The sequence below is a fragment of the Vombatus ursinus genome, unplaced genomic scaffold (genome assembly GCF_900497805.2).
Source record: "Vombatus ursinus unplaced genomic scaffold, bare-nosed wombat genome assembly UNPS02015414.1, whole genome shotgun sequence".
Lineage (NCBI taxonomy): Eukaryota > Metazoa > Chordata > Mammalia > Diprotodontia > Vombatidae > Vombatus > Vombatus ursinus.
In genome coordinates, this window is record NW_020955192.1 from 752,348 (window position 1) to 810,735 (window position 58,388).

General features: G+C 36.3%; 3 protein-coding genes and 1 pseudogene across 3 annotated transcripts; 3 read left to right on the forward strand and 1 right to left on the reverse strand.

Moving 5' to 3' along the window:
• Positions 1-19,157: 19,157 nt before the first annotated feature.
• Positions 19,158-27,434, reverse strand: LOC114032308 (olfactory receptor 8D1-like). The gene is made up of 2 exons (XM_027847558.1): positions 27,427-27,434; positions 19,158-20,091 (listed from the first exon to the last, which is right to left on the reverse strand). Exons 1-2 carry the CDS (start codon positions 27,432-27,434, stop codon positions 19,158-19,160), a joined length of 942 nt encoding a protein of 313 aa, XP_027703359.1.
• On the forward strand, positions 24,677-25,389 carry LOC114032309 (annotated as a pseudogene).
• A 12,548-nt stretch (positions 27,435-39,982) lies between the features above and the next one.
• Positions 39,983-40,915, forward strand: LOC114032302 (olfactory receptor 8G1-like). The gene has a single exon (XM_027847555.1). The coding sequence runs from the start codon at positions 40,112-40,114 to the stop codon at positions 40,913-40,915; it is 804 nt and encodes a 267-aa protein (XP_027703356.1). The 5' UTR covers positions 39,983-40,111.
• Positions 40,916-48,619: 7,704 nt separating this feature from the next.
• On the forward strand, positions 48,620-49,552 carry LOC114032300 (olfactory receptor 8G1-like). Its single transcript, XM_027847553.1, has one exon. The coding sequence runs from the start codon at positions 48,620-48,622 to the stop codon at positions 49,550-49,552; it is 933 nt and encodes a 310-aa protein (XP_027703354.1).
• The last annotated feature ends 8,836 nt before the right edge of the window (positions 49,553-58,388 follow it).

Consider the following 58,388-nt stretch of genomic DNA (forward strand, 5'->3'; position numbering starts at 1 on the left):
CTTTTTTTGACTTTCAGGTGCTTTCTCCTTCACCCATTTCTATAAAGAAGTGGCCTTACTTTTTACCAAGGCTAACCTCTCTGCTTATTCAAGCGATCCTATTCCACCTTGTCTCCTCCAATGGATTGCCCCACTCTGTCATCACAACTCTTTCATTTATTTTCAATCTCTTCCTCTTAACTGGTTCATTTCCTATTGCTTACATACATTTCCATGTCTCTCTCATCCTGAACAAAAGTTCTTGCTTGATCCTCCCACCTCTCCTATCAACCTATATCTCTTTGGCTCTTCATAGCTGAACTCAAAAAGGCTATCTACAGTAGGTAAATACCTCCACATTCTCTTCTCTCACTTTCTTCTTGAACCCTTATAACCTGTATTCTGACCTTATCATTCCACTGAAACCGCTCTCTCCAAAGTTACAAATCTCTTAATTGCCAAATCCAATGACTTTTTCTCAATCCCTAATTTCTTTGACCTCTCAGAGGTCTTTGAGACTGTTGATTGTTGTTTCCTCCTTGACACTCTCTTTTCTCTAGGTTTTCATGACACTACACTCTACTATTTCCCCTCTTATGTTTCTGACTGCTTCTTCTTTTTTTCCTTTTCTGGATCCTCTTTCAGATCAAGTCCTCTAGTGAGAGTGTCCTTCAGGGTATTTTCTTGGACCCTTTTCTCTTCTCCCTCTACACTGCTTCACTTGATGATCTCATCTGCTCTCCTGGTTTAATTACACTCTGTATGCTAATGATTCTCAGACATACCTATGCTTCCCCTGTCTCTCACCTATTAGACACCTTGAACTGAATACCCAGTGGATATCTTAAACTCAATATTTCCTTCAAATCTCTGCTGGAGCACCACCTTCAACATAAAGTTTTGCAAAATCTCTAGCTGCCAGGTCCTCTTCAACAACATTACCTTGTATTTATTTATATTTTTTCTTAAATTAATGTATGTGCATATTGTTTTCACCTAGTCAAATGCAGGGAGTTTTATTGATTGATTGATTTGTGATCTTGGGCAAAACAATTTGTTCCCTCAAATTCCCATTTTTATTTCAAAATGAAGTAGTTAAACTAAGTCATTCTTTTCAGACGTGACATCCAATGATTCTGTGATTAACTTTCAGTGACTTCCCAGAGGCTAGTGAATAATTGGGAATACAGAACCCTCCTTTATTTCACTCAATATACCTTTATCGCTTTATCTGCTACTGTGTGTATTCACATAATCTATTGTCTAGACAAATCATTTATTTTGTTCCCCCAAGCATCCCTCCATTTTTTTAAAAAAAATTATGTTTTTGCCCATGCTATGCTTTGCTTGGAGTGCCATTCATTCTCAGTTGTACATATCTAATTCCTACGGCTTTATAACCCTGCTTAAAAGCCACCTCCTTCGTGAAGGCTTCAATCATCCTTTATCAGGAAGGCATTTTTATGTCTCTAAGCTCAGTTATTAATTATTCTTTTAAAAAATATACTTACAATATTTTATTGATATATTTTGTCTCTGTACATCTTCATCTCCAAGTATAGCCTGTACCCCTCCTTTACATATTAAGCTACCCCTAATAGCAAAGGATTTAAAAATAAAGAAAAAAAGCAGTTCAGTAAAACAGTAACCAAATGTGAAATGTTCCAAACATATAGTCCCTTTTGCAAAGACAAAAGTGATACATATATATTTTTTCTCATCTCTTCTCTAGGACCAAGTTTGATCATTAAATCATACTTTGACATTCTACCATTTATTATAATTGATCATATATGTCATATCTTCAATCCTAGATTTTAAAGTTTATGAGGTCAGTCAGTGTGTCTTAAATCTTAGTATAATTTCACAGTGCCTTTCACATAGTTCTACCACAACAAATACTAAGAATTCAATTAAAATAAATTGTCTAAACTCAGAAAATAGTCTGAGTATGTGTGACTTAAACTGAATTGAAACCATAGTAGAACATAGTAGAAAGAGGACAATTGTGTTTAGAAAATCACATATTTCCGCAAACCTCGCTGGCTTCTGTTATCTTTCTATTCCTTTCCCTTCTATCGTATCACTCTCTCTTCATTATCTTCTGGAGTAGATGATCATTTTCTTTCCTCACCTAGTAGGTTAGTCCTTTCCTACTATATTATGGATCAATAAAATATACAATCTATATAATAAAACATATATTATATTTATTACATATTATATATAAATATATATAATATATAATTTCTTTCTCAAAATCAGTTTCACTACTTAAAACTTCAATATGGTGATTCTCATTGACTCAGAGTCTGGAATTCTGGTGTTATAAACAAGAGGAATTGCTCCATCTTGTAAGTTGAAAGTGGAAAGGAGAAAAGGAGTCATTTTAAAGAAAATTCATATATTTTAAGGAACAAGGAACTTTGGTAGTAAAAGAATTGTGAAATAATTAAAATTTTCTGTGGGCTGTTGTTACCCCATGTGCTGCCTGTCAAAAAATGTTAACATTTGTCAAGGTGCTGCTTGTTCTCTTTCCTTTACACTGTATCTTTCTACTCCTATAACTTAAAAAAAATTAAGATCATCTTCTCGCTGTAACCTTCTTTTCCTAACCCATTCCCACTTATTTGCATTCTTTCATATATCCTAATTCATCCAGAGCAGCATTTCAAAGAGCCTTTGACATTTTCATATGTGCCTTCCTTCATCTTTCACCTATATACTGTCTTCAGCAGTGTAAGATGGCATCTAGATCACTGGACTTGAAATAAAAGCTAGGTTTGAGTTCTGTCAGTAACACTGACTTATTTCAAAGAGATCAAGGGTACAAGAGCTCCAATATAGGTTCCTGATTTTGAGGTTTTTTTCTACACTTCTTCCCTCTCTCCTCATTCTTTATTTAAGGGGTCATATTATTAAAATCTAGCCAGACTGTTTAGTTTCTTAAACTGCCAACTCATTTGGGATCGTTAAAAATTTGACTGAGTAAAATAACTAACTAGTCAGTACATTTCACTTTAAAAAAGTGACTACTGCCAAGGAACAATACATTTTTCTGTTTTTTTTAAAGGTTTTCTAAGATTGTGTTGTACCTGTATATTTAATGAATGGCTGTTTCTATTTGATGAATAATTTGCCTTTTTACAAAATTGACTGGTTATTGCTTCTTGACTAAAGAGGGAGAGATGTTTTTATAACTTGTCTTAAGAATTTTGTTTTGTTTATAAAGTTAAGGTTTTGATAGCCTTTTGGATATAAAACTAAGGGTTACTTTTAGTTTACATTGGAACCTTTTCTTATATAAATATTTGTAATAGATTATTGATTGAAAATCAGTCCTTAGTCCCTTAAAGTGCTATAGATTTTCCTTCTCATTCATTTTAAGCTGTTTCTTTCCTTTCTTTTGAAGCTGCTTCATTGTTAATATAGTATATAGATGGTTATGAATTCAAATATTAGATTTAACTCATTTTCTACATTTGTCTCCCTTTATCCATACAATTTATCTCTTTTAACTTTTAAAGAAAATTAAAGGTTTTAAAATTAGGTACTACTAATACTGATTTATGAAGATAGAAAAATCTTTATATAAACTTATTTTTATATCTTTTTCCAGTGAAAATCTGCATTGGTTGTCATTGGTCTGCTATAATGACTATTGTGCCATATTTTATTGTATGCAAAATTAACAACTGCTGAAATTTTCAATCCTGACAATTAGAGTGGGTGAAACAAAGCTGAATTTAGCTACTGCTAACAAGAAATGATGTGATTACAACTACAGTACATATCCTGTACCAAAGAAATCTGATAATGTAGAATACCATATTAATATTCTGATAAACCTCCTTATTTTTTGCAATAATTGTGACAATATACTTTTAGTGACATTAGTTCAAGATATACAGTACCTGACCATTTATTCTCAGATGGAAATTTATATTAAAACCAAAAATGTTTCTAACATTTTATTTGAGTTAAAGATGACTTGTCTCAATTAATAGGTGAAAACTATTCTGTAGATTTTTAGTTACAGTAATTGCTTATAGCAGTAAAATCAGTTTTGTAAAAATTGACATTAAGTGAAATCTGAAACCTTTGAGCCTAACAATGACTGTTGCTTCAGTTAAATAGGATTTGGAAGGAATACTAGAAATCTTGCCAGTAAGAAGTGATGAATGTGAAGGAGATATTGATTGTTGAATAAAGTTTTCATCTTTCCTCAAAAAAAAAAGAGATCAGGAATAGAAAAGTAAGAATAGAATCCGTAAGCAATGGAACCCATGAAGAGAAGGTAGGAAGGATCCCATTCTATCTCTTCATCCTTAGAGCATCTTCCTATGGGAACAGAATAGACAGGGAGTATCTCTAGTCTCATCTTGATAAATTGCCTATGACCACACTCTGTACATTAGGGGAGCTCTGTTGGAAGCTGACTTTCTATCTTAGACTCCACAATCCGATTTATTCCAAACATTTCCTAAAAACACAGGGGAACTGTTACTCACCTTAGTCCTTTTGGGATCAGAGGAATCACTCTTCTGCCATAACTAGGAGGCAGCAACTAGGTGATACAATGGATAGAACTCTGAACCTGGAGTCAGGAAGACCTGAGTTAATATCCAACCATAGGCACTTAACAGCCCTGTACTCTTAGGAAAGTCACTTAAACTCTGCCTGCCTCAGTTTCTTCATCTAAAAAAGGAAAATAATTATAACACCTATGTCCCAAGAATGGGTAAGGGCAAAAATGAGATAATATTTGGAAAGCTCTTTGCCACCCTTAAAATGTAAATATTAGTTATTATTTGGTCTCTTATAATATAAGAATAATATATGTTGCTGTTTCTACAGCAAATTGTCATTGCTCTGTATCCCAACAAATCATCCTTAGTTAGTGGAATTGCTGGTGCTTTTAAATGAAAATACAACACAGTGTGAAGAGAAGAAAACCAAAAAAGGGACCTTTCATTCTTCCCAAAGATACCAGACAGGGGCAAGAATCACAACTATACAAATCCTGAGCTGCTTAGGTGAGAGGTTTATTTCTTGTGAGATCTTTTGGTCCCAAGAATATTATTAAAGAAAGAATCCCTCCAGGATCACATCACTTCAGATTGGAGTCCCAAGGGGAAAAGCACCCAGGACAATGATAGTTCCAATAACATCTCAGGTAATTTTGTTCAAATTAAAACTCATCTTTTCCTGAAAACAGGGGACAGAACTTATGCTGAAAAGGAGGGAAGAGGGTCAACTCTTCTAGTACAAGGATCTGAGCATGGTCCTGGCTGACAAGGGGCAGGAAAGACACATCTGAAGCAATTCTGTAGCTCTCTGACTTCATTGTCCTCTGCCATCAATCCCCCTCCCATTAGTCCTCCCCATTTCCTTCACCTTGTGGTCCAGTGATCTTTATACCTTAAAAATACCACAAAATATCTCCTGTTCCCATTCTTTTAATACTTTACTTGGTAACTAGATGCAGACCATAGAGCTTTTGTTATCAGAATACCCTTCAAACAATCCCCAAAATGATGTCTAAAATTCATTGCTTCTCCTTCCTAGCAGGATCCTTTTTTGTTTAGTATATTAAAATTCATTGATTGATAGATCAAATGCTTTTCATGAATGCTAATGAAGATCACCAGTTGAACCATTAAACGAGAGAGCCAAACTTGTACCTTAGAACAAGGGAAGCATAGAATATTGCAATAGAAGAGAGCTCAGAGATGGGCTAGTTCAGTCTTCTACTTCATGAGTAATCAAAGCCCAAAGAAAAGACTCATTTAGCCTTGCTGTCTGGAATAGTAGAGTAGCTTCTCTAAGGAAGAGCTTTTTACTGTCTCAGATGAGTAGGAAGACATTTTAGTCCTAGATTTACAAAATGTTTCAAATTGCTCCTAGGAGAAATCTGGAGATTTCAGAATCTAAAGTAACTTTCTTTTGTTATTGTTGTTGATAAGCTAAGGAATAATATTTAGGCAGTTATGAGGTAACAGAAAGATCATTTTATTTTTGATTCAGGATATATGGGCACTAATCTAAGTCCAATTGCTAACCAGAGTTGTTCATTTGTTTATGTTTCTAGACAGGATAACTAAGCAGAAAAAAATGGTAAATTTTTGTTAGTGGTTAATGAAAATAAAGATGTGACTTTAACCATTCAAGTTCCTGAACTATCCTCCAATCTATCTATAAACCCAGGAGAGTGCTTGTAAATGTTTAGCAATTGGTTCTCAAGAAGGAAAAAATGTACACAGGACTTACTTTTCAGTTTTATCTGCATTACTAATGTTTTCTCCATTACTTTATTAAGCTAGACAATCAACAAAACAATAATTCAAGCCCTGACTTGTAGTCTTTGCTGATCTCTGAGGCATAAATGCTAACACTGAATATTTAAAAAAATTGGCTCTAGAGGCTGGTTGGAGCTGGCTGTAGCACATCCCTTTAACCCTAGGTTAAGAACTTCTCTTCTTTAGAAAATACTGTTTCTGAATGCCATCATGTTGGTTTGATATAGAAATATCCAAGGATTCATTGATAGGGACTGCTGCCAATCATACTTAGCAATCTGGATAGACATTTTTAAGAAATGATTTTTATTATATATCATCAGATCACAAACTTAGGCCTATAAATGACCACTAAGCCCGAGATAAAGTTTTCAAAAAACTTACATAGTTTCTAGATACATCAGAGAAGAAAAAATATAATCGGAAATTATAATTTCCAAAAGGGATTTAGATTTCAAAGATATACTTGTGAAGTATGTAGCTGACTATTAGAGAAGAAAGAAACTTACATATCAAATGATAAGGGAAGGAGAAAAGTTAACTCAGATAAAGTTGTAAATTGATTAACAAATACTGAGAGAAATTCTTCTAGAATTTATGGCTGGCAAATGGTTAATTTAAAACTTACCCAAAAGTTTTTTTTATCCATAATTAGTTAGTCATCTTAAGTTAAATTATTGGAAAACCTATAAGGAAAGCTTCATCCAGTTGTACGATTTTCCTTACAAACAGAATGGCTATAGTGGAACTAAATAGAAAGGAAATTAAAAAAAACATAACTGAAATGACAGGTTGCATCAAGCCCTCAAACCCTGTAGTGTTTCAAGTAAGAGATCTGTAGCCATTGAAATAATTTGGCTTCCCCATCTAAACAAGACAAAAAATATGGGTGAAGAATCAAGCAATCAATCAGTGAGCATTTATTAAGGTCCTACTGTGAAAAATTGACTAGGCATTTGTTATACAAAAGTAGAGAAGAAAAAGTCTTTGTCCTCAAGGTGTTTATGTTCCATTACAGGGAAACAATAAATATATAAATACATTTATATTAAAAATACACAAAGTAAATCCAAGGAACTTTTTTTTTTGGCTAGGCAATGGGGTCAAGTGACTTGTCCAGGGTCACACAGCTAATAAGTGTTATGTGTCTGAGGCCATATTTTTGAACTCAGGTCCTCCTGACTCCACGGCTGGTGCTCTATCCACTGAGCCACCTAGCTGCCCCAATCCAAGGAATTTTTAAGACAATCAGGAAAGGTCTCATGTAGAAAACAGCATTTGAGTTTAAAAGAAATTAAAAATTCTAAGGGGCAGAGATGAGTAAGGAGTACTTTCCAAGAAAGTGCAAAAGCACAGAGGAGGTTGATAGAATGTTGTTTGAGGAATGGCAAGATAACTAGTTTGCTAGACTAGACTGTGTAAAGAGGAATAATGTGTAGCAAAGCTGATAGGAAACAGGTAACAAAAAGTTTTCTATATTCCACATTATGACATGCAGTTAGATGGATAATCTATAGACCCTGCCCATCAGTATAAATATTTGGGTATTTAGAACAGATAGTACAGTTAGACAGAGAGTTAGAATTACACAGGAGAAGCAGAGCAGGAAATTGTTTTCAGGAACCTGCAGCATTCTTTTGAGGACCCCAAATTTCTCCCAGAAAAAGAAGTCTGTCTTTTCATGCTGACATTCCATTTAAGATGCAGTGTGACATACTTGATAGAACAGTGGTTCTTACAGTCAGGAAGACCCAAGGAATAGCCAAATCTCTGACACATAGTGGCTTTAAGATTCTGAGCACTGGGGAAAAATTGTATTGGAGTCCATTGACCAAGTATTACTGTCAGTCACCAATAAACAATCCAGAAATGGGAAAGAAAACTCCAATTCATTACATTCAGAGTTCAAGCTGTACTAGACACTTTCTAGTTACTCAATACTGAGCATCAGTTTCAACCTCATATAGAATGTGAATATATCATCAAAATGGGTATAATGCAATTTTACAAAGAACATAAAGGGAAGATAAGGACAGCAGAGGGGGAAGATAAGGATTTATCAAGGAAGTCAGTGAACTAGATGATTAAAATGGGAGGTCAAGCTTGATTTTTCCAAACCTTAGCAGTGTTCATGATCTGCTTGTTTCAAGAAAACAGTATCATGAAGGTCAGGGTAGAGAGAAGAGTTTTTCTTAGCACAATGGCTGCAAGGAAACCTGAGCCAGTGGTGAAGGGGAACCTCCCACCTAACAAGGCAGCTCTAACTGTTAAAAAAAGATTTTCCTGATATCAAACCTAAATTTACTTCTTTGAAATTTCTACTCTCTTGATCCAAACAGAAGAGTTCATTTTCATTTGTTATCCCTTCAAATACTTGAATAAAACTGTCATGTGCTCCTTAGTTTTTTCTTCTTTGAGCTAGGTACCTTCATTTCCTTTTACCAGTCTCCATAGGAAATAAATTTAAGGCCCTTCACCAATCCAACTGCACTTCTTTGGATGCTCTCCAGTTCATCACTATGTCACCCCCACTGCTAAACATAAAAGACCTGATATGGTCTGGACAGGGAAGAGTATAGAGGGACTGTTAGATTCTTTTTTCCTGGAGGCTTACAGATTTCATTAGGTGTTTTGGTTTCCACACCACATTGCTAACGTGCTGGTTTTATGAAAAAAAGAACAATAAAATGGATAAATTATTGCTTAATTTGATTAAAAAAAGGAAAACGAAATTTACAGTATCAGAAATGAAAAGGGTGAATACACCACCAATGAAGATGACATTGTAGCAATTATTAGGAGCTATTTTTCCCAACTAAATGCCAAAAAAATCTAACAATCCCAAGTGAAATGGATGGATATTTACAAGAATATAAATTGCCCAGATTAACAGAAGAGGAATAAAAAACTTAGGTAACTGTGTCTTAGAAAAAGCAATTGAACAGACCGCAAATGAGCTCCCTAAGAAAAACATTCATAGAACCAGATAGACTCATAAGTGAATTCTGCTAAATATATTTTAAATTTTATTTATTTTATTTTAATATATGAAATGAAACAAGCATTTCCATAACATAGTAGAATTAAAAAAAAAAGATGATTGCATGTGAAACTGAAAATCTATTATGTACAACTTGCTATTCCTTTTAAACATGTAATAAAGTTCTAATGTAAATTTCTTTTTTTTGCCTTTTTTCCCACACCCCAAGACAGCTACCATTAGGCACAAATATGTTTGTGTGTGTGTGTGTGTGTGTGTGTGTGTGTGTGTGTGTGTGTAAAATCATTCTTTACATACTTTTATTTATCACTTCTTTCTCTGATGGAGATAGCATCTTCCTTCATATGTCCTTTGTAGGTCCTTTGTGTATTTAAAATAGTCAAAATTACTTAGTTACTCAAAGCTGTTCTTTTTTTTTTCTTTTTGCTAGGCAATTGGAGTTAACTGACTTGCCCAGGGTCACTCTGCTAGTACATGCTGTGTGTCTGAGATGGGATTTGAACTAAGGTCCTCCTGACTTCAAGACCAGACCTCTATCCACTGCATCACTTAGCTGCCCCTTCTCAAAGTTGTTTCTTTTTTTTTCTCAAGGTAGCATTGTATTTCTTTTTAATTTTTAACATGTGTTTTTAAAACTTTGGGTTACAAATCTTCTCCCTTCCTCCCTCCCCATCCACCCTCATTTAAAAAGCAAGCATCTTGATACAGGTTATAGATACATAGTCATGCAAAACACTTCCATAATAGTCATGTTGTAAAAAACTAAGTGTATTTCCCTTCATCCTATCCTACTCCCCATTTATTCTATTCTCTCTTTCTGTCCCTCCTCAGAAGTGTTTGCTTCTGATTATCCCCTCCCCTAATTTGCCCTCCCCTCTATCAACCCCCTGCTCTCTTGTCCCCTTCCCCCCTTATTTTCCTGTAGGGTAAGATAGATTTCCATACCCCATTGTGTATGTTATTCCCTCCTTAAGTCAAATCCTGTGAGAATAAGATTCACTCATTCCTTCTCACCTTCCCCCATTTCCCCTCCACTGTAAAAGCCTTTTCTTGTCTGTTTCATGTGAGATAATTTACCACATTCTGCTTCTCCCTTTCCCCTTCTCCCAGTGCAATCCTCTCTGACTCCTTAATTTTATTTTCCAGATATCACCCCTTTATCTTCAACTTATCCTCTGCCATCTATCTATCTATCTACCTACACATACATACATACATATAATTTTCTGTCCCACTGCCCTAATACTGACAAAGGACTCATGAGTTACAAATATCATCTTTCCCTGCAGGAATGTAAACAGTTCAACCTTAATAAGTCCCTTATGATTTCTCTTTCCTGTTTCCTCTTCCATGTTTCACTTGAGTCTTGTATTTGAAAGTCAAATTTCATATTCATCTCTGGTCTTTCCCTCAAGAATCCTTGAAATTCCCCCATTTCATTGAATGACCATTTTTTTTTTACCCTGAAGGATTATACTCAGTTTTGCTGGGTGGGTGATTCTTGCTTGTAGTCTATCTCCTTTGCCCTCCGGAATATCATACTCCATGCCCTCTGGTCCCTTAATGTAGAAGTTGCTAAATCTTGTGTTATCCTGATTGTGTTTCTACAATACTTGAATTGTTTCTTTCTGGCTGCCTGCAATATTTTCTCCTTGACCTTGGAATTCTGGAATTTGGCCAAAATATTCCTAGGAGTTTTCCTTTGGGGATCTCTTTCAGGAGGTGATGGTTGGATTCTTTCAATTTCTATTTTGACCTCTGGTTCTAAAATATCAGGACAGTTTTCCTTGATAATTTCTTGAAAGATGATGTCTAGGCTCTTTTTTTGATCATGACTTTCAGATAGTCTAATAATTTTTAAGTTCTCTCTCCTGGATCTATTTTCCAGGTCAGCTGTTTTTCCAATGAAATATTTGACATAGTTTTCTATTTTTTCTTTCTTTGCATTTGTTTTACAGTGCCTTGATTTCTCAAATTGTCACTAGCTTCCGATTGCTCCATTCTAATTTTTAAGGAAGTATTTTCATCAGTAAGGTTTTGGACTTCTTTTTCCATTTGGCCAATTTTGTTTTTTAAGTCATTCTTCTCCTCAATGGCTTTTTGGACCTCTTTTGCCAGTTGGGTTAAGCTATTTTTTAAGGTGTTATTTTCTTCAGTATTTTTTTTTTTGGGTCTCCTTTAGCATAACTCTCAGTTTTATCTCTACTTCTCTTACTTGCTTCTCAAAATCCTTTTTGAGCTCTTCCATGGCCTGGGACCAATTCATATTATTCTTGGAGGCTTTGGATGTAGGAGCTTTGGCTTTGTTTTCTTCTGGTTGTATGTTTTGATCTTCTTTGTCACCAAAGTAAAATAATATAGTCTGGCTCTTTTTGTGCTGCTTGCTCATGATCCTGGCCATTTACTTGAGTTATAAACTCTTTGTTAAGGTAGGGGTCTATTGTGGAGATTGTACTGTCCCACGCTTCAGGGATTTAGTGCAGCTGTTTTCAGAGATACTTCTACGGACCTGTAAATTTTCAGTTTTTCCAAGGTTTTGTGATCAAGGGTGAGGTGTTTACTCCTCTCCTGGTCTGTGCTCTGGTCTATGAGTACTCTTTTCTGTCTTGTAACTTTGAGGAGGATTTCCTCTCCACAGGCACTACAAGCTCCGCCACACAAACACTCCTCTTCGCCACAGGACTGCCACCCAGAACTGTGATCCAGATCCAAGTATGGGCAAAGCAAGAGAATCCTATACCAGCAGAGAGATCCCTGTAATCCCCCTGTGATCAGCCACTCAAATCCCCCTCTGTCTGTGGGCTGGAAGCTCAGGAGGCAGCCATCACCCCAGGGCCAACCTTGGAAACTGGGGCTGGAACACCTTGCCCTTGATCATAGCACCTTGGAAGAACTGAAAATTTACAAGTTCCTAGAAGTATCTCTGAAAACAGCTGCACAAAACCCCTGAAGCTTGGGACAGTACATTCTCCACACTGGAAACAGACCCCTACCTTAACAAAGAGATTATAACTCAAGTAATTGACTGGGATCATGAATAAGCAGCACAAAAAGAGTCAGACTATATTATCTTACTTTGCTGACAAAGAAGATCAAAACACACAACCATTCTATTATTTTTTCTATTTCTCTTCATTGCTAATTTAAGAAAACCTTTTATTCCTCCTTGCTATACTCTAGAATTCTGTATTCAATTGGGTACATCTTTCATTTTCTCCTTTCCTTTTCCCTTTCTGTTTTTTCTATTTGACAGACTTCATAAGACAGTCGTTTTGCTTTCTTCCTCTTCTTTTTCTTTGGGATGTTTTTGGTTGCTGCCTTCTGTACAATACTGTGAATCTATGTTCATAGTTCTTTCTCTTTTTTTGCTGTTTGGTGAGGCCATCAGGGTTAAGTGACTTGCCCAGAGTCACACAGCTAGTAGGTGTCAAGTGTCACATATGAACTCAGGGCCTCCTGACTCCAAGGCCAAAGCCCTATCCACTGCACCACCTAGTTGCCCCTATGTCCATAGTTCTTCAGGTTCTCTGTCTACCAGATTGAATCCCTTAAATCTGCTCATCACTTCTACTTCATATTCATAAGGGATGATATTTAGGCCATAACTCTATTATCTGATGCTTTTCTCTACTTTCTTCAATTTAAGTCTGAATTTTGCAATGATAAGCTCACGATCTAAGCCACAGTCAGCTCCAGGTCTTGTTTTAACAAACTGTGCAGAGCTTCTTCAATTTTGGCTCCAAAGTATGATCAGTCTGATTTTGATATTGACTACCTGGTGATGTCCATGTATAGAGTTGATTTTTGGGTTGTTGAAAAAGAGTATTTGCTATGACCAATGAGTTGTCTTTACAAAATTCCTTTAGTCTCTTTCTTGCTTCATTTTGTACTCTAATGCAAAATTTGCCTATTATTCCAATTATCTTTTGGTTTCTATTTTGGCATTCCAATTCCATATTTTGAACATGACATTTTAAAATATTATTTCTAGATGTTGTAGGTCTTCATAAAACTGAGCAACTTTGGCCACTTCAGCATTGGTGGTTAGAGCATAGAATTGAATTACTGTGACGTTGAATGGTTTGCCTTGAATACAGACAGATAGCACTCTGTCATTTTTTAAATTATACCCCAAGACTGCTTTTCTCAACCTTTTATGGACTATGAGAGCTACTCCATTTCTTTTAAAGTATTCTTACCCATAATAGTATATACAATGATCACTTCAATTAAATTGACATATTTCCATCCATTTAAGTTCACTAACACCCAAGATGTTGATGATTAATCTTTACATCTCCTGTTTGACCACATCTAGCCTACCTTGGTTCATAGATCTTATATTCCAGGTTCCTATGCAATGTTGATCTTTACAGCTTCAGGCTTTCCTTTTGTCACCAGACACATCCACAGCTGAACTTCCTTTTTCCTTTGGCCCAGCTGCTTCATTCTTTCTGGAGCTATTTATAGTAGCTCTTCCCCAGTAGCATTTTAGACACCTTCCAACCTGAGGGCATTATTTTTGTCATATATTTTGTCATTTTAATACAGTCCATGGTAAAGAAGATGAAATTATTTGCCATTTCATTCTCCAGTGGATTACCTTTTTTTTCAGAACTCTCAACTATGACCTGTCTGCCTTGGGTAATGCTGCAAGACATAGTTCAGAGTTTCATTGAGCTATTAAAGCCCCTCCACCATGACAAGGCAGTGATCCAGAAGGGGAAATGATAACTAGATCTATCTAAAACCATCAGGAAGTATTATCTATAATGGGGATAAGCTAGAAGCCTTCCCAATAACAAAGAAGTTGATTATCCCCACTATTATTCAGTGTTGTACTAGAAATACTAGCTATAGCAATAAGAAAAGAACAAGAAACTGAAGTAATTAGAATAAGCAATGAGAAAACAAAACTATCACTCTTTGCAGATGATATAATGGTGTACTTAGGGAATCAACAAAAAACCTGATTGAAACAATGAACAACTTTAACAAAGTTGCAGGATATAAAATAAATCCACATCAATCATCAGCATTTCTATATGTTGCAAGCAAAACCCAGCGGGAAGAGATAGAAAGAGAAATTCCATTTAAAATCACTGCAGACAAAATAAAATACTTGAGAATCTACCTGCCAAAACAAACCCAAGAACTATGTAATCACAATTACAAATCACTTTTCACATGAATAAAGACAGTATTTAAATAACTGGAGAAATAACCATTGCTCGTGGGTAGGCCAAGCATTGAGGCAGCTAGGTGGCTCAGTAGATAGAGAGCTGGGCTTGGAATCAGGAACTTATAAATTAAAATCTGGTCTCAGACCACACTAGCTATATGACTCTGGGCAAGTCACTTAAACTCTATTTGCCTCAAGCCACTGGAGAAAGAAATGGCAAAACACTCTAGTATCTTTGCCAAGAATCCCTCACATGAGGTCACAAAGAGTCAGACATGACTGAATAACTGAACAATAATGACAACCAGGCCTAACTAATACAATAAAAATGAGAATTCTACTCAAATTAATTTACATGTTTAGGACTATACCAATCAAACTGACAAAGTATTACTTTATAGAGCTAGAAAAATATAATAAAATTCATGTAGAATAACAAAAGGCCAAGAATATCAAGGGAATCAATGAAAAAAACATGTGAAGGAAGGCAATGGACTAGCAGTAGTAGATTTCAAACTATATTAAAAAGTAAAATTCATAAAAACAATCTAGTATTGGCTGAGAAGAAGAGTAGTGTCTAAGTGGAATAGATTAGATATGCAATACAGCGTAGTAAAGATCATAGTAATCTAGTACTTGAGAAACATAAAAATCTAAGCTTTTGGGACAAAATCTCATTATTTGACAAAAATTGCTGCAAAATTGGAAAGCAGTTTGGCAGAAACTAGGTATAGACCAACATCTCATACCACATACCAAGATAAGGTCAAAATGGGTATATGATTAGACATAAAGGATGATATCATAAGCAAATTAAGGGAACATGAAAAATTTTACTTGTTGAATTTATAGATAAGGGAAGAATTTATGATCAAACAAGAGATGTAGAAAATCATAAGGCATAAAATGGATAATTTTGAGTACATCAAATTAAAAAGGATCTAACACAGGCAAAATTATAAGGGAAGCAGGAAACTCAGAGGGAAAAGTTCCAGTATATTTCTCTGATAATGGTCTCATTTCTGAAACATATAGGGAACTGAGTCAAATATATAAAAAAATACAAGTCGTTCTACAATTCATAAATGGTCAAAGGATATAAATATGTATTTTATAGAAGAAATCAAAGCTATCTACAATCATAAAAAGTGTTCCAAATCACTCCTGATCAGAGAAATGCAAATTAAAACAAATTCGAGGTACCACCTCACCTCTATTAGATTAACTAACACAACAGAAAAAGGAAAATGATAAATGCTGGAGGGAATGTGGAAAAATGGGGCACTAATGCACTGTTGGTGGATTTGTGAACTGCTCCAACCATCTTGGAGATCAATTGGAATTAGACCTAAAGGGTTGTAAAACTGTACATTCCCTTTGACCCAGGAATGACACAAAATGGTTTGCATTCCAAAGAGAGAAAAGAAAAAGGGAAAAAAAAGACCTACAGTCATGAAAATATTTACAGCAACTCATTTTGTGGTAACAAAACTGGAAATTGAGGGGAAGCTAATCAATAAAATAATAGCTGAACAAGTTGTAGTATATGATTATGATGGAATAATATTGTGTATAAGAAATGCTGAGCAGGATTGTTTCAAAAATAATCTGTGAAGATTTATATGGACTGATATAAAATGAAGTAAACAGAACTAGGAGAACGTTGTATACAGTAACAGTAATATTTTACACTGATCAATTGTGAATGACTCAATTATTCTGATCAATAAAATGATCCAAGATAATTCCAACGGACTCATGAGGAAAAAAATACCATCCACTTCCAGAGAGAGAGAACTGATGAAGTCTGAGTGCAGATTGAAGCGTAAGTTTTCACTTTTTAAATTTTTCCTCCTTTTTTTATAACATGGATAATATGGAAATGTTTTTCATGATTTCACATGTATAATGAAGATCACATTTCTTGCCTTCTTAATGCCTTTTTCCTTCTGCTCTCTCTTCATGCATTAGTCCTTCTCTTTCTCTCTCATTTTCTCCCTCCCTCCTTTTCCACAAAATAAAATCTATACAATCTGCCTAGTATTTGCCAGGCAGACTGCCAAAAGAAACACAGCTTTCTACCCACCCAGTTTTTGATTTGATAAAGTACATATATATATATATGTATGTATATATATATATATATACGTGTGTGTGTGTGTGTATATATAGATACATAGATACATATATATAGATAGATAGATAGATATAGATATATATACATTCTTAAGCATCCACATATATGTTTTATTTGAGGGTAAAAAGAGATCTAAGTAGGTAAAGATATAAACCACTAAAAGCAAAGTGTGCGAAAGAAAAAAAATGCACAGGAATAACAATTTAATAGTGAAAGTTAGTTGAATAGAACATGCAAATAACAAAATAATGGAACATTCGCTACTTCATCAAATCACAGACTCTCAGAGTTGGAATAGACCCTAGAAATCATGTAATGTCTACAAAAACCCATAGATATTGAAGCTCAGCTTCCACCTCAAGATCTCCATTGATTGGGAAGCCTGACTTCCTGAGGTAGTCCATTATATTTTAGGATATCTTGAATTATTAGTGGATTTTCTTTTATCTTGAGTTTAAATGTTTTTTTTTATTTCTGTAGTTTCACCAATTATTTCCATTTCTGTTGTCTGAAGACAACTCTTCTTTCATATATCAGCTTTTTCATATACTTGAGGATAGGTGTAATGCTTATTGAATTCCCTTTTCCTCCCCTCCTCCCCCAAGTCTCCTTTTCTGTAACATACTTAGTTCCTTCCATCAGTTTTCACATGGTCAGGTCTTTGGTGTCTCTGTTGTCCTGATCTATCTCTTCTGAATGTGTCCTGATACATAAATAAGGCAGCAGGGTTTTCACATCCCTCATTCTGGACACTTTACCTCAAAGGCTCACAGATGTCGAAGAAAAAGGTCAACTTACATATTAATGGAAACAAATAGAGCCAATATTAGAGTCCATAAAAAAAAAATATCTACCAGTGAACAATTTCTCCACGCCACCCCAGACAACTCTATAACCTCAGCCATTTATATAGAGGCACTATTTAATATTTCTGGCTGTAATATTCTTCAGTACTTTTGTTTTATTTAGGATCATGTGATCATTACTCAGGTAGATTTTCTCATCTACTTTCCTCTGCCTGTAATCCTTCTCAGTTTCAAGTATATAGAAATGACCCTCTCTTCTTATGGCATTAAATCCTGTATTCTACGTCACCTTGCCCTTTTAATTTTCTAAGAGTTGTCAGTGATTCAGGAGGTGGTGGCTTAGTCAGATCACATATCAAGTGAAACTTTCTAGGTGGGCTGGAGATTTTTTTTTTAATTTTTTCATTTTCATTTATTTATTTATTTATTTAATGTTTTGGAGATTTCTTCCAAAGCTATTTTAGTTTTAGCCAGGGATTCAAAGACACCATTTGCCTGGTCACCTTTAACTAGAAAAAAAATGACTGTGATTTTTTTGTTGGTTATCCTATTCAGAATTCATTTAGATGTGTTTTTTAAAGTTGTTTAGAGAGATATGTTGGGAATTCTCAACAAAACAGCTTACTGCACTCTGTGATCTTAGCTTTATCCCTTCCTATTTAATAATGTATGAGGATACATTTAAGAAACTCAGCATGTCTAGCCTGAAGAAGAAAAGACTTCAAGGGGACATGATAGCAATCTTCAAATATAAAGGACTCTCATATGTTGTTCTATCTGTCCATAGGGAGGAAGTAGGAGACATAGGTAAAAGTTGTAAAGTGGCAAATTTAGGCTTGATACAAGAAAAAATATTTCTAATAATTACAGCTGTACAGAAGAATTAGGGATTACCTAAATAAGTTGTGAGTTATTCCTCACTGGATGCCTTTAAGTAAAGGTTGGGTGACTAACTTGCTGAATATGTTCTAAAGGTGAATATTTTTTTCAATTCTGTATTGGATATGTGGTCTCTGAGGTCCCTTCCACCTTAGAGATGTGGTAATTCTCAATGAGCCTTTTGAAATTTGTTTTCCTAATATCTAAGGAACACATGTAAAATTTCATATAAAAATCTATTTAATATTTTCCCTCTTTGCACTTTGACTCCCTGAATAAATTATTAATTTCTTGAAGATAGTTTTCTGTTTTATTTTTCTTTGTATTTTCTCTTCCCACTAAAACCTAGGTACCTTATATATAGTATTGACTTGGTAAAAACATATTGTTGATGATGAAATTGTTGATGATGGTGATAATGATGATGACGATGATGCAATGGAAAAGTGAATTCCAGCTCAACTCTTATTATTTTATTATGTGAACTTCAACAGGTTCCAGAAGTTTTGGGAGCCTCACTTCACCTATTTTAAGAAATAGGAGAGGGCAGCTATGTGGTGCAGTGGACAGAGGACTGGCCCTGAAGTCAGGAGGACCTGAGTTCCAATCTGGCCTCAGACCAAATACTTGACACTTAGTAGCTCTGTGACCCTGGACAAGTCACTTAACCTCAACTGCCTAAAAAATAATAAAAGTAATAATTCTTCCAGTAAAGTATATTGTAAATCTAAACTGACACAATGGATCAGAAAACATTTGAGAAAACAGAAATATTGTCAGAAGACAAGTTATTATTATAGGAAAGTAAGGAAATACAAACCCAGAAGGTCCACTTTTCCATCCAGTTATTGTCTCTAATAGTAAAAACCATTTCTCAAAACTCCCTTCCTCTAAGAGCTTTCCTCAATGCTTTTTTTACATCCTTATTCCTCAGACTGTAGATCAAGGGATTCAGCATAGGAATCACAGTTGTATAAAATAGTGAAGATACCTTCTCTTGTTCCATAGACTTACTAGAAGGTGGTTTGAAATACATGAATGTGATTGATCCAAAAAAGAGAACCACAGCCATGAGGTGGGCGCTACAAGTGCCAAAGGCTTTGGTCCTTCCTTCTGTAGAGCGGATGCGGAGAATGCTGGCAAGGATGCAAACATAAGATATAAGAACTGCCAAGGTGGGCACTAAGGTATTAAATCCAGCAATGACATGAAGCAGTAACTCATTGATTTGGGTGCTTGAGCAGGAGAGATTGAGTAGGGGAAGTACATCACAAAAGTAATGGCTGATGATGTGGGATTTGCAGAAAGAGAGTTTCATCATGAAGCTTGTGTGGATCAGGGCTGAGATAAAGCCCAAAGTGAAGGCAGCTGCCACCATCAATGAGCAGACCTGATAGGACATGATCACATTATAAAGCAGTGGGTTACAAATAGCAACATAGCGATCATAAGCCATCACTGTAAGAAGGTATCCTTCTGCAACAGCAAAGACCGCAAAGAAAAAAAGCTGGGCCATACATTTGAAATAAGGGATAGTATTCTTCTTCCCTAAGAAGTTCACCAACATTTTAGGGGTAATGGTAGAGGAATAGCAGAAATCTACAAAGGACAAAGTACTGAGGAAATAGTACATGGGCGTATGAAGTGGAGGACTGGCAACAATTAATAGCATCATGCCCATATTCCCCACAACTGTGATGACATAGATACACAAGAATAGGAAGAAGAAAGGAAACTGGAGCTCTGGCTGATTTGTTAACCCCACAAGAACAAACTCAATCTCAGTGGAGTAATTTCCTGTAGTCATTCTCCTCTAGAGAGATCTGTAGGGATGAGAGAGAAGAGTCACGTTAGAAATGATCTGATTTCACCTTGCCCATAAGAAAAGTATACAGGCAAAACAGCATGTAGGATATTTTTGATGTTGTTTTTCCCCAGGTCAAGAAGTATCTCTATATCTCTAAGATACCATGGAAGATATGAGATAAAGGATGCTATACTGAAAGAAAAATCTTAGTTATTTAAAGTGCTGTCTCACTTCCCTGGTTCAGTTAAATTCTTTAATTCTTAATGTGCCTATGAATCACATCCCCCTTATTTTATTCTGACACCTACGGAAAATAAAATGCTTAACAAGTTCAGAGTTCATAGAATCACAGAATCTCAAAGAGAGAATCAGCAAGGAGAAATTCTATTCTAATACAATTCTTTTGAACAGATAGGAACTGGTTGGAGGGGTGGAAATTACAGGAATTCCTTAAGGAAATGTCTATTCCATCATAATGATGTAGTAGAAGAGAGAAAAGTCCTATACTTAGGTATCCCACATTTGGAGAAAAGAGATTTTTTAAAAGTTTCACAAAAAGAACACATAGAATGGCCTAAAAGTCTAAGGGTATCAACAAAAATAATGGTAAATTCTCTATATTAAAATTCTAAGGACACTAAGAAAGAAATATGATGAAGGAAGGGAGAAAAGTGAATTCTCTAGAGCAACTGATGTGATTATACAGAAGCCTTTGCAATCCATACAGATTTTTAAAATATATACAAAATATGGAAGCAAGGGCAGACAATGGAAGATAATGAAAAGAAAAGTTTGGAATATGATCTTATAATAAGTGTCAGGGCATGTGGAAAAGAAAGGAAGGGGCAGTATCACTTCCTTTTGTTTATTTAAGATAAGATTGGGGTTCAGTAAGGGCAGTAGGGGAATAATTACAGAAAAGCCTCAGGTAATTTTTTAGTATAAGCTGTCAGAATTTCTCTTTCCAGTCATTACTGTGAGGCACTACTCAGCACAGCCACTTCAAAAGATGAACCTGAACATGCATAATCTGTTTTGGACTAGAAGATATTGCCACAAACTGACTACTTTCTCTAGTATTGAACACAAATTATTATGCTCAACCAACTCATCTGGACAAAGACAAAGAAAGCAAACTCTTTGCTCTTCATTGCTAATTCCAAATCCCTTTTCTTCAACTGCAACTTAGGCATCTCTCCTTTGACACTCTATTCTCATTGATACCACCCAGATCAAGATCCTGTCTACCATTGTCTGCTTACCCCAAGATAAATTTTCTTTTTCAAGGAATTCATCACCCAATTTGCAATCATCATTCCCACCCCTACCTTGACATTCAGACTTTGGAGCTTCCCATATATGTTCATGTCCCTTCAAACACTATTTCATCATCCTTCTCAGAACCCATGATTGTACTTTCACTCTTCCTTAGTGACACCCAGAGATTGCAACACACTTGATTTCATTATTACCTACACTAGTTCAACTTCCATGGTCCAAAACCATGAAATTCTTATCACAAATCATAATATTTTATTCTTTCTTCTCTCCCTTGCCTCAATACATATTGTTTTCATTTTTACCTACAGTTACTTCATCACTTTTGATTACATTAAATTGAAAAGGTTTTGCACAAACAAAGTCAATGCAACCAAAATTCAGAGGGAAGCTGAAAACTGGGAAAGAATTTTTACAACCAGTGTCCCTAATAAGGGTCTCATTAGGGAATTAAATCAAATTTATAAGAATACAACTCATTCCCCAATTGATAAATGATCAAAGAACATGGACAGACAGTTCCCAGATAAAGGACAGACAATTTCCAGATAAAGTCATGAAAAAATGCTCTAAATCACTATTGATTAGAGAAATGCAAATCAAAATGAGAGAGAGAGATAGAGAGATAGAGAGAGAGAAAAAGAGAGAGAGAGAGAGAGAGAGAATACAATATGTTTGGTTGAATTTTTTTTTTATGTATTGGCAAAGCAATTTCTGAATAGGTGGCACAGTGCATAGAGTACCAGGACTGAAGTAGGGAAAATGAATCTTCCTGACTTCAATTCTGACCTCAGACACTTACTAGCTGTGTGACCCTGAACAAGTCACACAACCCTGTTTGCCCCAGTTCCTCATGTGTAAAATGAACTGGAGAAGGAAATGGCTAACCACTTCTGTGTCTTTGCCAAGAAAACTCCAAATTGGGTCACAAAGAGTCAGACATCATTGCAATGACTGAACCACAAACAACAAAACAATTTCTATCAGTTTTATATTGTTGTTGTTGTTGTTTTCCTTATAGTGAGGAATATGGAAGGAGGTAGGAGTTAGAAAGCAATTATTAATAAAGAGGGTTTTCCTGGTTGTTTCAGAGTAAACCTTGAATTTTAGATTTAACTAGTGAGCTCAGTCTAGAAGGTTGTGGTATAAAAATGCCAAAATTAGCATAATGCTATTTCAAAGCCTTTGGTCAAATGGTCACTATGCATAGGGTTCCTTTGCTCAAGATATAATGATCTAAACAAGATCTGGGAAATGGCACCTAGATAGACTAGATTAGCAAGTATTCTAGTTTGGGATTAGAAATTTTCCATTATTTGTGCTTCTAATTGTCTTCTTCTGACACATTATTTCTAAATTTGTAGATATGTTAAAATATGTCAAAGTACATTGAATACAAAATAGAGAATTACATTTTTAGGAAATAAATATCAAAACACCCACTCCTATTGCCTTGGATGTGTAGAGGCCTATGGTTCAGAGGAGTAAAATAAGCATAGAATTACAATGGAAGTGACAGAAGGAAAAGGGAGCTAATTAGGCATCTGGCCTAGTTAATCTTGGATTTTAAAGTGTCAAGCAAACTGTGTGAACAAGGAAAGTCAGGAGGTCTGGTGCCTCATACAGTCATTTAATAATCAGTGAAGATTTAAATAGTGGTGAAATATCAAAGCCCAAATGCCCAAGGGAAGATCTCCTTGCTCTGTCCTAATAAGGAACTGACATCCTGAAAGTTGATCAGAATCAACACAGTCTAAAGCCCAAGCCTGAATCCTTTATGATAATGATAGTAAAAGAGGAATCCAGACACTTACCCTGCTTCCTCTAAAAGGATGATTGGTGTAGTCTCTGCCTGTACTTCACACATAAGGAGATCCTGCCCTATCACTTTCTAATTCTCCAAAATCATTGGTGTGAGCTGTTTACTGTCCTTAAAAAATAAACTGAAATCCATGTGGATATGGTTTTATAAGCTCCTAGGGTCAGAAGATAGAATCAGGCAATTTACTTTTAATGACCCCAGGGAAGCGGGGGGAATAATATGACATTCATATTTGCATTTCACAATCTTAGAGCTCGGGGACCTGATTAGAAAAGTAGTAATGTACCAATCCCTCCAGAATCTCTCAACCTCGGGGACAGATATATTCTAGAAAGAAATAATGGAGGGATCTTAAAACCATTTAAATCGGGAGGCAATATGATACTGTAGAAAGAAACAGATTTAGATTCAAAGGTCATGGGTTCAAATCCTGTGTGTTCTACTAATTTAGATGTGTGCCCATAAACAAGTCACTCCCACTTCTTTGAGGCTCAGTTATTTTAACTCTTAAAATGAAGGGATTGTATGACATCATCTTTAAAGTTCTTGCCAGGTCTTACTCCATGATGCTTAAGTTTTCATTATTTTGCTTGTAAACATTTTCTAGTCCATCCCTTCTTGAATGTCTGACAAATCTTCCTGGTCATGTGAATAGGGTATGATTTCAGGGATTGAAAACAACTTCATTCCTTTCCATTGTAATTTCTCAAATTTTTTATTAATTTATTTTTAAATTTCAACAATCACTTCTATATGCTTTTGAGTTTTTAATTTTTCTCCTCCTTTCTCCCCTCCTCCCTTCCCAAGATGGCATGCCATCTGATATAGGCTCTACATATACATTCCTATTAAACATATTTTCACATTAGTCATGTTAGAAGGAAGAATTAGAACCAATAGGAGAAACCACAAGAAAGGAAACAAAACAAAACAGAAGGGAAAAAAAAAGAGCAAATACTATGCTTTGATCTACATTCAAACTCCATAATTCTTGCTATGGATGTGGATAGCATTTTCCATCATGAGACTCTTGGAGATGTCTTAGATCCTTGCATTGCTGAGAAGGGCGAAGTCTATCATTATTAGTCATCGTACAATGCAGTTATTACCATGTACAATGTTCTCCTGTTTCTGCTCCCTTCCCTCAGCATCAGTCCATACAAGTCTTTCTAGGTTTTTCTGAAGTCTGCCTGCTCATCGTTTCTTATAGCACGATAGTATTCCGTTACATTCATATACCACAACTTGTTCAGCCATTCCCCAATTCTTTGCCATGACAAAAAGAGCTGCTATAAATGTTTTTGCACATGTGGGTCCTTTTCCCATTTGTATGATCTCTTTAGGATACAGCCCTAGAAGTGCTATTTCTGGGTCAAAAGTTATGTTCATTTTTACAGCCTTGGCCTTGTTGGCCAAATCAGTTCAGGGGTGGGGGGTAGCGGGACCTGGTCTCAGCTTCACTGGAGGTCCGGTATTGGCTGAAAACATGTCCCAGCCCATCAGAAACAGGAAGGTGATCGATCATTAACAGTTTCAGGAATTTGATGATGCAGATGAAGATTATGGAAGAGATTCAGCCCCTCCAGCTATGAAAATCTGATCATCACCCTGAGAGGCTAAAAACAAGAGGCAATCTGTGAAAATTCACGGGAAGATAGTGAGGACTCTGAAGAAAAAGATGTGAAGACCAAGAAGGATGATTCACACTTACCAGAGGTTAGTGAAGATGAAAAAGGTCACAAAAATGTTCACCAACAGCATCAGGCAGCATCAAAAGCAGCTTCCAAGCAGAGAGGAATGATCATGGAAGACATGGGCACTGAAGAAGAACAAGAAGAGGGAGAAGAGGCATTATTCCAAGAGAATTCTGGCAGTGATGAAGACTTCCTAGTGGAAGATGATGATGATAGTGATTATGGAAGTTCAAAAAACAAAAACCAAAAGATCGTGAAGAAATCTAAACCTGAAAAGAAAGAAAAGAAAGTACCCAAACTTAGGCTAAAGGCTACAGTGACAACAAGTCCAGTGAAAGGCAAAGGTCCCACAGCATCAAAGGCATCAAAAGAAAAGACTCCTTCCCCCAAAGATGAGGATGAGGCACCAGAAAGCTCCCCAGAAAAGAAAAAGTCTGCCAGCTCTTGATCAGAAAAGTCTGGGGATGAAGGGTCTGAAGATGAAGCCCAGTCTGGCAAAGATTAAAAAGTGATAGTTTGGGGAGATTGCATTAAAAAAAAAGAGGGGAAAAAAAGAAAATCTCCTGAGGGCTAGAACATGGTTTTGGCTATGACTTGACTCATGATCTTTCAATCCTTTCCTCCCTTCCCTTGCCTCTCCCCCACTGGTGAGAGATAACAAAATATCCTCCACCTCCTTTTTTAAAGAGAAAATTATGGGCATGTTTTTTAAACTCCTTTTTTTGAAAAAATTATTTATTTTTAGTTTTCAACATTCACTTCTGCAAGATTTTGAGTTCCAAATTTTCTACCCATCTCATCCCTTCCCCCAACTCAAGATGGCATGCATTCTGAATACCTATTCCCCTAATGCGCCCTCCCTTCTATCTCTTCCCCGCCTTCTCTTATCCCCTTCCCTTTCTATTTTTCTGTAGGGCAGGATAGATTTCTATTCCCCATTTCCTGTATTTCTAATTTCCCAGATGCATGTGAAAACTATTTTTTTTTAATATGTGTTTTTAAAACTTTGGGTTCCAAATTTTCTTCCTTCCTCCCTCCCCACCTATTCTCATTGAAAAGACAAGCAACCCCATATAGGTTATACATGTATACTTATGCAAAACACTTCCATAGTAGTCATATTGTGAAAAACTAACTATATTTCCCTTCATCCTCACCCACCCACCATTTATTCTATTCTCTCTTTTGACTCTGTCCCTCCTCAGAAGTGTTTGCTTCTGATTAACCCCTCCCCCAATTTGCCCTCCCCTCTATCATGCCCCTGCTCTCTTCTCGACACCCTCACCCCCCCGCCATTTTCCTGTAGGGTAAGATAGATTTCCTTACTCAATTGAGTGTATATGTTATTCCCTCCTTAAGCCAAATCCTATGAGAATAAGATTCACTCATTCCCTCTTACCTTCCCCCATTTCCCCTCCACTTTAAAAGTTTTTTTCTTGTCTTTTATGTGAGATAATTTACCCCATTCTACCTCTCCCTTTCTCCTTATCCCAATATAATTCTCTCACCCCTTAATTTTATTCTCCAGATATCACCCCTTCACCTTCAACTCACCCTGTGTCCTCTCTCTCTCTATCTTTTTTTAATCTATCTATCTATCTATCTATCTACCTATCTATCTATCTATCTATCTATCTATCTATCTATCCATCTATCTATCTATACCTACATACGTATAATTTTTCCCCTCCAACTACCCTAATACTGACAAAGGTCTCATGAGTTATAAATATCATCTTTCCATGCAGGAATGTAAGCAGTTCAACCTTAATAGGTCTCTTAAGATTTCCCTTTCCTGTTTATCTCTTCATGTTTCACTTGAGTCTTGTATTTGAAAGTCAAATTTTCTATTCAACTTTGGTCTTTTCAACAAGAATGATTGAAAGTCCCCTATTTCACTGAAAGACCATTTTTCCCCCTGAAGTATTATATTCTGTTTTGTTGTGTAAGTGATTCTTGCTTGTAATCCTGTCTCCTTTGACCTCTGGAATATTATATTCCATGCCCTCCAGTCCCTTAATGTAGAAACTGCTAAATCTTGTGTTATCCTGATTGTGTTTCCACAGTACTTGAATTGTTTCTTTCTGGCTGCTTGCAATATTTTCTCCTTGACCTGGGAATTCTGGAATTTGGCTACAACATTCCTAGGAGTTTTCCTCTGGGGATCTCTTTCAGGAGGTGATCAATGGATTCTTTCAATTTCTATTTTGCCTCTGGTTCTAAAATATCAAGGCAATAATGATATTTGTGGATTGGGAAGTCTGGAAACCAGCACAGCTGCCCATTATTCAGTCCTCTGAGGCCTGCTCCAGGTTCACAGAGCCCTGTTTTGCCTGCGCACCTGTACTGAACTGCGTTCCTCTCCCACCCTTGCACGATACACTTTTCTGTTACTTTTCCAAGACATCCAGGCTGTCTTGGGCTGGTAATTCATTTCACTCTGTTTTTTTGTGGGTTCTGCTGCTTTTGAATTTGTTTAGAGCCGTTTTTACAGGTATTTTGAAGGGTTTGGGGGAGAGATCAAGCAAGTCACTGCTTTTACTCCTCCATCTTGGCTCTGCCCCCTAAACGCACTTTGTCTATTGCCTACTCCCCCTTTCTCAATCTCCAGTAAAAGCCATGACAAAATATCCAATGAATATATTGCATAATTTTTAAAAAAGACAAGTGAAATGGTTATTACAGGTGAAACAATAAGATTTAAGGCAAATTCTAATGGAAATTTAACTTTACTAAAAGTTACCAAGGTAAACAGGGATTCAGAAAACAATAAAGATTCCAAATGAAAATGATTGTTCCTTTTTTATCTGAATTAAAAACAAATCACTGTCAGCAAAGACAGCAATTTATATATTAATTTTTTTTAATCATGAATCTAAACTTTCATTGACTAGGCAGGAAGGTGATAAATGTGAATCCAACCTTGAATTTTCCCTATTTCTAACCCAATTTGTGAACAACCAGGATGCATGACTTTTTGGTGTAGGTTTATTTTTGTTGTTGTTATTGGTTTAGTTTTTTTGTTTGTTTGTTTGTTTTTCTATTTCACTCCTGGTCATCTCAAAGACAATAGGAACCAGTAAGAAATCCTTTTTTTCCTGCTAAGGTCTTTAGGGAGTTAAATGATGCTCACCCTAAAAATTAGGGGAGCAAGTGCATCAAAATTTAAGTGACTTTGTTTCACATCTGAATATCCATCTTAAGGTTGAGATTAAGTGGAATCCTTCCCATTTTCATCTCCACACTCAGAAGGGAAGCAGATAACATGCAATAGACGTTATCTTAAAATATTGTAATGAAAGACTTTATTCTTTAGGCTGGAAACACAGCTGAGGAAATATCTCCAAACTCATAAAACTTAATGCAAAAAGGAAAATAAGCAGCAGGCTGACAAAGCGACACATCAAAATAAAGCCAACTTTTGCTTATATGTGTGGGGTGAAAGGGCACTATAACTGGAGGCTTAGAAGCTGTGGTGGTCAAACTAAGTCAGTTTTTAGAAGTCCAAAGCCACAAGCAAAGGGGGAAAGGAATACACATTTACATAGCACCTACTACAGCCAGGCTCTGTGCTAAGATATTATCTCATTTGATATTCACAACAACCAGGCAAGGTAGGAACTGTCATTATCCCCTAAGGCAAACAGGTTAAATGACTTGTCCAGGGAAGATCATACTAGGGTTTGAATGTATACAGTCCAACTGAATATTTAAGAGGATGCTGGTTTTTAAAAGATATAAACATTTTGAACTAGGAGAAAAAAAAGATATGGAAAAAGCCAAGTGATTCAGTTCTAAGCATCATCTTTTTGTTTTATTTTCATAGTAAAAACAATTTAAATATTGAAGCTTTAACATTTAATTTCATTTTTCTCACTTTTGCTGTTTGAGAAGGGAAAAGGAGCTTGAGTAAACCAAGACATACTAGGTGAAACTTCTCCCAGGTAGTTAAATGCTTGAAGATATAGCTGAGAATATAATATTAATAAGAAATTGAATTAGATTTGAATGTTGTTCACATAAATATATTTTAATGAATCCTAACCCAAAATATTTTGTCATTCACAAAGGACAACTAGAGATCCCTGTGAAACTCTAACTACAAGTAACGTTAAAAATCAGCTACTTATATTGATTTCTGTTTGAGATGACCTCCTGGAAAGAAGCAGATGCTACCCCAACAAAAATATAAAAATTGTACTAAGTCAAATAATGATAAAGAAATCCAATAAGCCTAGAAAAGGGACTTGTCCTACTCCAGGACAAGAAGCTTGCCTAGTGCCTGCAGGCAATAGGAAAGGAGGCAACTAACCAAAGGCAGTGTCAGCAGTGGCAAAGAACCCAACTACCCAGAGTATGACTAGAGGCTGTCTGGAGGCATGTGTAACCTACAATGGTTTGTATCTTTCAAAAAATTAAAGTTGAAGCTCCCCTGAAAAGGCATCAGAGTTGTTAAAAAATTACACCAGGCCCCCTGGAAGACAACAAGAACAACTATAACTAGTATAAGCATGATTGTATTCAGAACAAGGACTTAGAACCACAAGGTTGTGAGTTTAATCATAATTTGTTCTGAGATGGCCCTGAAGCTCCAACTATCTGAGCCTCAAAGATCCAGGAAGTCCTAACCCAAGAAGGTACCCAGATGACCCAGGTTAAACAGGGCCTTCCACACACTCAAAAGTGTAGTAGAAAACAGAGTCCAGATCTGTCAAAAAAAAGCTTCTGTTCAGAAACTAATATAATTCAATTCCATAAAGATTTATTAAGCATCTACTGTGTGCCAGTCAGTGTGCTAAGTGCTGGGGATATAATAAGAAAAGAGAAAGTCCCTGTCCTTGAGCATCTTACAGTCTAACAGGGAAGACAACACACAAAAGGAAGCTGAAAAATGGTGAGTATATGTTGTTCCATGGAGTCAAAAACAAGTAGAACTGCATACGGAAAGTGGAGTTACCAGGAAGGTTGTGAGCCCTCAATAAAAGAAGGCTTTGAGATGAATTTAGTCCTCTGTGCTCCAGCCCTCCAATCAGAGAGAAGAGACAACCAAGGGTGAGTTGAGAAGGTATAGAGTATCAAAACCTGCTTCATTCTGGGTGATGATGAAATTTCAGGTGATACTAAATATGGAGACATGACTAAACAGAAGATACTGACCATTGTAAAGAATTGTATATCTAGAGATACCCAAAATCAAGTTTAGTAGGAGAAAGTAACTCCATAACCACTATAAACAGAGAGTCAAAGATGAAAAGAAGGTTTTCCAAAAGGACTACACAAATATCTAGAAAAAATGAAGTGAGATAAAAAAAGAAATAAAAATTCTGCGGAAGATAATTAGGAGAATAAATAGTTTAGAAAGGAAAGTTATAAACATTACCCAAGTAGTAGACTCTCTGGAAATTAAAATATGCCAAACAGAAGCCAATGACTCCATAAGACAACAAGAAAAATTAAAACAAAACCAAGAGTTTAAAAAAATAGAAGAAAATGTAAGGTATCTTATATGGAAAAGAACTGACCTGTAAAATAGGCAGTAGTGTTGTGAACCTTAAATGATATAGATGTGAAGTACTTTGCATACTTTGATGTTCTATATAAATACTAGTTGTTATCATTAGTAGTGTAGTAGTAGTAGTAGTAATAGTAGTAGTAGCAGTAGCAGTAGGAGTAGTAGGAGTAGTAGCAGTAGAAGTAGGAGTAGTAGGAGTAGTAGCAGTAATAGTAGTGGTAGTGATGGTGGTGGTGGTGTTAGTAGTGGCAGGAGAGAAAGAGGTGGTGGTGGTGGTGGTGGTAGAAGAGGAGGAGGAGGAGGAGAAGGAGGTAGAGGAAGAATATTTTTGCCCAGAGGCCCCAGATCTACAGGCTGGTGACAACTTAATTTCCTGAGCCTTCTATTGTACTTCAGCATTCAGGTAATGTTTGTAGAGTGATACAAGAGTATACTGGTAAATGTTCAACAACTGGGCTCTCTGGAGGAAAAATGTATGTATTCACATATTTAAGCTTAATCTTATTAACACTTCAATTAAATAGTGAATTAACGCTTGGTTTGTATTGACTGAGGATTTCTGAAGTATAAATTGCTCACACCAAAAATTTAATAATTGACTTGTTCCAGCACACTCCTGAAAATAGATTAAGGATTCAAGAATCATTGGAGTCCCTGAAAGCTATGATTAAAATTTAAAAATCCTGGACACTACAACTCAAAAAATCATAAATTTAAACTGCTCAAATCTATTTGAACCAGAAGGCAAAGTGAAGGAAGAAAGAATCCACCAATTACCTTCTTGAAGGAAGCATCAAAGGGAAAAGGAAGAGAAACACCATAGCCAAAATCTAACACTTTCTAATGAAAAAGTAATGTAAGAAGCCAGGAAGAAGGCATTTAAGTATTCAAGAACTCCCAAGAACCACAGTCAGGATCACCCAAGACTTAAAAGGTTCTAATGTAAATGAGAGGAAATCACTGAATACAATATTACGAAACAAAACAAAATAAAAACTTTATAAACAAGACTACAAACCTAAGTATCAGTTTACCAAGGGAAAATGACCTTTAATGGAATAGAACACTTTCAAGAATTCCTAATGAAAAGACCAGGGTTAAGTAGGAACTTCAAAATGCAAAACCAAGAATCAAGAGAAACCTGACAATGTAAATTTCTTGGAACAGTTTTCAGGGATTGTATGATGATTTATTGTTAACATTTTAATGAGGGAGAAACAACAAGTGTCTCTTTACAACTTTTATTTTCTCTAAGAGTTTTGGTGGAGTTATATAAAAAAATACAGGATCGGGATAGACAGGTTCTCTTCTGAGTGTTTAAAGAGTTGACAGAGAAGGGGAAACACTAGTGCAAAAAGAAGGAAGATGGGGCAGAATTTTCTCTTTCTTAAAACTGAGAAGAGTTACATATATGTGCAGTAATGGAGGAAGGGGGAATGGTGAATGGGAAACAAATAAACCTCATGCTTGTCTGACCAGTTAAAGGAGAGCTGAACATGAACACATAGACACAGGAATGGTTTTTCATAGAAACAACAAGGAAATTTCAACAAGGAAACAATAGGGGATTAACAAGACCGGGGAGAATAATATTGTAGAGGCAATAATCACAAGCAAAACAAAACTCCTACTCCTTAAGGAACAGAAAATGAAAAGCATACAGCTAGAATTTAAGGGGAATGCCTACCAGTTAATTGAAGAAATTGTATTACATGAATGTAATGTAATATTAATGCACTGAAATTATGACAGATGATTTCAGAGAATTCTTGGAATATTTTAGTGATGTAGAGTGAAGTAGAACCATTTATATAAGGGCAACCCCATGATAAAGAAAAAAAAACATTGAAAGATATGTGAACTCTCATCAAAACAATGACAAACTATGTCTCCAAAGCATCTTGCCTTCCTCCTGATAAAGACGTGAAGTTACAGAAAGAGACATACAGTTTATGATATGGTCAACAAATCTATAGATTTTTACTAGGGAAGACTAGTATGGAAGTCACATAATATACAATTTTACTGTATTTATATAGTAGTTATTTTTGTTTGAAGGATAATGTCTGTCTTAAACTTTGTATCTTTCTTCAGTGCCTAACACAGTGTCCTTCACACAGGAGGTATTCTGGATATTTGAATTGAACTAAAAAAAAGAAAAAGGTGGAAAGAATTGCCTTACAAAGTTATTTCTTCTTTTTTTTAATCTTCAATGTCTTCAAATTTCAGACCTTTCTATAATTACTTGATATGGAGAAGCAGGAAAACAATAACTTTATTTTACTGTAATGTTAACATTTCTTTTGTTTACAAGAGCTTTCTTGTTCCTCTGAAAAGAGCAATAACTCAATAAAACAAGATTGTTTAAAGTGTAATTCTTTTATAACTCTATGTGCCTTTTAACTTCAGGCCTCCCATCTTCTGCTGTACCTATCCTTTAAAGGTAGAGGAGTGATGTCCTCCACTCGATGAGCATTATCACCCCTGTCATGCTCTTCACATCCCAGTGACTTTACACTCCAGTAGATAATCATTCAAACATCATTCCATATTCCCTACCATTCAATTTCTCATTCCCATTCTCCTTAATCATTCCACCCCAAAGTTTCATCCTAACTCCACCTAGCATTTTTACTGTGTCTTCTGGAATGCCTGTACCATAGGCAACAAACTTCTTTTCCTTTTAAATCTATTTCTCACCCACTCCTTCCATATGCTAGCTCTTCCTGAAATTTGGCTTTCCCCTGACAACATAGCCTCCTTGTCTACCCTTTTCCAGTACTAGCTGCACCTTTACTCATTCTCCTCAGTTCAATGGTCAAGGCAGGGGAGTTGGTCCCCATTTCCCCCATTACCACTTCCAGATTCTCCCCCTTCCTTTCTTACTCAGTAATCTTTCTTCCTTTGAGGTTCATGCTATTCATATCTATCACCCAATCAAAATATTGGTAGTTGTTGTCCAAAGACTGCCAGGTCACTGCCCTTTCTTCCACTCTGAGTTCAATATTTGATTTACAATTTTTTCTCTCTTCAACTCCTGCCCTTATACTGATTTTATACCTTACTCCTCAAACACATGCTCTTCATCTCAATGACTGACTTCCTAGCTGTTCCATGAACAAGACAGTCCATCTCTTAGTTCTGGGTATTTTCTCTGGCTGTTCCCTATCCCTTGAATGCTGTCCCTCTTAAATTATGCCTACTGACTACTCTGGCTTCCTTTAAGTCTCAATTAAGTCCTACCTTCTACAGAAAGCCCTTCCCAACCTTTCTCATTCCCAGTGCCTTCCCTCAGTTAATTATCTCCCATTTATCCAGTTTCTAGGTTGCTTTGTTTATATTTGTTTGTATGTGGTCTCCCTCATTAAAATGTAAATTCCTTGAGATTAGGGCTTTCTTTTGCCTCCTTTTTGTATCTTCAGCACTTACAGTGTCTGACACATAGTAAGTGTTTAATAAATGTTTCTTGATTGATATAGAAGGATTAAATTTATTTAAAAAATGTTTTAAGCCCAAATTGCATTAGTAAACAAACTTCTTTGGATTATTGGAAATATATATAAAATTATTTGAATAATTTTACACTAAAAAAGCCTACATCAATTTTTCATCATAGTATAGAAGATAATCCCGAGTTCCAGGAAGTTATGCAAGAGAAGAACAAGCTCTGGCAAATCCTACTGAGTTTTAAAGTCTTGACATAAATGCCCGATGATAAACAGTATTCTTCTTATCTGAAGAACAGCCTACAAGTTTAGAGACTCATATGCATGTATCAGATATCAAGAATTGAAGTCAGGGCTTCCTGACTCTGAGGCCCACTTTCCATCCACTATCAAACAGTACTTCATATTTTTCTATCTATCTATCTATCTCTCTATCTCTCTCTCTCTCTCTCTCCATCTATCTATCTATCTGTCCATCTAATCTATATAGTTACAGGTTTAGATACATTTGTATGTATACGTGCATATATGTATATATATATATGGATATGAATATATAGGTATGTACATACACGTATGTATGCATGTGTATAAAATTTAAACATTAAGAGCTGACATTTATATAGCAGTCTGTGTAATTATATAATTTGATTTAATCATCACAATAATGATTTTATATACAGTAATTTTCCTAAAGCAGAGGTTAAATTATGAATATAATTGCCTCTGCTCAATAAATTCCACTGGCTCCTTATTACCTCTGGGATCAAATATAAATGTCTCTGTTTGACAGTTAAAACTCTTTACAACTTGGCTCCTTTCTTCTTTTCCAGTGTTGTTGTTGATTGCTCCTCTCCATTAACTGAATAATCCAGTCACATAGTTGCATGATTGAACACATCTCTAAACCTCTGTACTGGCTATTCCTCAAGGCCCAGGATGCACTCCTTCCTTATCACTACCTCTTGGAACCCCTGGCAATCTTTGAGACTCAGTTCAAATACCACACCTACCCCAGCTATGAGTGCCCTCCCACTCATATTCGGGACAGTATATATATATATATATATATATATATATATACTCCCCCATTAGAATTTAATTTCCTTGAGGACAGGAACTGTTCATTTCTGTCTTTGTACTCCTAGACTTTAGTGCAGTGCCTGGTACAAGGCAAGTCCTTTATAACTGCTTATTAATTGATCGATAACAGAAATATGATGCATCTCATTTTATTAAGGAATAAGTTGAGGTTCAGAGAGGCTATAGTTGACCTTGGTTGTATATGCAATAAGTGAAAATAGTTGAAACTCAGATCAATCCTGATTCCAAAGCTAGGGCTCTTCATTCTGTATCATGGTGTCTCATCAATAAATTAAAACCAAAAAGAACACTAAAACGAGCATTTCAGATAATTACATTTCCTCTAATGTTTCCCTTTGCCCCCACCCAAGCAACAAAAATGAAAACAGAAGTGTTTGATTCCCCCCTTATCCTTAACCATCATCATTACAATGGCTTGGAAATTTGCCAAAATCTATATATTTAAGAAGGAGTTGTTAAAATTCATTATCTGAAATAATAAGGAAACTGAGGGAAAAGTTAGTAAGTCATCTATGATTTAATTAGCATTTGCATATCAAATCAGGTCACCTGACTCCTCAAAGGTCAGAGACCCTGAGTGATTTACAGAGCTGATTTTTATAACAAAAAAGAGGATTTTTTTTTAAATGACAGAAATTTGTTTTAAACATAGTACAATTGGACAAGGCAGGACACCTGACTAGATAGCATATATCCCAGGCTTTCTTAATCATACCAGAAAGTCCTTTTCTTACAGGTGATGCCTTTTGTAACCAGGAATCATACTGGGAAAGAGGAACTTGTGGTCAGCAGCTAGCAGTCATTTTCTGTCTCCCTCCCCCTGCCCTCACCTTCCTTAGAAGATTCCATTACTTGATTTAGACTATAGCTCAAGAGGAAAAAACAAGCTTATCTACTAAGACTAAAAAGAGTAACTTAACTTCTAGGCCAGGGATGACAAACTTGCAGCCTCAAGGCCTCATGTGGCCATCTAGGTTGAATTTTCTCCAGCTGCCAGAAAGGGGAATTAAGCCTCTGGTCAACCCCTCTTTCTGGTAGGAAAGGAAATTTAGCTTTGGTCAATCTTTCTTTCTGCTAGAAATGGAAATTTAGCCTTTGAAAAAAGAGCTTATTGCCAAAATACAACACCCATTCTTATTAAAAACACTAGAGAGCATAGGTATAAATGGAGTCTTCCTTAAAATAATAAATAGCATCTATCTAAAACCTTCAGCAAGCATAATATGCAATGGGGACAAGCTAGAAGCATTTCCAATAAGATCAGGGGTGAAAGAAGGATGTCCATTATCACCACTGTTATTCAACATCGTACTGGAAACACTAGCTTTAGCAATAAGAGAAGAAAAAGACATTGAAGACATTAGAATAGGCAAAGAAGAAACAAAGCTATCACTCTTTGCAGATGACATGATGTTATACTTAAAGAATGCCAGAGAATCAAGGAAAAAACTACTTGAAATAATAAACAACTTTAGCAAAGTTGCAGGTTATAAAATAAATCCACGTAAATCATTGGCATTTCTATATATTACCAGCAAACCCCAACAACATGATATAGAAACAGAAATTCCATTTAAACTTACTGTAGACATTATAAAATATTTAGGAGTCTACCTTCTGAAAAAAACTCAGGAACTCTATGAACAAATTACAAAACACTTTTGACGCAAATAAAATCAGATCTAAATAATTGGAGAAACATCAGTTGCTCATGGGTAGGCCGAGCTAATATAATAAAAATGACAATTCTACCTAAGCTAACTTACTTATTCAGTGCCATAACAATCAAACTACCAAAAATTATTTTATAGAGTTAGAAAAAATAATAACAAGATTCATTTGGAAGAACAAAAGGTCCAGAATATGAAGAGAACTAATGAAAAGAAATGCAGGTGAAGGTGGCCTAGCCATTCCAGATCTTAAATTGTATTATAAAGCAGAAATCATCAAAACTGCTTGGCACTGGCTAAGAAATAGAGTGGTGGATCAATGGAATAGGTTAAATATGCAAGACACAGTAGTCAATGACTATGGTAATCTATTATTTGATAAACCCAAAGACTCCAGCTTCTGGGATAAGAACCCACTCTTTGAAAAAAACTGCTTGGAAAAGTGGAAAAGAGTATGGCAGAAACTAGGCATAGACCAAAATCTCACACCATATAACAAAATAAAGTTGAAATGGGTTCTTGATTTAGATATAAAGGCTGATACAATAAGCAAACTGGGAGAGCAAGGGATAGTTTACCTGTCAGATCTATGGAGAACAGAAGAATTCATGGCCAAACAGGAGATAGAGAACATTACAAAAGGCAAAATAGATAATTTTGATTACATTAAATTGAAAAGTTGTTGCACTAACAAAGCCAATGCAATCAAGATTAGAAGGAAGGTACAAAATTGGAAAAGAATTTTTACAACCAGTCTCTCTGATAAGGACCTCATTTCTAAAATATGTAGAGAATTAAGTCAAATTTATAACTATACAAGCCATTTCCCAATTGATAAATGGTCAAATGATATGAACAGACAGTTCTCAGATGAAGAAATTAAAGAAATCTATAGTCACATGAAAAAATGCTCTAAATCACTATTGATTAGAGAAATGCAAATCAAAGCAACGCTGAGGTACCACATCACCCCTATCAGAATGGCCAACATGACAAAACAGGAAAATGATAAATGTTGGAGAAGATGTGGGAAAATTGGAACACTAATGAATTGTTGGTAGAGTTATGAAATTATTTAACCATTTTGGAGAGCAACTTGGAGCTATGCCCAAAGGGCTATAAAAATATGCATACCCTTTTACCCAGCAATAGCACTTCTAGGACTATATCCCAAAGAGATCACACAAATGGGAAAAGGGCCTACATGCACAAAAATATTCATAGCAGCTCTTTTTGTGGTGGCAAAGAATTGGAAATTGAGAGGATACCCATCAATTAAAGAGTGAATGAGCAAGTATATGAATGTGATGGAATACTATTGTGCTATAAGAAATGATGAATAGGCTGACTGCAGAAAAACCTGGAAAGACCTGTATCATCTGATGCTGAGTGAAGCGAGCAGAACCAAGTGAATGTTGTACACAATAACAGCCACATTGCATGATGACTAATATTGATAAACTTAACCCTTCCTGGTAATACATGGATCTAAGACATCTCCAAAGGCCTTGTGAAGGAAAATGCTATCCACACCCAAAGAAAGAACTATGGAAGGCGAATTGCTAATTTTTTTCTCTTCTGTTGAGTTTTGTTTCCTCTTTCTGATGGTTCCTCCTATTGGTTTTAATTTCTACTTACAACATCACTGATGAGAAAATATGTTTAATAGGAATGTAAATGTATAGCCTATATCAGATTTTATGCTGTTTTGGGGAGGGTGGTGGGGAGGAAGGGGGAGAAAAACTTTAAACTCCAAGGAAGTGATTATTGATAAATCAAAATAAATTAATAAAAATGTAAAAAAAAAGAAAAAAGAGCTTATGATAATTTTATTTTCCTAAATTATCTGCTTATCAATCTATGGATTGACTAAATCTATAGGTAACCTAGACTTAAGAGACTATCTATGGTTAGTCTGGCTTAGCTGTTAGGGCTAGCTTTTCCTAAAGAAAGGAGTTTAATCCTATAATCATACTAAAAACAAATCAAAGTAATCAATGCTAATTTATTTTCATTTTCAGAACTTGTTAGGAATTGATCCTAGAGCTCGAAAATTCATTTTGACTGTTCATCTCTAGACCATAAGCCAGAATAAATCAAGGACTTATTAGCTTAATGAAATCTATTAAGTATTCTAGTTGGGGAGCAAGTAACAATGGCTTCTTCCAAGAAGAGTTAAAATCCCAGGAGAGGTAAGAATCTTTCTGAGTCTTTGTCAGTATTTCTAACTAGGTCTCAAGACTCCCTGATCCCACGAGATAACATTCATTTCATATAAATCTGCATCTCTTATATCATTAGTGGATGCTATTTTCTCCCTTTCCATTTGGAGTGAATGCTCTGAAAAATACCATAATCAGAAATGTCAATAAAGGAAGCTTAGAATAGGAAATTCATATGTTGGATTAAATGGAGCATAAGGGATTGTGCTAAGGACTACTACTATTGATTTTGTCAAAGTTATTTACCCTCTAGGATATTGTTAGTAAAGAACCTATGTGTTAGAAGATTGAATGGTGAATGTGTGACCAATCTGTCCTCTTTCCAAACCCAGTCATGAGCTCATAGGGTCCTGGGAAACATGGTCTCTTCATCTTATAATGTCTTCAGTAGCTCCTGACATGCACTGGTTTAAAGTCACAGTACAATGGGAGAAAGAACTTCTCAATAAAGAGATAACCACAGTTCCATTGACTTTCTTACTCTGTCACCTCAAGCAGTTATTGAACATTTGTTTGTAAAATGTTTAATTTCTTTTTTTTTCTATTTTTAGGCAATTGGGGTTAAGTGACTTGCCCAGGGTCATGCAGCTAGTAAGTGTCAAGTTTAGTCTGAGGTCGGATTTGAACTCAGGTCCTCCTGATTTCAGGGCCAGTGCTCTATCCACTGTGCCACCTAGATGCCCCAAATGTTTAATTTCTTAAAACAATATAGGAATCATGGAAACTTACTGAATCTAGCCCCATTTGAAGGCCAGTAAAATCTCAATTGATTTTAGAAACTTGAGCAGATCATAAAAAATAACAAGGACAAGTCAGACATTATGATGAAGAACTGGCACACTAAATACCCATCCTTCAATGTTGCCAGATAGTGGGCATTCTGCCCCAAGAGCAGAGTCATCACTAGTCCAATTAAATAAAAATAGAGCAAAGCTCATTCTTTTAGGTGAGTTTTAATGTCCCAATATCGTTAGGAGTCTGTGAACATCACTGGGTATCCAGAGGCACCAGCAACACACGCAAAAGACCGTGAAGAGCCATGGAATCAGTCTTCTATTCTGTATGCAACTCCTCTGGGTAAGAAGACTCCAAAGAATTTTTCTAATGTGCTGCTTTGTTCCATCCCTACAAAGCCACAAGAATAGACACAGGAAAAAATTCCACAGTGACTCAATTTATCCTTGCTGGACTAACAGATTGGCCAGTGCTCCAGATTCCTCTTTTACTACTATTCTTGAGCATCTCTGTGGTCACTGTTGTGGGGAACCTGGGCATGATAACACTGATTGGCATCAATTCTCACCTCCACACTCCCATATACTATTTACTCAGAAGCTTGTCTTTCATTGATCTCTGTCATTCTACAGTGATCATCCCCAAAATGTTAGTGAATTTTGTGTCAGAGAAGAGTGTCATCTCCTACAATGAGTGCATGACTCAGCTCTATTTCTTCCTCATTTTTGTAATTGCTGAGTGTCATATGTTGGCAGCTATGGCATATGACCATTATGTTGCCATCTGTAGGCCCCTGCTATATGATGTCATTATGTCCCATCAGGTTTGTCTTTGGTTGGTAGGTGGTGTATACATGATGGGCTTAGTTGGCGCCACAGCTCACACAAGCTGCATGCTTAGAGTTGTTTTCTGCAAAGAAAATGTCATCAACCATTACTTATGTGATCTCAATCCCCTCCTTGAGCTCTCTTGCTCCAGCACCTATGTTAATGAAGTGATGGTTGTTTGCCTCAGTGCATTTAATATCCTTACTCCAATTCTGACCATTCTTAGCTCTTACATCTTCATTACTGCCAGCATTCTCTGCATTCGCTCCACTAAAGGGAGGTCCAAGGCTTTCAGCACCTGCAGCTCCCACATGGCAGCAGTTGGTGTCTTCTTTGGTTCTGGTGCATTCATGTACCTACAACCCTCTTCAGTCAGCTCCATGGAACAAGGCAAAGTGTCCTCTGTGTTTTACTCAATCCTTGTCCCTATGTTGAACCCTCTGATCTGCAGCCTGAGGAATAAGGATGTCAAAGTTGCCATGAAGAAATTCATGGAGAGGAGAACTTTCTGGTGAAAAAAAGAAATATTGATGAAGTTGGACATTGTTCTGGACAATGTGGATATTTTGTGAGATCAAGTATATTTCTTTGTCGATCTTGGAATCCATGGGTATGCACCTTTGTCTTAAACCCTTTTTCTATTGTCTTTTCCTACTCTAGGGTCCTTTATCCTTCATTTTATTATAATGATTATCTTGGAGGAATCATAATGATCAGATCAAATAACATCTCATAGTTTTATGGGCTACTGCATATTTTAGAACTAAGGATGACATAACTGGCAGGTCACATGGAATATTTACATTCCTGAAGAGTTTCATCAGCATATAATTTGCCTTAACCATTGGAATGGGATCCTGGTATATTTCTACTATCTTTGCTCACTTTTTAATCTCAATTAATTCAAAACTGATTTTCCAGTATGTACTTGGTCTACTCACTGAATTCATTGAATATTGGCTTACATCTTAGACCACCTTTTTTCCTATCATCTTGACCAGATACTTTAGTCTCCTAGGCAATTTATTTACCTATACTGAATATTCAATGCCTCTACCCTGATTGATTTCCTTTTTCTCTCTCATGTAGACCACAGTTGCCCTCTGATTTTTCTTTTTGATCAACTCTTTTTCAGTTGTATCTGACTATTTGTGATCTCATTTGTCGTTTTCTTGGCAAGACAGAGTGATTTGCCATTTTTTTTCTCCTGAGGAAACTGAGGCAAACAGGATTAAGTAAATTGACCAATGTCGCAAAGCTAGGAAGTGTCTGAGTCCAGATTTCAACTCAGCAAGATGAGTCTTCCTGACTCCAGGCCCAGCACTCTATCTCCTACACCAATCAGCTGTCCTTGCCCTCTGAAAGCTTTGGCAAATCCTTCAGTTTCATAGTAATCCTATGTTTCCTAAGATCCAATATAAGATGTTGAATTTAAGAATACAAAGGTTACCTGAGAAGTCATGTTTTAGCAAACTATATGCTTCCTAGAGAATATCAGGGACATTGAAGAGGACTAAATCATTCTTGCAATTTTGGGTACAATGCCACCTATAGTGTGTGAGGAGGTTCCAAGGTCTTGGGTTCTTATAAAGACATTTTTTCAAGTCAACTTTAGGCTGGGATTCTTTGCACAAATTACCTCTTTGCTTCCCAAGTTGTGTAGAAATAATAAATTTTCAGGGATTTGCTCACAAGCCCATGTAATATAGCTATACCTACAACTCCATCTGCTAAAATTATTTGTAGAAATAATAAATTGTCAAGGATTTGCTCTCAAGCCCTTGCAATATAGCTATGCCTATATCTCTATCTGCTAAAATCTTTGATTCAGAAAAATGTCATTTCTGATTACTCAGAAAAGAAGAGACTTTCAAAGGGTGACTCTTATCTACTTTGCAACCAAAGGTTACAGAGGTGTCCTCTTTTAGAAACAAAGAAGAGAATCAGCAGATGTGGTGAATTTGTTTTAACACAAGGACAAAGAGTAAAGGCAAGAAAACAGAGAAAATGGAAGCCATCATTGTACAGGTGGACCTTTCCCAAGGTGGTCATTCTCATGTTGGAAGTGGGTTTCATAGTCAGGACACAGAATCTATTAGAATGGACCAAATAATGTTATGCACTAAAAGACAGAATGAACCTCATACAGCATCATCCAGACTAGAAGAACAGTTGAGTTTGCCTCCAGGTTTTCCTTACATGAAGATGGATTATAAATGAGGATAATTGGAGTGAAGTGAAGGTTTGGAAGACCAAGCAGACTAACAAAGGGATGTGAAAGTCATTCTGTATTCTTCCCTGAGCAGACCACACCAGCAGTGTTCTGATCAGAACATTTACAGAAGGATATTGACAAATTGTAGCAATGTTAGGACAGAGAAAACAGTCTGGTGAAGGTACTGAAGACCAGGCAGAATGAAAATTAGTTGAAGGGAATGTGGATTATTTATTTTCCTTCATTCCAAATAGAATGGGAAGGAAAAAATTCTTAACAATTCTAACTATCTCAAAATGTAATTGGATAGCTACAAAGGTAGTAGTCAATTTCCTATCATTAGGGGTCTTCAAGAAGAAGCTGGGTAACAAAATGTCAGAGTTATTGAGAGGAAATTCCTGATAGCTATCAATGGAACTATATTACCTCTGAAGTCCTATCCCACGCTGTGGCCATTTGACTTGTATTAGAAATTATGTTGGCATGAGACCAGAAACCACTAATGTACTGATAAGATGGGGATTGTGGAGTATCCTCCTAGAAGAAAATTGTCATTGCTTTCTCTGATTAGGCATAGATCGAAAAATAAAAGAATAATTCATAGATGTATGAAGAGGCAACCCAGATGCCTAACTCATCTCCTAAGATTTAACTTGCTCTAGAAATGGGGAAACTGTCTAAACAATGTATTTATTGAACATATTTGTTGTTAAAGAAATGATTAGCACCCTGACTGTTGCCAGGTTGATTAGGTATTTTTTAACCAGGAGTTTAGGTATATTTTATGTCTCCTTACAACAGTATGCAAGGATGCTTCTAGAGAAAACACTTTCCTAAAGAGGAGAAAGGGCTATTACAGATTGCCAAGGGATAACTATGCTGCCCAACTTTGTTATTATGTGTGGTTTAGAGTGTAAACATATTGCTTGTTAAGCCATGGTAAGCCTTCTGAAGAAATTTCATTATCTGATAGTACCAAAGAGAAATTAGTCTGATAGAGATTCTTGTTATAGTTTTGGAGTTAGCAACAAAAGAGTTTGTGTGTGTGTGTGTGTGTGTGTGTGTGTGTGTGATACACAAAGAGAGATACATACAGATAGACATAGAGATAGACACAAAGACAGAGACAGAAATAGAGACAGAGAACAAGAAAATTCCATGGCACTGTCCCCTAAGGTAATGTATCAGTTTTCTACTAAAGGCTCAGTGTGTGACAAGACTCTGGCTGCATTTCTGCAACAGTACTTGCTCTGAGACTATCTCATCTCATAACCTTAAGGATGTATTTAAGATGTAATTATTCTAGTGGAATATCAGACAAATCATGATTTCATCCATTGTAGACCCTGAGCACCTGGTAGAGGCTTAGAGAACAAGCACAGAAGAAGAATCCTATGACCAAAAGGTTGGTCTCTCAGTAAGAGTAGTTTATTCATTGTATACTAGGTGTGCCTTCAATATAACTAGCTGTAGACAGACATCTTTTATTTCAGCCAATTATATCATACACCTATCTTTAAAGTGCAGCAGAAACAGATATTAATTTCTCTAGCCTAATTTGAACTAGCATTTTAGTGTCATGTAATAACATGCAATAGCATGTTTCTATTATACTATCAGGTATAAGTAGCTTTTTCATAGGCAATTAAGAGAGACCATTCTGTATTGGACAATAACTGGTGGGAGATAGGAGGTGACTAGTCAGGAGTGGTCAGAAGTTTAAGATAAATAGAGATTTGGAAGTATCTCCATTCCAAATAATATATAGTTATATGTTGTTAGCTTATGTAACTGAGTTGCCAAATGAGATCCATTTGGAATTGAGAGAGGCACTAATATTAAAATTATTTTATGAGAGCCTATGTGAGAACCTAAAAGATGAACTTGTAAGGCATCCTATACATAGAGGCATGATGACCTCTAATGATATAACCATGTACCTTTCTGGTTGCCTAGAGGATAGGAATAAGGCTCAACCTTAGAGTCAAAATATTTCACATCTGTTTCACATAAATAAATTTAAGATTTGCAAAACACTTTCATCACAAAGACTTTATGAATACAAGTGGTGAAACTGAGACCATAGGAGGCTAAGTGATTTGTGAATAATCACAAAGATAGTAAATACCTGAGAAAAGACTTAAACCTATGACTCTCAATTCCAAATCCAGTGCTTATACTGCTATACCACATTGCCCCCTGAAAATCAAGAACACATCAACTCATTAGGGTGGTCAAAAAGTCTCAGGGCCAAGTATTTAGTAGTCAATCAGAGAATATAGCCCTATGGGGGGGGAGTATTGTTCTTTCTATAGAGTTATTTTTGTTTTTTTTTTTTTACGTATTGCCCTTGAAGATCTCTCTAGCTTGTGCCACTATGTCAGGGACTACAGATGGAAACTATTAAGAAGAGAAGAGGTCCTAAGTCTGATTTTGGAGAGCCTATCAAGGGACAGTCTACATAAACTCCCACATATTGATTGAAACGACTAAAGATTCCAATGCGGGGACCTAGTTAGGGAGGGCAGTTTTGGTATATCATATCAATGATACCGTACTATAGAGAAGAGGTTTATTATCATCATAAAAAAATGTCCCAAGGGTATGATAAAGTCTTTTCCTTTCATATGCTTGAGGAAGGGTTTCCATAAGGAAAGGAAGCAGAAATAATTGACAAGGATTGTTTCTGGGTCCACAGGATATTAGAATTCCCACATTTTAGCTGTAAAGTGGGATGTGCAACTCCGGAAGATTCTTCCATTGTGATCATTCACAACTGTAGGGGAAATTGTGTAAACTGGGTTGGTGTGACTGATAACTATTCCATTTAATTTACCAACAACAGCTCTATCTGATTAGAAAGTATGGAAGATAGCCAGCATGGCCTCTGGAGGAGTGCACAATTAAATCATTTTTATTAGTGAATTTATGATCGTGATAGATTGAGTGTGGTGGGACAGAAGAAGGAAACCATCACTGTTAAAGTACTTACTAGGTGCCAGGCACTGTACTAAGTACTTTAAACATTTTATATTTTTGATCTATACACTCTAGAAGTTGAGAGTTATTATTATCCCTGTTTTACAGAGAAAAATTATGGGGAAAATGTTATTGATAGAGGTGATATGACTTATTCAGTGTCCCACTGCAAGTAAATGTCTGAAGCTGGAGTTGAGCTCAGGTCTTCCTGACTCTAGACACAACATTCCATCTACTAGGCCAAGTACTTGCCTCTGGGCCACCTATTTGGGAGGAAAGAACAGATACAGTAATATAGAAATCATCTCATTTCACATTGAGAACTGAGGCTCGGAAAGATTAAGTCACCTACTCTAGATAATATAGATAGTGAATGGTAGAGCTCAAACTCAGACTCAGGTCTAATGACATCAGGTTCAATACCCAAAATTCAGCACTCTTCCCCCTGTACCACAATGTCTGAATCAAGGTTTGGAGGGTAACACTAGATTCTAGAAGATAGTGCCAAGAACCAGAAGTTCTTTTTTTGTCTTCTAAGGTTGAAAGGTCTGGAGCATACGCACAGAAATTAGCTGTATGCTTTTTATCTGAGGAGAAGACTAGGTAAATTTAGAAGCTCATTTGCCTTTGTGACCATGGGCAAATCACCTAACTTCTTAGACTCTTATGTTCCTCCTATGTAAAATGAGGACATTAGACTAGTTGACTTTTAAGGTATTTCCCAGTTCTATAACTTTATCCAGAAGATTGGCTACAAGGTGACACATATATTTCTCCATAATATGTCTCAAAGACAACAAATATTGAGGCACAGAAGGATAGTAGTCTATGTAGGTGAAAGGAACATCCATACTGATGAAATCGTAGATGCTTAAAGTATTGCAGCATTAGCTGGCTAAACTTATAAAAGTAATATACTACTATATAATATAATATAAAGGTAATATATTACACACTAAATTTATAGGCAAATCATGTTATATATGTGTATTATATAAATAATATAAAGTCATATAAATATATAAGCAAGCATATATATGTTTATATAATATTTATACATACATATATAGTGATGAATTTAACAATAAAAACTGATATTTATATTATTAAAGTTTGCGAGGTATTATCCGTCTTTTACTGATAAGGGAATAGAGCTCAGAGAGGTAATTGTTTCTTGATAGACTTGGATATTATCTTGTACAGTCATTTCAGACATGTTTGATTCTTTATGACCTCATATAAAGTTTTCTTTATATGAGTGATTTGCCATTTCATTCTCCAGTTCATTTTACAGATGAGAAAACTGAGGAAAACAGGGTCAACCTGTTAACCAGGATTTACCCAGGGTCAGATAAGTAGTGTCTGAGGTCAGATTTGAATTCACAATGGGGAGTCTTTCTCACATTGCACAATTTAGCTGCCCTCTTGCATAACATTACATCTTATAAGAAGGAATCATTCAGGTCGTTCATTACTCCAAGACTCACAGTTCTTCTATAATAGAATGATACCAGCTTAAAAATAACTGAATCTAAAAATAACTGTAGGCATTCCCATTTTCTTCAGTTTCCTTTTTCTATAAGAAAAGGAAAAATAAAAGGTGAACTTTATCTCTCAACATCATGGTGCCTTCAAAATTTCACCAAATAGTATATATGTATGAAGGAGTATATGAAATACTTATCTTAGAGCACTGATACTCTCTATGACCCTTTCCCTCCAGACCACAAGGCAGAGACTTAGTCTAAGCAAACTTAGTAACAAGAGAAAAAAGAAGGATGAAAAGCAAACACTGAAATCAGAAGTATTGTATTCCCAATGAGACAGATGAGAGACTTCAGTAACCTCTATCTGTATTTGTAATCAAATCCCAGGACTCTCCAGTCCTAAGAGAAAACACTTATACAAATTAAGCCAGAAGTTCCAGTTATATTGATGATTGATGCTTTCTCCTTTACATCTGAAGTTAAATTTCCCACAAAAGCCATGGTCAGGTATTGGGATATTTAGTTTAGAATTCTGAGAGAAGTTCAGTTTGTGAAGTTCATACTCTGAATTAGGCTAAGAATAAAAATGGCTCACGAGAGACAGTTTTCAAAACTGTCACCAGTACCCTCATCATTGCCATTTACCTTCTAGAACAGTGGGTGAGATAACCCTAAGCTCTCAGACTGACAGGTGAGTAAATGCTCTTCTTCTAAACCTAAGTCTTAGGAGGCTGGGATTTTGTGAAACACAACCTGAAAAGCTTGCTTGGTCAGCAAGAGATCTCAACATGAGGTTGGTGAAGAAATGAGTACTCTGAGGGAAAGTGCAGAGCCAGTGGTTGTCAAGGGGTCTCCAGCTCCTCTGTCTTTCAGTATTCCTTCATTAAGGAGAGGACCACAGTTTCATTGGATTTTTTATCTTTTAACATCAGCTAACAAATAAACATCTTAAAAAATATTTTTTTATCTGTAAAGTAGGTACAAAAATCATTGTTTCAGGTCATCTAAATTTTTACCGGGACTTCAGATACATAATCAGTACATACACAAGGACAAGGATAGGTCAATGACCACAAAGAAAAACTGGTAGTCATTTCTTTTTGTGACTGATTCTTCATTATCTCTCCTATTGCTAGCATTGCCCCAACCATACTACTCACTGCGAGGAAATTCAGGTAAAGTTCATTTCAATAGTTGGGTATACATGTCTCATAAGTCTGTGTGGCCATTAGAGACAATGGATGTCCAGAGGCAACATGGAAATACTGCATATTGCCAAAGAACCCTGGATTCAGTCTCCCATTCTTTTTTCTTTTGTGGAGGCAATCAGGGTTAAGTGACTTGCCCAGGGTGACATAGCTAGTAAATGTCTAAAGCTGGATTTGAACTCAGGTTCTTCCAACTCCAGGCCTGGTGCTCTATCTACTGCACTAGATAGCTGCTCTTCAGTCTCCCATTCTTTATGAACCTCCGAAAAATCATGAGAATATCTTCTGATGTGCTGCTTTTTTCCCATTTTCACAGAGCATCCCTTTGAAATGGACAGAGGAAATAACTCTGCAGTGACAAAATTCATCCTTGAAGGGCTAACACACAGGCCAGATCTCCAGATTCCCCTCTTCTTGCTATTCCTGAGCATCTATGTGGTCACTGTTGTAGGGAACCTGGGCATGATAACACTAATTTTCATCACTTCTCACCTCCACACTCCCATGTACTATTTACTCAGCAGCTTGTTTTTCATTGATCTCTGTCATTCTACAGTAACCACCCCCAAAATGTTGGTGAATTTTGTGTCAAAGAAGAATATCATCTCCTACAATGAGTGCATGACTCAGCTCTACTTCTTCCTCATTTTTATAATTTCTGAGTGTCATATGTTGGCAGCCATGGCATATGACCATTATGTTGCCATTTGCAGGCCCCTGCTGTATAATGTTATCATGTCCAATCAGGGCTGCATTTGGTTGGTTGGTGGGGTGAACATAATGGGCTTAGTTGGTGCCACTGTTCACACAGGCTGCATGCTTAGAGTGTTTTTCTGTGAGGACAATGTCATCAACCATTACTACTATGATGTCAATCCTCTCTTAGAGCTCTCTTGCTCGAGCACCTATATTAATGAAGTGATGGTTGTTTGCCTCAGTGCATTTAATATCTTTACCCCAACTCTGACCATCCTTAGCTCTTACATCTTCATTACTGCTAGGATTCTCCACATTCGCTCCACTGAAGGGAGGTCCAAGGCTTTCAGCACCTGCAACTCCCACATGGCAGCTGTTTGTATCTTCTTTGGCTCAGCTGCCTTCATGTATCTGCAGCCCTCTTCAATCAGCTCCATGGAACAGGGGAAAGTGTCCTCTGTGTTTTATACAATCCTTGTCCCCATGTTGAACCCCCCAATCTATAGCCTGAGGAACAAGGATGTCAAAGTTGCCATGAAGAAATTCAAGGAGAGAAGAATGTTCTAGTGAAGAAAAGAAATGACAGGGTAATGAGTTTATAGGTTGTCTTGTAAAATATGTTGCTTTTTAAAAAAAATCATTTATCTTTCTCAGATGCCAAAACACACTTGTGTACACTTTCTACTCATGATCTCTTTTCTAAAATCTCTCCATGATCCTCTATCTTTTCAAATATATTACAGTACTCTTCTTGGAGCAATAAGAATGATCAGGTATACTAATAAAGAATATTGAAGTATCACATCTTTTTTTGATGAACCATTGTTATTTTAAGAAGGTGCAGTTGACATCTACCCTAAAGCTTTCACTTCTCAAGAATCTCATTTCTGTGTAATTTATGTTCACCATTGCAATAAGCTACTTATGTATCTTAACTGTTCTGCTTTATCTCTAGCTTCCACTGGTACCTTTTGTTGTTATTCCATTCAATCTTGACCCATTTTTTACTCAGTACTTGGCCTACCCAACCAATTGATTGACTGGGCTTGTGATTTAAATCCCTTCTTTCTTATACTGCTAATATGATAATTTCATTCTCTTGGTAAGTTTCCTGTCTTTAAAGACTGCAAACTACTCCAACTCTGTGGATGTCTTTGTGCCCTGCAGTAAGCTGTATAGCCTTCTCTCACCAATACAGGCCACTGCTAGCTTCTATTAGCCTTACCAAATCCTCAAGGTCCATAGAAACTCAGTACTGATCCATAAAATTTTGTGTTCTAAAGCCCCATTCAGGGTGAAGAAACAAATTAATCAAATATTTGCTGAAGAGTTATAATAATCAAACTGTAAGCTTACTAGTAGGTAATAGGTGTATTGGAAGGAATGAGTTTACTTGTGCAGATATAAGACACTCTTTTGTCACTTAAAAGTGTATGAGAAAACTCTCAGTACACAATTCTTATAAGGACACTTCTCATGTCAGCTTTAATCTGGGACATTACACACACCAGCTGTTCTAACAGGAATACCAACTTGGTAGAGAGACTATTAGGGATCTCCCTACAGGTATGTATAATTTATCTGGAACTCATCATGGATCCCAAAACTTCAAGAGTTGAATCACTTAGCATAGAAAATCTGAGAAGAAAGGAGTTTATTTTTTCCCCTGGCCACAAAGAGAGGACGTAGTTATTGAACCTGGAGGTTGACTTTGAACCAAGTATCAACTCAGCTGCCTTGGAAAATGTTAATGGCTTTGAGAGGATGTCTTCTCTTCACCTTTAGACTGAGGAATGTGGAGGTGTTAGCTGACACAAAGAGGAGAATTGGAGTTGTGGTGAGTGAGTGTTGTAATATAGGTAAAAAGTGGGATTGTAAGAAAGAGGGCAGAGACTTAGAGCCATCATAATGGAAGTGATAGGAACCCAGGAGCACTTGCTCAGTATGTTTTTTGCCTAAGTAGTTATCCTTGTGCATAGGAAGGAAAATGGTCAATGTATGGGGATTTGGTTTAGGAAGGGCTTGTGACTTGATTTCTACTACATAATGGTATTTACTAATAGTAAATATAGTAGTAGTATCTACTAACTAAAGTAACTACTGCTGTTACTACTACTAACTAACTACTAAAATAGTAGTGTCTACCAACATAGTATCTACTAATACCCCAAAGATAATCCTGAGAATTTTAAACTCATATTCTGCTAATAGAGCTTTATATGAACCATGAGCATAGCTGGATATGCCTTCACATTTTATTTCTTGATAAATAATTCATAGGGGTTTGCAGATAGAGAGAGTTAGATTAGGAAACCCAACAAAGAGACATGAAAATCATTCTATACTCTGTCCTGGCAAGATTACATTCACAATCTGGCATCAAATTCCAGCCAGTATATCTTAAGAAGGATGCTAATAAGGTGAAGTATATTCAGAGGGTGGCCCCCAGCATGGTGAGGGTACTGAAGACCAGACATTATAGCCATCACTTGAAGGAAATAGAGTTGTTCAGACTTGAGAAGAAAAGAGAAGGTTAGAGGCTTCAAGTACTGAAATTGCTGTTATATGGAAGAAAAATTAGACCAGAGAGATAGTCAGACAGACACAGAGATAGAGAGAGAGAGCCATAGACAAAGTCATGGAGAGGGAAGAAAGAGGATAGAGAGAGAGAGAGAGAGAGACAGAGACAGAGACAGAGACAGAGACAGAGAGACAGAGAGACAGAGACAGAGACAGAGAAAATAAAAGAGAGAGACAGAAAGAGAGACAGAGACAGAGAGAGGCAGAGACAGAGAAAAAACACACACACATAGACAGATAGAGAGAGGGACAGAAATAGAAACACACAGAGATAATTTTCATTCTTTTCTTAATCTGTTTTGGGCCATTACAACGTATAGTTATATGTTATAATATATCTCTATCTTAAGGGATAATTTTAGGTAGATGTTCAATATGAGATAAGAAGATATATCAGACAGTCTGGGCACAATTTGATTCAGCACTTGCTCTAAAATTATCTCATCAGCCTAAGAGTATGCTTGAAAATCCACATACAATTGTTCCCTTGGAATATCACAGAAATTCTTATTTCTTCCACCATTGTCCTTGATGACCTGGTAACATGTGGTCACAAGCTTAGAAAGCAAGCACAGGAGTAGCAGTTCATAACTAACACATGAGCAAGATAAACCTGTTCATATGATGCCTATTATGCATTCAATACTTTTGCATATTCATCCTGACTCTAAACTCAGTGTAATAATTCACACACACACACACATATCTTTAAAGTACAACAGAAATAGTTATTGGCTTCTCTTGATGAGTGTGAACTAGTATTTAAAATGTAGACTCTCATTTTTGCTGTTTCTCAAGTATAGGTGTTCTTTGTGATAGGAAATTAAGAAATATCTTGGAAAGGAAGAAATGGAGGAAGAAGAAAGAAATGAAGCTATTGCTTTAGTGTTAGCCAGAATTTAAGTCAGGGAAACTAGAGATTTGTTGGTGATGTGATTCCTAATAGGATGTGGTTATAGCCATTCTGGAACAATGACATCAAAGAAATTCACTGTTAAATATGTAAATTATTTTGCCAACTGAAACCCATATTGGTCCAAGGAGGCAGAATTAGCAGAATTACTTTTAAGGGACTATCTGAGGAATTGGAGGACTTCCTATACATGTATCCTGTACCTGCAGATTTAATTATCTTCATTGACATGAACATACATGTCAGTGACTACTTAGAGCAGTGGTCTCCACATTCTTTGATCTTGCACCCTCAAGTGAAAAACTTTTTGAGCCTGCACCATTAACAGAACTGTATTTATTTATTTATAAGTTAGATAACTGATCTTCCCTACTAACATTATTCAAATTAACAATGAGCAAATCAACAAGCATTTATTAAGTGCCTGTTTTCTGCTAGGCACTGTGCTACAGGCTGGGAATAGAAAGAAAGGCAAAAAAAGTTTCTGCTCTCAAGGAGCTCACCATTTAATGGGGAAAGACAACCTGTAAACAACTATGTACAAACAAGACATATACAAAATAAATGGGAAAAAATCCAGAGAGGGAAGGTGCTTGCTCAGGAAAGGCTTTTTATACAAGGTGGACTATATCTTAATCCTGAAGGAAAACCAGTGAAGCCAGGAGCTGGAGACAAGGAGGGAAAGAATTACAGGCATGCAGAAGGTCAGTAAAACCATATGGAGTCAGGATGTAGAGAATTATATACAAGAAGCAGCAAAGAGGTCAGTGTCACTGAATAACAAAGTACATAGAAACAAAGTATGAAAAGGTATGAGAAGACTGGTAAGGTAAGGTTATGAAGGGCTTTCATTGCAAATAGATGATTCTTATTTGATCTCGGAGGTAATAGGAAGTCACTCAGGTTCATTGAATGGAAGATATTAACATGTCAGACCTGAACTTTACAAAGTTTTTTATGAAAACTTTCCTTTTCTCAACCTTTGGTTGGAGTGGAATATGAAATGGAGCAGGAGAGACTTGAGGCAAGGAAACCAACCCAAAGGTTATTCTAATAGTCTAGGCAGAAAGTAATGAGGGCCAACACTAGGATAGTTACAGTGTCAGATGAGAGGAGGTGTATATGAGACATATTATGAAGGTAACATCAATAGGACATGGCAACAGATTGGACTGATAATGAGAAATTGAGGATGACCCCTAGGTTGTAAGCCTAGGTGATTGGGAGGATGGTAGTACCCTCAAATGTAGTTAGAAAGTTAGGAAGAAGGGAGGGTATGGAGGAAATGCAGTGAGTTCAGTTTTGGATATGTTGCATTCAGGATGTCTATGGGACATCGAGTTTGAAATATCCCATAGAAAGTTGAAGATGTTAGACTAGTGGTCAGGAGAGAGGTTAGGACTGGATAAATAGAGTTGAGATTCATCAGCATAGAGATAATAATTGAATCTATGGAAGCTGATGAGCTCACCAAATAAAATTATAGAGAGAGGAGAAAATAGTCCAAAACATTATGAAACCTACATGAAATTGAAATTAAAAAGAATGAGATAAAGATGAAATAAATGACATTTAAGAATGATGTATTTTCATTGATGTACAAAATCTAATTTGTCCTTAAATAAAATATCAGAATGATATTAAATAAATGAATATTTTGAGAATGTGATTGAATATGTTTTATTATCTCTGGAAATCTTAGACGCTTTATGATAAAGTGATTTGAAAGCCTGGTTCTAAATTCAATTTATTTCAACACTAGGTTTCAATGGATGCCATTGCTGGGGGGAAAAACATCCACCAACCTCAGAAAGCCAGAATTTCAAATGGAAGAAGTTCGTCATTGGCTGTACTTACTGAATCATAAAACTAATTTTTAATCCCATCCATCAATCATAGAAAAGTTTTTTTTACTGAGTTTTGACTAGAAAGTTTCCTTTTTCCTGATGCCAATCAGTTGTATTTGAACATCAATTAGTTGGTTTGCAATATGTATATTGCATGTGTGATGTGTGTGATGTGTGTGTGTGTGTGTGTGTGTGTGTGTATCCCTTGGCTGCAAGGGTCAATTGCATGGGACTACTCCTATTGATGGAGACTGTTTACTCAATGCTCCACACTTGTATGAGGGACTATGTGGGAGCTGGAGACAAGAGAAATCCTTGCCTTCTGGCTTCCAACTTCAAGAGGAAAGTCATAACATTCCTGAGTCTCTTCAGTTCACTGAAGGGAAAGAAAGACTGGGAAAAAATAGACATTTAAAGGATCTGGAAATTTCTATTACATTCCTATCATCCCCAATTTGAAACTTACACCAGAGAATGGGGAATTTTTCCTTAAGTAGTATCTGAGGTTTTTTCTTTTGGATGAGGTGACACACCTCAATTAAGTGATGTGAATACCAAAACAGTTCTTGCCTTCAAGGAGCTTATAATCTAGTGGGGGAGAAAATAAGTAAACAATTATGTACAAATAAACTATATATAGAACGAACAGGAAATAACTAAAAAAAGAAAGGCAATCAGATTAAGAGGGGTTGGGAAAAGTTTATTGTAGAAGGTGGGATTTTAGTTCAAATTTGAAGGAAGCCAGGGAAGCCAGGAAGCAGAAATGAGAAGAGAGAACATTCTAGGTATGGGAGACAGCTAGAGAAAATGCCCAGAGCCAAGGGATAGAGTGTCTTGTTCATGGAGCATCAAGGAGGCTAGTGTCATTGGATCTAAGAGTATGTGGTGGAGAATAAGATGAAGAAGATTGAAAAGGTAAAGGGGGAGGGGACTAGGTTATGATGGACCTTGAATACCAAGGATTTGTATTTGTTCTTGGAGGTGATAGGGAGCTATTTGAGTTCATTGAGTAAAAGAGAACAAGTTTGGACCTGTGATTTAGGAAAATCATGTTAGTGGTTAAAGGACGGATTAAAGTGGAGACATACTTGTAGCAGACAGACCCACCAGGAGGCTGTTGCAATAGTCCAAGCATGAGGTGATGAAGGCCTGTACCAAGGTGGTGGCAGTATCAAAGGAGAGAAGGGGGAATATTTGAAAAATGTTGCAGAGGTGAAATGGACAAAACTTGGCAATGGATGGGATATGAGAGGTGAAAGATAGTGAAGCTAAGATTGCTACCTAGATTGCAAGCCTGGGAGACTGGAAGGATGGTGGTGCCTTCAGTGGTAATGGAGAAAAGAGGAGCAAGGGAGAGTTTAGGAGAAAAGATAATGAGTTCACTTTTGGACAGGTTGAGTTTAAGATGTGTACTAGGCATCCAGCTCTGGAGATGTTAGGGCAGGATAGGCAGATTTGTGAATCATCAGCATAGTAATGATAATTAAATCCATGGGAGCTAATGAAATCACTAAAAGAAATAGTATAAAGGGAGAAAAGGAGAGTGCCCAGGACAGAACCTTGTGGAACACCTGTGGCTAGTAGACATGACCTGGATGAGGATACAGCAAGGAGACTGAGGAGTGGTCTGATAGGTAGGAGGGAAATCAAAAGAAAGTGCTGTTGGGAAAACATAGAAAGAAGAGAGGGTCATTAACAGTGTCAGAGCCATCAGAGAGGTCCAGGAAAACGAGGATTGGGAGGATATCATTGGATCTGGCAACTAGGCAACATACATTTTATTTTTTGGCAATGTGCACTTAGGTCAAGGTTCACCATTACGGATAGTGGATACATAACCATAATGCAAATGATATTGATAATTTTGCATATTTTTACTCTTCTGATAGATATGTTAAGATCTCCATTGTTTTACCTCATGTTGTGGCTAATAAAGAGATCTTTCTTAGGAGTTGAAGAAATGACAGTTTTGCTATTCTTTTGTTCACTTGTGTTCCCATTAGTAGTATTATATTTCACCAGCAGTTTCTTTATAGGAATCCTTTGTAAGTTACTTGTCCATGTTTTGAGAGTTAGTTTTAGTTAAAAATAACTAAGATAATTAATTCACAGTGGAGAATGTATTGAAACACACATAGCCAGCAAATGTTAAATCTGTGCTCTGGTCACTTCTGTGTGGCTCAATGATGAAGGGCTTATGATATTTTTATTTAAATAAATCCATTTAAATGGGCACATGTAAAACATGATGAAAATGAGTGAATAAAGTTAACTTCAATTGTCAATCCCTCCACAATGTGGAATTCCCACTATTCCTAAGGATACCCATATATCAGCTTGACAGATTGACTGAGCAAAAGTGCCAATGTCAATCCACGTGTTAAATATTGTTAAAGTCTACTTTCTTTCTAACTTTCAGACAAGACAAACATAAATCCAATAGAAGTTTCATCCCTACACACCAGTGGATCATCTTGTACCATCTAGGTACAAATCCTCACCCCTCCCTATCCAATCTGTTGCTAAGATCTGCCAATTTTACCTTTGCAATATCTCTCAAATATCACTCCCCTTCCTCTCCTCTGATAGTGCAACCACACTGGTACAATCCCTCATCACCTCATGCTTATACTGTTGTAAGAGCTCACTGGTAGGTCTGTCTGCCACAAGTCTCTCCCTACCTAGTCTAGCCTCCACTCAGTGATTGAAGTGAATTTCATAAAGCACATATTTGACTGTGTCATTCTTCTACTCAATAAATGCCAGTAGCTCCCTATCACTTTCAGCATTAAATATAAAATCCTCTGTTTGATATTCAAAGCCTCCATAACATAATCCCTGTACTCCCTACATATCCCTACATATTTTCTCTGACTATTCAAGCCTTACCCAATGTGATATTTTTTTACCCTCAGTGTAGCACTTATTTTTGCAATATTCATTTTTCCCATGGGTATTAATCTTTTTTCCCTAAATGAATTGTGATCTCTTTCAGGTCAGAGACCAGTCTGTTATTTTCTTTTATTTTCTTCTCTACCTCATTTTCTATCTTGTCTACCTACCCTTCAAAAAATGTGCTGAATTATTCACTGATGAACATGGAAAAGTAAATGGGGAGGTAGGTAGCAGGGCTGAATAACCCTTGAAGAGTAATTTTATTTCACACTGAGAGTTCATAGGAGCAAACTTTTCTCCATCTATCCTGGCATGTAAAATTTTTCAGGATAACTTCATTTCTTCCCTCTTCATATGAAGTCAGATAATTCTAGTCTTCAAACTTGCAAAGGGGGAGAGAGTAAGACATTCTTATAACAGATCTTTCCTTAAAGCATTGAAGAGAATGCTTTAAAATATGTTTTAACTTTTCATTCTGATTCTCAGCTTTTCTTGGTCTTTTCATTTATTTTTAAAATGAACATTTTAGATATCTGCTTGACACTGTAGAGGACAGAAAATGCTAACTTTTTTTTCATTTTACTGTACTGTTTTCCTGCTTTTACCAAATAGAAAAAAAAACCTCAAAAATTCCATATTGCTTAAAAGTGGACATTTCATGAACAGCTCCATTTCTGGGATGATATCTTCTCAGTTTTCATCAGTTTTGATATCTTAAACATTTGATATTTATAACTACCCTTTCTGGTGCATATTTCCCCCTCACTGAATTCTCCTGTTTTACCTATTAAACCACTCCTCAATCTGTCCTTTGCTGGTTCATCATCCCCTTACTATGGGTGACCTATAAGACTCTGACCCAGGCCCTCTAATTTTCTTTCAATTTAGCTTCTCATCCTCTATTTTAGTGATCACATTGATGCTCAGGGGTTCAATTATCATCTCTATATGGTTAATTTCCAGATATATCCACCCCTAGTCTCTCTCATGTACTGTTCTCCCAAGTCCCTAACCGCCTTTCGGGATCCACAAGTGAAAGTTCTATAGGTATCTCAGAATCAATGTGTATAAAAAAGTCCATTTTCTTCTCCTGCCTCTCTTCTCAAAAAAAAAAAAAAACCACCCATTCCTCTCCTTGACTTCTTTAATCCTTTTGAGGGCACTCAAA

Excerpts from the sequence above, each read along its gene's own strand:
- LOC114032302 (XM_027847555.1), top strand. The coding sequence starts at position 40,112 with ATGATAACACTGATTGGCATCAATTCTCACCTCCACACTCCCATATAC.
- LOC114032300 (XM_027847553.1), top strand. The coding sequence starts at position 48,620 with ATGGACAGAGGAAATAACTCTGCAGTGACAAAATTCATCCTTGAAGGG.